The sequence below is a fragment of the Pseudophryne corroboree genome, chromosome 11 (assembly GCF_028390025.1).
Source record: "Pseudophryne corroboree isolate aPseCor3 chromosome 11, aPseCor3.hap2, whole genome shotgun sequence".
Classification (NCBI taxonomy): domain Eukaryota; kingdom Metazoa; phylum Chordata; class Amphibia; order Anura; family Myobatrachidae; genus Pseudophryne; species Pseudophryne corroboree.
Window position 1 is genome coordinate 340,276,035 of NC_086454.1, and position 72,089 is coordinate 340,348,123.

General features: G+C 49.3%; 1 protein-coding gene across 1 annotated transcript; it reads right to left on the minus strand.

The window, feature by feature from the left end:
- Nucleotides 1-25,820: 25,820 nt before the first annotated feature.
- On the minus strand, nt 25,821-34,575 carry EXOSC6 (exosome component 6). Its single transcript, XM_063945876.1, has 2 exons — nt 33,849-34,575; nt 25,821-26,359 (listed from the first exon to the last, which is right to left on the minus strand). Exons 1-2 carry the CDS (start codon nt 34,437-34,439, stop codon nt 26,198-26,200), a joined length of 753 nt encoding a protein of 250 aa, XP_063801946.1. The 5' UTR covers nt 34,440-34,575; the 3' UTR covers nt 25,821-26,197.
- Between the last annotated feature and the right edge of the window lie 37,514 nt (nt 34,576-72,089).

A 72,089-nucleotide genomic window follows, 5' to 3' on the forward strand; every position in this document is an offset into this window, starting at 1 on the left:
TGGTATGAGTCTTACCATGGATTCCCAAAATCCTTTCCTTGTACTGTCAGCTCTTCCGGGCACAGTTTCTCTAACTGAGGTCTGGAGGAGGGACATAGAGGGAGGAGCCAGAGCACACCAGAATCTAAATTCTTTCTTAAAGTGCCCATGTCTCCTGCGGAGCCCGTCTATTCCCCCATGGTCCTTACGGAGTCCCCAGCATCCACTACGGACTACGAGAAATAGATTTACCGGTAAGTAAAATCTTATTTTTTTTCTGTCACAATAGTATTTTCTTATCAATTAATTTTCATGGTGAAAAGTATAACATTTCTAAAGTAGCTTAAAAGATCACCACATGGTAAGAGCTGGGTTTTGGGTAGGGAACGTGCAAGAGTTCCTGCAGAAAAAAGACGCCGGAAGCCCTGGGGAGGCGGCGGCCATGCAAAAGAGCTTCCCCCCCCCCCCCGGCAGTGCCTCCCATTGTCAATGGGAGGCACTGCTATCGATGCCTCCCAAACCTAATTTAAGTGTTAAAATGATTAAAATAATATAAAGCAGATATGTGTCAGAATATTTGTCATAAGTATCTTCATTGTATTAACTGCATGTCCCTGCCTTTATAGCATGAAAAGGTCACGTGTAACTACATTACACTGGACATGTCTAATCTTGGAAGCCATGCAGTGTTTTCCCTGGTTAACACTTGTATGGGGGGAGACCATTGGCAATCACCAGGTGATGTAAGTTTGTTTTTTTCCAGTCACAATAGTATTTTCTTATCAATTTTCTGATGGTGAAAAGTAGAACATTTCTAAACTAGCCTAATGAGATCACCTATAACCACACCACATAGTGTAGGTGTAATCTTGGAAGTCAAGCAGTGTTGGGCATGTTTAGTACATGGATGGGGGATCACCAGGTGATGTTGGTATTTTCTTTCTGTCACAATAGTATTTTATTTTCAATTCATATTCTGATGGTGAGTAAAAGATGTCTAAGCTAGTACAAAGAGATCATCTGTAACCACACCAGACGTGTCTGATCTTCGAAACTATGCAGTGTTTGATCTGTTTAATACGTGGATGGGAGGACCACCTGTGAATACCAGTTAGTGTAGGTGTATTTTTTTTGTATCAGAATTTTTTGTTTTAGCAATTAATTTTCTGATAGTGAGAAGTAGAAGATGTCTAAGAGGTTGTGAGGGAATCACCTATAACCAAACCACATGGTATATGTATAATCTTGGAAGCTAAGCAGTGTTGGGTCTGTTCAGTACTTGGAAGGGAAACCATCTCCAATAATCAGGTGATGTTGGTGTTTTCTAACCACACCACTCTGGACTTGTCTGATCTTGGAAGCTAAACAGTTAGTACTTGGATGGGAGACCACATGGAAACACCAGTTAGTGTAGTTATGTTTATTTCTGTCACAATAACATTTTCTTATCAATTAACTTTCTGATGGTGAGAAGTACACAATGCCTAACATAGAACAATATATCATCTGCCCCCAGTGAGAGACCCCTGGTGGAAGATGGTTGTGCTCAGCACTGTACTGCTCTCTGCCCCCCCAGTGAGTGACATTTGACAGGTGATGGATGTACTCAGCTCTGCTCTGCCCCCAGTGAGTGATCCCTGGGAATACGAGTTTCTAGGGTGGATAGGCCACAACCCGCAGGGACAAAGGAGGTGTCCCTCGGCTCCACAGACATTATCCCCTAGTAGCACTAAGAACCAGAGACCTAGTGGGGTTGGAGAAAAGCCCCCAATGTCCAAAAAGAAGCAGTAGATGGGGAAATTAACTGATGCCAGTCAGGAGCGGATATGGAACACATCTGCTATTGATGCCTGCTAGGCTATGCCCCTATAGGAGTGTGCCCTCACTGCTTGTGCCAAGTGACCACAGATTTTAAGTCCCATGGAATCTGGGCCAATAGGAGTAACCCTCTCACTGTCAGTAACTACCTGTCACTGACTCCACCCACTGTGCAGTGGGCAGATATTTTGCTAACACCACCAGGTCCTACCATCGGCCCTGTAATCGCTTGCTGCTGTCTATCTTTGGACATGCTTCCGCAACACCACCTGACTGGCATTGGTTGTCCCCACTGGTCCCTGACCTGGACCAGGCCCTGCACGTAGCTGGCAGAGGGCAAAGCTTGAAGATGCTGGGCTAAACCCAAAACAGGTGTATAATTTGACTGCATGTGTTGCATTCCCGTTGGTCGCAAGATAAAAGGCAGTCATCTTGAAAGCAAGATGTTTATTGCTCAAAGTCTATTTTAAAAAAAGAAAGAAAAAGAAACCTCCCTTTTGCAAGGGGGATACAAGATACAGATGTTACAGCAGTTTAATACTTCTTGATGTCACAAAAGGTATGAGGCATGCAGGCCATCTCTTTATTTATTTTTTCCAGTTTTTTTTTAAATAAAGCTTTATTGAAACAAAGAGTTTACACAATATGTATCACATTTGCATATCGCAGTATGCAGTAGTATGTCAAAAATATGCATACACGGAGTACATAAAATTGTAAAACAGACTAATAATATAGGCTGAACAGAAAAAATATGTATAATAATAGAGTAGGTAACATCAGACGTATACATAGTCCGAGAGTATTTCCTGTAGATATACATCTGCGAGTTAGACTAGAAGATTAAATAAATTGTAGAGGTTTAGAGCGGAAGAGAGGCAGCCCAATACCCAATCCATTCCTCATACAGTTCCCCATCAAACTATGAAGATATATTAATTGGTGGGTCCCCAGCAACAATCTACAATTCATACCATTTGCGTATTCTTAAGGGATGCATGGATTTTGCACCTCATGTCTAATTGCAGGGAAGCAATGTAACTTTCTCACGTTTCCATAAATTTCTTCACCCGTTTATCACCTTTTAAAATTGTCTCATTCCATTCCATGTTAAAAACATGGAAGCGTTTTTCTAGAAATAAAGTCAATGTAGGGGGAATAATGTTGATCCACATATGTAGGATTGTTTTGCGCGCTACCGCACTTATAATGAGTAACAATCTTTTGCCATTCGCTGTCCTGGAAGCATACCAAATAATGCCCATGTATCGGTAAGCGGAACATAAGGGGTCATTCCGAGTTGATCGCTTGCTAGCTACTTTTAGCAGCCGTGCAAACGCATATTCGCCGCCCACGGGGGAGTGTACTTTCGCTTTGCAAGTGTGCGAACGGGACGAAAAAGTTTTTTGCAGTTTCTGAGTAGCTCTGGACTTATTCAACCCTTGTGATCACTTCAGTCTTTTTAGTCCCGGAATTGACGTCAAGACACCCGCCCTACAAACGCCTGGACACGCCTGCTTTTTCCAAACACACCCAGAAAACGGTCAATTGCCACCCATAAACGCCCTCCTCCTGTCAATCTCCTTGCGATCGGCTGTGCGAATGGATTCTTCGTTAAATCCATCGCCCAGCTATGATCCGCTTTGTACCCGTACGATGCGCGTGCACATTGCGGTGCATGCGCAGTAGTAACCTGATCGCTGCGCTGCGAAAAACGGCAGCTAGCGATCAACTCGGAATGACCCCCATAATTCACCAAATGCTCCAATGCATATTTGCGTATATTTGTAACCAAAATCTTCTCAATAAGGGGCAGTCCCAGAAATAGTGGTATGTATCCGCAATTGGGGAACGACAGTGAGGGCAAGACGGAGATACAGACATCCCAGCCAAAAATTGTCTGTTCGGAGAGAAATATGCTTTGTGAAATATATTAAATCTCCTGGTATTGAATTGCTGGTAATACAGACCTGGACCAATTAAGCGCTTTCATTGGATCCTCACAAGATAAAGAAGGAATATCCCGCATCCAGTCCCTCATCCCAGTGTGTGTCTCCCCGTGCGTTATCTGAGGCCGTAACATAGAGTAATGAGTTGAAATAGCCCGTGCAGTCGTGGGCTCTGAGTTTAGAAGGGTATCTAGACTATTCACCCAGTCCTCAGTCGAGAAACCCCTAATAACACTGCCCGCATAATGTTTTGCTTGCATATAAGTGAAAGGGAACTTACGAAATGTGGGATTCCTAGTGTCTTTATCAACAAAAGATCCTATATTCTGTAATCCTTCCATGTGTAACAATTGGAATACAGTTCCCGCCAGTCCTCCCTGAAATTCCGGATTATATAAAAACGGCAAAAATAGAAAGTTATGTGCATTTAAATTCCTATTATGCCTAAGTAGATGCCACAGTTTCCTCACAGACCATAACAGGGGGTTATTCATGATATCTTCCGTGACCTCTACGTCATGTAGATGTAGAAATCTGGTTAAAGAACAAATGTCTAGAAATCCACTTTCAATGTCTGTATTGGCATAAATAACTCATGTAACCAATCCCGCAGAAATCTCAGGATCGTAGCGTGGTTATAAGATAGAATATGAGGAAAATGTATTCCCCCATTAAGTTTTGATTGCTGTAATTTCAAAAAACGTATCCGCGGGAATTTTGATTTCCAGATAAATTTTTGAAAATTTGTATTCAGCGCCTGTAGATCTTTCTGATGGAGTAGAAGTGGTGGTGCTTGTAGTAAATATAAAAGTCGTGGGAATGTCACCATCTTTATCAGGCTCGCCCTACCCATATATGATAACAAGAGGTGGCTCCACCCGTCCAGCTCCCTAGTAATCTCCATCATCGTCCTGGTGATATTCAGATTATAAAGCTCCGATATACGTTTAGGCAACCGTATACCCAAATATGCAATGACCCCCTTCGCCCATTTTAAAGCTAATGTCCTTCCCCACCTTGGAATATTGGCCCTCATTCCGAGTTGATCGCTCGCTAGCTACTTTTAGCAACCGTGCAAACGCATAGTCGCCGCCCGCGGGGGAGTGTATTTTCGCTTTGCAGGAGTGCGAACGCCTGTGCAGCCGCGCGGCAGCAAACACATTTTGTGCAAAACAGGACCAGCCCTGTAGTTACTTATCCTGTGCGATGATTGCTGCGACGAGTGACACGGTAATGACGTCAGATACCCGCCCAGCAAACGCCCGGCCACGCCTGCGTCTTTCCGAACACTCCCAGAAAACGGTCCGTTGCCACCCAGAAACTCCCACTTCCTGTCAATCTCCTTGCGTTCGGCTGTGCGATTGGAATAGTCGCTAGAACCAGTGCAAAACCACAATGGACTTCGTACCCGAACGATGCGCGTGCGCATTGCGGTGCATACGCAGATTAGCCATTTTTTCACTGGTCGCTACACAACGAACTCAGAATGACCCCCATTAAGTCTTGCATTAAGTCGTAAGTTTGTCAAGTATTTTTTACAATGCCTCCCTAGGGCTGGCAATATAGGCCCTCATTCCGAGTTGATCGCTCGCTAGCTGCTTTTAGCAGCCACGCAAACGCTAGGCCGCCGCCCTCTGTGAGTGTATCTTAGCTTAGCAGAAGTGCGAACTAAAGGTTCGCAGTTCTGCTGTTTAAATATTTTCATGCAGTTTCTGAGTAGCTCCAGACCTACTCCTACCTTGCGATCACTGCAGACAGTTTGGTTCCTGCTTTGACGTCACAAACATGCCCTGTGTTCGGCCAGCCACTCCCCCGTTTCCCCAGCCACTCCTGCGTTTTCATCTGACACGCCTGCGTTTTTTTAGCACACTCCCGGAAAATGGCCAGTTACCTCCCAGAAACACCCCATTCATGTCAATTACTCCCCGATCAGCAGTGCGACTGAAATGCGCCGCTAGGACTTGTGTAAAACTGCATAGTTTTGTGTGAAAGTATGCTGCGCGTGCGCACTGCGGCCCATACGCATGCGCAGAAAAGACGATTTTTTTTGCCTGATCGCCACGCTGCGACCAAAAGCAGCTAGCGATCAACTCGGAATGAGGGCCATAAAGTAGGACATCATCCGCGAATGCAGATATTTTAAGTTCATTTGTGCCTACTGCAATCCCACGAAATTCCGGCCAATCCTGCAAAAATAGGATTTTGGTACTTACCAGGTAAATCCTTTTCTTTGAATCCATAGGGGGCACTGGAGTACTCTTGGGATATGGACGGCTTCCACCGGAAGAAGGCACTGAATAAATTAATTTTTGAGACTACTCCTCCCCTCCATATCCTCGAGCACTTCAGTGTTTTTTACTGAGCCGAACAGGATCGATAGAGAGATTGACAAAAGGAGAATTACCTATAATCTCACGGACAACAATAAAGTTGACACAAAACGTAACAGACAACTAAACAGTTGACACCCTAACTGATTAACCTTTGTTAAATTTAAACCAGTCGTGAAAGTGTGTTACCATAAGAACCACTGAACTTCCTAAAACAGATAAACTGCTCTGGGTGGGCGTCCAGTGCCCCCTATGGATTCAAAGAAAAGGATTTACCTGGTAAGTACCAAAATCCTATTTTCTTTTTCATCCACTAGGGGTCACTGGAGTACTCTTGGGATGTACCAAAGTTTCCTCCGTGGCGGGAGAGCTGTTTGGCACCTGTAACACTAAACGGCCAAAGCTAGATGCTGATGCCGCGAACGTATCAAACTTGTAAAAGCGCACAAACGTGTGCACTGAAGACCAAGTAGCCGCACGGCAAAGCTGTGTCGTAGAAGCCCCACGACTCGCTGCCCATGACGTTCCCACAGAACGTGTGGAATGAGCTGTTACTGATGTAGGTGGCTGTAACCTAGCATGAAGGTAAGCCTGACGTATGGTCAGTTTGATCCATCTGGATAAGGTCTGCTTAGAGGCTGGCCAACCCCTCTTAGCCGCATCATAGAGAACAAACAACGTATCCGTCTTACGAACCGTAGACGTTCGGGATACATAGACGCGTAATGCGCGAACCACATCCAACGTTTCAGCATTCTCTGTTAATACCGGAACTACTATTGGTTGATTGATGTGAAAAGACGACACTACCTTTGGTAGAAAAGCGGGATTCGTCCGAAGTTCCGCTCTGTCATCATGAAAAACTAAATACGGTGACTTGCACGACAAGGCACCCAGATCTGAAACACGCCTAGCCGAAGCTAAGGCTAAAAGAAAAATCGTTTTCCAAGTGAGAAATTTAATATCCACTTGTTGTAAGGGTTCAAAGTAATCGGACTGTAAGAAATCTAAAACCAGATTCAAGTCCCATGGTGCTGTAGGTGGAATGAAAGGAGGCTGTATCCTCATTACACCCTGTAGAAACGTATGTATTGACGGCAACGAGGCCAATTTCCTTTGAAAGTAAATTGACAACGCAGATACCTGCACCTTTAGTGTGGAAAGACGTAGTCCTCCATCTAACCCCATCTGTAAAAATAACAAAAGACGGGATAAATTAAAAGATGATGTCGGAAACTTCCGAGCTTCACACCAACCTATATAAGTACGCCAGATTCTGTAATAATGAGCTGCCGTAACCGGCTTCCTAGCTCGTACCATGGTTGGTATAACAGACTCCGGAATGCCCTCTCTTCTCAAGATGGCCTTTCTTGATCCGTTTTAGCAACAGCGGGAGCAGCGGAAACGGTGGAAACAGATACACGAGGCTGTACGGCCACGCGGCTGTGAGAGCATCCACCGCCACTGCCCTTGGATCTCTTGTTCTGGACACATATCGTGACACCTGATGATTGTGGCGGGATGCCATCAGATCCACCTGAGGGTAACCCCACCTCTGGATCAACATCTGAAACACTTCTGGATTTAATGCCCACTCTCCTGGATGAAAATCCCGACGACTGAGAAAATCTGCCTCCCAGTTGTCCACTCCCGGAATGAACACTGCCGACAATATCACCTGGTGATATTCGGCCCATCTGAGGATCCGAGCTACTTCCCGCATTGCCATGCGGCTTCTCGTTCCTCCTTGTTTGTTTATGTATGCGACTGCCGTCGCATTGTCTGACTGCACCTGAACAGTCTGAAAACGAAACATGTACACTGCTTGTCTTAGAGCATTGTAAATCGCCCTGAGTTCCAGAACATTTATGGATAGCGATCTTTCGTGATCTGCCCAGAGGCCCTGGAGCCGATAACTCTGAACTACAGCTCCCCAACCTCTGAGACTTGCGTCTGTTGACAGAATTATCCAATTCACGACGCCGAATCGTCTCCCTGCAGATAGATTGTGTATTTTTAACCACCAGAGAAGAGAGACCCTGACTTGTGGCGACAATCTCACCCTGTGGTGCATCTGCAGATGTGATCCCGACCATTGCGCTAACACCTCCAGTTGAAACGGACGTGAGTGAAATCTTCCGAACTGAAGTGCTTCGAAAGCCGCCACCATTGTGCCTAAAAGGCGAATGCACAAATGTACTGAGACTGTGCGTGGCTTGAGCACTAATTGCACCAGATGACGAATGACCTGTACTTTCTGTTGTGGCAGGTAAACCTTTTGATTTACTGTATCGAGAATCATCCCTAGGAATTGAAGTCGTTGACACGGAATTAGATGTGATTTCTTTAAACTGACTATCCAACCGTGCTGAACTAGTACATTGTACGTTAGCAAAGCATGCTGGAGAAGCAATTGTTGAGACGGAGCCTTTATGAGTAGATCGTCCAAATACGGAACAATTATTACTCCTAGGGACCTGAGATGAGCTATCATCACGGACATTACCTTGGTGAATACCCGAGGCGCTGATGAGAGGCCAAACGGCAGAGCCTGAAACTGGTAATGGTCTCGCCTTATTGCAAACCTTAAGAAACTCTGGTGAGGTGGCCAAATCGGAATGTGTAAGTACGCATCTTTGAGATCCAGTGCAATCATGAATTCCTGTGGCTCTAACCCTGCAATTACTGACCTGAGAGATTCCATCTTGAATCTGTGGTAAGTGACGTAATGATTGAGACCTTTTAGGTTCAATATTGGCCTGACTGAGCCATCTGGTTTTGGTACCAGAAACAGACTGGAATAATAACCCTGCCCCTGTTCCTGCACGGGGACCGGAATTACAACTGCAGCATTCAGCAGAGACTGAATGGCAACCTGCAGAACTGCTTTCTTGTCGTCCGACACAGGCAGTCCTGTCGTGAAAAATCTTCCTGTCGGAAGATAATCGAACTCTATTTTGTAACCCTCTAATACTAAATTGCGGATCCACCCATCTGTGGACGTCTGCAGCCACGCCCCCTGAAAGCTCTGAAGGCGTGCTCCCACAATTGGAGATCCGAGATGGGCTGGGAGCCCGTCATGCCACTGGTTTGTTAGTGGTCTTAGTGTCTTGACGACGTGCATTGGATTGTCGGGCACTACGTCCCCGACCTCTTCTACCAGGCGTGACTGCTCCTGTGCCCTGCCCACGAAAGGGCTGAGTTCTAAAGGATTTGAACGCCGGACCAGAATATTTCCGTTTAGGTATAGTTGTAGGCGATGGAAGAAACACAGACTTTCCTCCAGTAGCCTCAGAAATCCATTTGTCCAATTCAGGACCGAAAAGCTTCTCGCCATCATAAGGCAATGCCTCTATACCTTTTTTAACCTCCGTCTCCGCCTGCCAAGAACGCAGCCAAAGTGCTCGTCGAACTATGACTAGCGATGAGGACAGGCGAGAAGTAAGCTGACAGACGTCAGTAGAAGCTGTACATAGATATTCAGCAGCTTCCCAGATTTGATCCGCGAGAAGTATAAGATGGTCATCTTGCAGAGCCGACTTGAGCTCTTTTATCCATACCATTAATGCTTTAGTAACCCAAATGCCAACCAACCCAGGTCTCAGCAGCACTCCAGCTGCTGTATACATGGACCTTAGCATAGCCTCTATTTTACGATCTGCAGGGTCTTTAAGCGTAGTAGCAGTTGGTACTGGTATGGTTAACTTCCTTGTAAGTTTAGATACGGATGAATCCACCGATGGTGGGTTCTCCCATGTAGCTGTCATGGACTCTGGAAACGGGTAACTCGATTTAAATCTACGAGGTATAGAAAACCGTTTATCCGGATTCTTCCGTGTTTCCAGTAACATTTTATTAAGAGATTCCGAAATAGGGAAACACATCGGAGATCTCTGTCGTTTAGTAAAGACTACCTCATCATTCGTCAGGGGCTCCTCAGTTTCCGTAAACTCCAGCGACTGACGTACTGCTCTGATGAGATTATCAATACCTGGGCTGTCAAAATCGTCACTATCTGACTGTTGGTCTATTTCGCCCTCCTCATACTCATGTTCAGTGAGGTCTAGTATCCCAGAGACTGGAAAATTATTAGGAAAAGGAAACTTATCTTTTCCACTCAAGGTGGACCTCTGACCAGATTGAGACTCCCCTGGTAACTCAAATGGTCTCATTTTAAACTCAGATCTTGCCGCCTCTCTTTCTTCACGAGAGGCGGCCAGCTCTGATTGTAAACCAACTAATACATCTGCAAGTAAAGCCCATGGAGGGTCCAGAGATGCTGGCTTTACTTCTGTGGAAATCGTATTTGTGGCTGTATTAACAACACATGCTGTACATGTGGTGGATCCATCAGGCAACACACTCTTACAGACATGACCTGAAAAATGTTTCTTAGATTTTGCTGGTGTCTTACTCATTATAAAGACAGACAATACAAACTACACACAGACAGTCTGCACGACTCAGTAATAACACCAAAGTTCCTTGTATATATCAGGCAAGTGCAGTGCCTGCCAGCAATAAGAAAACTGACCCCCAAATTCCCCTAGTACCACTCTTAAGCCGAGATGTAATATAGGAATCCTGGAACAGACAGGAGAACATTAAACATGTTAAGTACCAAGTTTTTCTACAAAGCTTAACACTGCCAATACTGCTAATGTCTCCCCCCACCCCCACGACCTCCGTGTACAGCACCGGGTCGGGGCCTGCGGAACTTTGCATAGGGCCGTGTGAGCGGCCTGTACCTGTATGCCAAGGCAGCGGGGAACTCCTCGGCTGCTGCGGGCGGTCAGCGGGAGCAGAGAGCGTACTGCATAGAGCCGTGGAGCGGCCTATGCACACGCGCTCCCGGCCCGCCACACACAGCCTAGAGTGGAGTGGCCTCCTGTGTAGCCAGGCAGCGGGGAACATATCGGCTGCTGCGGCGCAGGGAGCAGCGGTCTGCTAGGTAACTTAAGATGCTGGGAGCGGCGGAGAGTGAGAGCGCGCTGCATAGAGCCGTGAAGCGGCCTATGCACACGCGCTCCGGGCAGCGGTCGTTAGTGAGTGAAACATGCCCAATACAATCCCCAACAGTGGGGCGGCAGCATAAGCTGACCGCCCCTACCCAACATACCTGGACCGTAACAAAAGTCTATGACGGGGCTTCTCATCCAAGCTCCGTCCAGCTTTTTGCAGGCAGCCTGCAGGTGGAGTGAGGGAGCTCTTTACAGAGAGGTCCGACACTCACGGCTGTTCTCAGCCGCTTCCACTGTCCCTGACCCACGCCTGTTAGAAGGGGGGAAAGGACGTGGAAATCCTTGAAAGGAAAAAAAAAAAAACTTAGAAAAAATTCCAATACTTTGTGGACGAGCTCCACTATGCCTTCTAACTGTGTCGAGCACAGAAAAAACACTGGAGTGCTCGAGGATATGGAGGGGAGGAGTAGTCTCAAAAATTAATTTATTCAGTGCCTTCTTCCGGTGGAAGCCGTCCATATCCCAAGAGTACTCCAGTGACCCCTAGTGGATGAAAAAGAAATTCTAAATAGGGGATCTATACACAAGTTAAATAGTAAGGGTGACGGTGGGCACCTCTGCCTGGTTCCCCTATACATGGTCAAAGGTTCGCTTCTCACCTTGTTTATCAAAAGTTTCATGGTCGGTTGAGTGTGAAAGTATTGGATCCGTTTTATAAATGAGGCACCGAAATCACGTCTTTCCAAAACGGAGAACATGTGGGGCCATGCCGCTGTATCAAATGCCTTATTCGTATCCAGGCTGCGGAACATTCCCTCAGTACGATCATCTTTGGATCCAGCTCTCACCGACGCAACAGCTATCCTTATTGCTCTAACGGAGGGGGTCATTCCGACCCGTTCGCACGCTGCTTTTTTTCGCTGCCGCATTGCGCAGTGGGTGCAATGCGGAGGCGCGTCGCTGCCCGGCGACGTGGAACTGAATTAAAGATTAAAACGATCGCTGCCGCGATGGCACCGTGATTGACAGGAGGAAGGCGTTCCGGGGAGTGGAGATCCGAACGCAGGCATTTGGTGGGCGGATGTCTGACGTCAATTCTGGGAGCTGAGACGCTGAAGTGATCGCAACAGGTAAGTAAGTCCAGACCTACTCATCTGCACAAAACCTTTTTTTTTTGCATAGCTCGACTGCACAAGCGATTGCAGCCTTGCTATGCAAAAATCCACTCCCCCATAGGCGGCGTCTACCTGATCGCACGGGCAGAAAAAAGTTGCAGCGTGCGATCAGGTCAGAATGAGGGCCAATGTGTCTTCCTCTCACAAATCCCGTTTGGTGAGCTGTTAACAAATCTGGCACTATTAATTGTAATCGATTGGCCATAATTTTGTTTAATATTTTTAAATCCGAATTCAGTAACGAAATCGGACGATAAGATTCGTCCAGAAAAGGGTCTCTGTCTGGTTTAGGTATAAGGGAAGTGTAAGCCTCTGTAAAAGAAGGAAAATCTGGGGTATCTCGTAGTATTCTATTATACCAGAGCTGGCCAAACCAGTCCTCGAGATCTACCAACAGTACACCTTTTCCAGACCTCCTAGCTGGAGCACAGGTGTAGTCATTACTAATTAAGATGTGCTGCATTCATTCCTAACTGACAATTCTACAGATCTCCAGGAGGCCTGGAAACATGATCTGTTGGTAGATCTCGAGGACCGGTTTGGCCAGCCCTGTATTATACAATTCAAGTAAGGTCGGAGTAATTTCTGTTTGCAATAATTTATAATAAATACCAGAAAAGACATCTGGGCCCGGAGGTTTGTGAGAGAGCAGACCTGTAATAACTACTTTGACGTCCGTCTTCAGTGATATATTTAGACAATAATTCCCTCTGGTCTTGAGTTAAAACCGGGCATCTGATAGTGGGGGTCATTCCGAGTTGATCGTAGCTGTGCTAAATTTAGCACAGCTACGATCAGGCACTCAGACATGCGGGGGACGCCCAGCACAGCATGTCAGTGCTGCCCCCCCCGCAGAAATGCAAAAGCATCGCACAGAGGCGATGCTTTTGCATTTCAGGAGTTACTCCCGCCTAGCGCAGCTCCTGCAGCAGGCCGGGAGAACCTCTTCGCTGCCCCGGGTTGCAGCGGCTGCGTGTGATGTCACGCAGCCGCCGCGGCCCTCCCTCCCCAACGGTCCGGCCACACCTGCGTCGGCCGGACCGCGCCGCCGTCCAGTCCCCTCCCGCCCAGCGACCGCCTCTGCTTGTCAATCAGGCAGAGGCGATCGTTACAATACAACGGGCTTCGGCCGCCCAGCATGCGCCGGCGCAGATCCGACCCAATCGCGCTGCGATAAACTGCAGAGAGCGATCGGGTCGGAATGACCCCCAGTATGCGATCCTGCAGCGCTACATTCACAGGCTCCTGTTGGTGAAGAGCGCTATAATAATTATGCAAATGGGACAAAATGTCCTTAGTAGCGCTAAGTGTTTTATTTGTAACCAGGTCTTTGATAGCCGCAATGAAGGACCTATTCACTCTCACTTTAGACATGGCTGCCAATCTCCCTGGACGGTTGCCCCATTTATAAAACATTTGTTCTGTATAATCCAATCTTGTCCTGGCCTGTGCTGTTACAACGGATTCTAGAAGCTGTTTGTGTCTTAAATAATCCTCCAAGTTAGTTGTAGAATTATGAGACTGATAAATTTGGAATGATCGCGCCACCGCTTTCTGCAGAGACTGGTTCTTGTCTGTCATTTTCTTTTTAAGTCGAGAAACATACTGCATAATATGGCCACGCATGACCGCCTTCAACGCACCCCAAAACAATGTCATATTTTACCAACAGTCAACATTATCATCCTGATAATTAGGCCATGAATGAACTAGAAATTTCTTAAAGTCTTCCGACTTAGGGGGTCATTCCGACCTGATCGCACGTTGCCGTTTTTCGCAGCGCTGTGATCAGGTCACTACTGTGCATGCGTATGCACCGCAATGCGCAGGCGCGTCGTACGGGTACAAAGCGGATCGTTGCTGGGCGATGGATTTAACGAAGAATCCATTCGCACAGCCGATCGCAAGGAGATTGACAGGAAGAGGGCGTTTATGGGTGTTAACTGACCTCTTTCAGGGAGTGGTTGGAAAAACGCAGGCGTGTCCAGGCGTTTGCAGGGCGGGTGTCTGACGTGAATTCCGGGACCGGACAGGCTGAAGTGATCGCACCGGCTGAGTAAGTTCAGACCAACTCAGAAACTGCACAAACTATTTTTGTACCGCTCGGCTGCACATGCGATCGCACACTTCCACAGCTAAAATACACTCCCCCGTGGGCGGCGACTATGCGTTTACACGGCTGCAAAAAGTAGCTAGCGAGCGATCAACTCGGACTGACCCCCTTAGACAAATAGTCCGGGAAGCGCCAAAGGCGATCAGACGCAGCCAGTGAAGAATGCTACATCTCCATAGTCACCGGGGAATGGTCAGATATCAATATGTCTCCAGTACGTGTGTCCTTAACTTGCGCCATCAAAGAGTTTGAAATTAAGAAAAAAAATTGATTCTTGAAAAGGACCAATGAGCTCTGGATAAATGCGTAGTAAATGAGTATTCATCAGATTATGCAGGTTATACCAAGACGAGGTGTAGGCGAGATTTAGGGGGGGGGGATTTATCAACTTCCGAGTTAAGTACTAAATTGAAATCTCCAGCCACAATTAGTTCATAAGTGGTACGCTGGGCCAACATCAGTGTCACCCTGGACAAGAAGCGGGCCTGGGAGTCATCAGGTGCATAAATATTCACTAGTGTATACCTGCGGCCTTCAATTTCCACATCAATTAATAAGAATCGACCCTCAGTGTCCAACAATGTGTCCAAAATGTTATAGCGGAGATTCCTGGTGAACAATATTGCTACCCCCCTGGATTTGGAAGTAAATGAAGCTGTCACACAGTCACCCAACCAACGAGCTTTCAGGACGCAACCATCCCCTTGTACCCAGTGAGTCTCTTACAGAATAACTATATCTGGTCTATATCGTATGGATATGGGCAACAACTTTTTTCCTTTTTAGAGGCATATTGAGACCATTAACATTCCATGAGAGCACACCGAAATGTGACGGCAAAAGTGGCCTATCTGATATATGTATGGAAGTAGACATTGGACAGTAGGAACAGACGTAACCAAAGGGATATAATCCCTCAAAAATGTGAAAACCAGGACAGCTGCCTCTCTTTCGCTCCCCTGCAAACCCCTCGAGAATCTCAAAAGACATACAACATAATATATAGTCAAAGTCATAGACAATACATCAAACCTGTGTTTCATACAAAACTGTGGTTGGCAGCCACCAAAAACCTTTGAGGACCCCATCCCAACTTGGAAGGGATGCTCCGATAACCTATTAGAAATCCGCCTACAAACCCTCAATTCGGGGCCATCTCTTTATCTTAATCCATGGCTGGCCGACCTGTGTCTCTCCAGCTGTTGTGAAACTACAAATCCCAGCATGCTCTGCCACAGTTTTGCTATTGGGGGATGCAAAAATTGTGGCAAGGCATGCTGGGATGTGTAGTTTTACAACAGCTGGAGATGCACCTGTTGTCCAGGCCTGTCTTAATCCATCACACAATAGTGCAGCGGGTAGTTCCACCCTGTTGTCTTTGTCCAATCAATTTATGTGGATGTGCCTTGTATGCCCAAGGACATGATCACATTTACCATTGCCCCCCTGTGGACAGTCGGGGGTGGTCACTCCTCTGTGCCTTTGCCACCTGCAGTGTTTTTAATGAGCGCTATGTGTTAAAAAGCAAGAAATATTTATGACGGGTAAATAAAACAACATGAAAATAAAAACGTAATGAATACCACGCTGATTGGGTTTTGGTAGAGATCATTTGCTGCGTCTGGATTGATCATACAGTCTTAGGTAGCATTGGTGGAAGTAGGTGTAATCTCTCCCTACCTTACCCTAGCAGACTGTAACTCCGTCTCCACCTGGCTGATACACGTGGCTGAGCGGCGTGCTCGGTCGCTGCTCTTCATGTCGTCACACGAATAATAGAGGAGGGAAGTCCCAGCTGGCCTCTGTTGTCGGGCTTGCATGCCCGTTCCGTGTTTCACACTTACAAGATGCTTTATCAGGGTCGGAGCAGACCTCCCTCAGGCTTTTTTACAGCAATAAAACTTTATTGGATACAGGAAGTAGAATCTCATAGCAACCTCCTAGCAGACTCCGTTTAGAAAAATGTGCCCAAGGAGTCGGGGGCATTCTCTGGAGCTCCAGAGAGTTTTCGTCAGAATTTCTGTTGGTTTATTATTTTCAGGCAGCACTGGTTGGCAGTCTGCCTGCATCGTGGGACGTTGGGGGGGGGGGGGGACTTAATATAGAGTTAATGGTTCGTATCCCCACTGACAGGACACTGAGTTCCTGATGCGCTGTTTCTTATGCCCCAGGGTGTGAGCCCATGCCGGCAGCATGTCGCCACCCATAACAGACGCCAAAGTAGATGCGGTGCACCAGGGTCCCAGTTAGCGGGTCCCCGGTGACAATGGCAGCATTAGGGCTTGTCGGTCACCGGGCCTCGAGCTGCAGTGACCGCTGGGGACCCACACTGGCGCTGAGGTAAAAGGGGGATACTAATCTCCTTTTTCTACACAATCCTGTCATTACAGCCAGTATAATCTATGTAGGGACCGCGCGCCATTGAAGGGGCGGGGCTTCCCGGAGCGGGACCAGAAGCTGAAAGGCACCATTTCCTGCTGCTGCCTACAAGCTGCACACTGAGACTGCTCCTCCAAAGGACCTATTGAATCACCAATTCTACTGATACCAGTGGGTCTTATAGAAAGGGGGGAGCATATATATATATAGCGGTTACACTGCTGTGCTGATAACAAACATATAAATATACCCAGCGGAGCGCTCCTCTGAACTGAGGTATTGTGTGCTGGTCCCAATCCTCTCTGTGTCACTCCATTCAGGGCTGTCTGGGTTACTGTGCTGTTTCTCTAACGTGTTGTCACTGCACTGTGTTATAACTCTGTGTTTCTGCTGTAAGCATGTCTGGGAAAAACTCTGTGTGTCCCTCTTGCAACACCAAGTTTACACCCTCTTCACAAGGGTCCCTACTATGTACCCAGTGTTCTCTGCCTTCACAAGGTGGTGGCTTGCAGGAACCTCAGTGGTTAGAATAATTTAAAACAATGATTACTAATATAAATTCAGCGTTGGCTGCTGCAAAGCAAGAAAGGCAGACCCTGAAACAGTCTGTAGAAGATTTCTTGGTTAAGACTGCTGACCACAGACAGGCGGCACAGCCCCCTCTGGTGGTCTCTCATAAACGCACACTCCCACAGGTGCTCTAGTCTGACTCCGATACTGAAATTCCAGCGTTAGATAAGGGAGAGCTGGAAGATGACAAAGGCCCTCATTCCGAGTTGTTCGCTCGCAAGCTGCTTTTAGCAGCATTGCACACGCTAAGCCGCCGCCTACTGGGAGTGAATCTTAGCTTAGCAAAATTGCGAACGAAAGATTCTCAAAATTGCGAATAGAAATTTCTTTGCAGTTTCTGAGTAGCTCGAGACTTACTCTGCCACTGCGATGAGTTCAGTCAGTTTCGTTCCTGGTTTGACGTCACAAACACACCCAGCGTTCGCCCAGACACTCCTCCGTTTCTCCAGCCACTCCCGCGTTTTTCCCAGAAACTGTAGCGTTTTTTCACACACTCCCATAAAACGGCCAGTTTCCGCCCAGAAAGACCCACTTCCTGTCAATCACATTACGATCACCAGAACGAAGAAAAAACCTTGTAATGCCGTGAGTAAAATACCAAACTTCATAGCAAATTTACTTGGCGCAGTCGCAGTGCGAACATTGCGCATGCGCAATTAGCGGAATATCGCTGCGATGCGAAGAAAATTACTGAGCGAACAACTCGGAATGACCACCAATGTTGTCCCCAGGGGTTGAGGCCCTGATTTATGCTATTAGGGAAGTCTTCATGCAGGATAAGGAGACAGAAGAGGAATTGTTTTTTAATGTTAAACCAAGATCCTCTGTCACCTTCCCTATCTCAAAAGAATTAAACTCCCTTTCCAAAGTGGCGTGGGTGAATCCTGACAAGAAATGTATTACTCCTAAGCGGTTACTAAATTCCTTTCCCTTTCCTGCAGAGGATAGGAAAGTTTGGGAAAACCCACTGTCTGTGGATACTTCAGTGTCCAGGTTGTCACGTAAAATCCTACTGCCTGTACCTGGGACTATCTCCCTTAACGACCCAGCAGACCGCAAAATTAGAACTACACTCAAGTCAATCTACATGCAACATCTTGCTTCCTACTTCAAGGACAAGATTGATGAGATCCGAGATGAAATGATATGCTCTTCCTCAGTCAGTGACCTGCTCAATTCTCTAACTGAACCCTCTGGCACTCTTTCCTCATTTGATCCCACAAATGAAGATGAAGTGTCAACACTCTTTTCATACTGCTACTATACTACCTCTCCTCTTGAGCCTATACCCTCACAAGTAAGTAAATCTCTGTCTCCTGTGCTCATCCCAACCTTAACTAACATCTGTAATCTCTCTCTCTACTGGTATCATTCCTTCAATGTTCAAGCATGCATTGATTACTCTCATTCTGAAAAACAAAAACAAAAAATCTGACCCTAACTCTCTCTCAAACTACCGTCCCATCTCTCAGCTCCCATGCCTCTCCAAGCTACTTGAGAGACTTGCCTACACTCGCCTCACAGTTTCTTAAATCACACAATTTATTTGACCCACTTCAGTCAGGCTTTCGTTCCCAACACTCCACAGAGAAGGCACTGACTAAAGTAGTGAATGATCTAGTCACTGTGAAGTCCAAAGGACATTACTCATTTCTTACTCTTCTAGATCGCTCTGCTGCTTTTGACACTGTTGACCATTCTCTTCTCATGCAACCACTACAATCCCTAGGTCTTCAAGACACAGTCCTCTCTTGGTTCCTATCCTACCTATCTAATCGCTCCTTCAGTGTTCGCTTCTCTGAAACCACCTCCTCTTCGCTACCTCTTTCAGTTGGAGTACCACAAGGCTCGGTCTTAGGTCCTCTGCTTTTCTTAATCTATACCTCATCTCTTGGTAATCAGCTCTTTTGGATTTCAGTATCATCTGTACGCAGATGAGACCCACATCTACCTATCCTCCCCAGATTGGTCACCATCTGTATTGGTCAGGGTTACTGAATGCCTTTCTGCTGTTTCATCTTGGATGTCATCTCGCCACCTCAAACTTAATATTTCCAAAACAGAGTTACTTATATTTCCACCGGCCAATCCCCACTGTACAGTCCGCACATATCCTCCACATATTTTCTCTTTCTTCACTTTCCCTTCTTTCTGACCATGGTTCATCATTGCTGTGAGGTGATATCATGCAACCCACCTAGAACCTTTGCAATCCAGGGGACAAATATGCAATAGATAGGCTTTGATACACAAGGAACGGCACTATTTCCCTATAGATTGTAAGCTTGCGAGCAGGGCCTTCATACCTCTATGACTGTTTGTTTATTACCCAGTTTTGTTTTACCATTGTATCCAATTGTAAAGCGCAACAGAATTTGCTGAGCTATAAAAGAAACTGTTACTAAATAAATAAATAAATCTATACTGCAGTGGGTGTAGCCCAATGCCCCACTATTGCTTGCGGCTGGATCTCTAGGGCCACTGTTAGATGGTCCGATAATATAATAAATGGGTTTTACTCTCTCCCTCAGGATGAGATCATTACACTACTGCAGCATATTCAAGATGCTGCAAACTTCATGAGTGAGGCGGTTAAGGAATTATGTCTCATTAATGGCCGTTCCAAGGCTATGGAGGTCTCGGCTTGAAGAGCCCTGTGGCTGCGACAATGGTCAGCAGATGCTGATTCCAGAAGGGGTGTTGAGAACCTTTTACAGGAGATGTCTTGTTTGGAGAAGAACTAAACAAGTGGATATCTCAGGCGATGGCTAGTAAGTCTACCTATCTGCCGTTTGCTGCGCCTCCTGCTAGACGTCCCTACCCTGGGCCCTCTCTGCAATCCTTTCGTATGGCAAAATTAAGAGGCAGAGCCAGAGGTGCGTCCAATGCTGCAAGAGGAACTTGCGGTAAGTCCCATAAACCAGCAGCTGCTGGAACTCTGGACCAAGCCTCCGAATCCTCATCCACAAAGCCCTCCGCATGACCGTTGGCCCCAGCAGCAAGGCAACTTCCAGGTAGGTGCTCGCCTTCAGCACTTCGCCCTATACGTGGTCAAAGTCCTGGTGGGATCCTTGGGTGAGGGAACTCATATCCCAAGGATACCGGCTGGAATTCCAGGAACTATCTCCTCTCAGATTCTTCAAGTCTGCCTTACCAGCTTTGCCTGTGGCAAGTTACCTTGCAAAAAGCCATTCAAAAACTGCTTTCCACAGGAGTTATTATTCCAGTACCTCCTCCGCTGCAAACAAGGGGATTTTACTCAAGTCTCTTTGTGGTTCCGAAGCCGGACGGCTCGGTACGGCCGATCTTGAACCTCAAATCCCAGAACACGTATCTTTGCATGTTCAAATTCAAGATGGAATCCCTGAGGGCATCTAACTGCCCCGGATTGGCCTCGATGGGCCTGGTACGCGGACCTCCTGACCATGTCTCTGGAGGAGCTCTGGCCTCTGCCGCTACTCAAGGACCTTCTTCAACAAGGACCGTTCGTCTATCCAGACTTGCTGCGGCTATATTTGACTGCTTGGAAGTTGAGAGGGAGATCTTAACCAGAAAAGGCCTCCTATCCAAGGTTGTCTCCACTATGATCCAAGCCCGTAAGGTGGTCACGTCCAAACATTACCACCGTATCTGGAAGAAATATGTCTCATGGTGCGAAGGTAGGAAATATCCTGCTGCGGAATTTCGACTTGGCCATTTTCTGCAAGCAGGTGTGGATAAGGGCCTACGGTTAGGTTCCATCAAAGTTCAGATTTCGTCTCCCTCTATATTCTTCCAGAAACTAGCAGTACTCCCAGAAGTAGACTTTCCTAAAGGGTGTTCTTCACATTCAGCCACCCTTTGTCCCTCTCACAGCTCCGTGGGATCTCAATGTGGTCTTGACCTTTCTCCAGTCGGACTGGTTTGAACCCTTACACAGGGTAGACTTGAAATATCTAACGTGGAAGACAGTCACATTGCTGGCTTTAGCCTCTACAAGACGTGTATCAGAATTGGAGGCCTTGTCCTGTAAGAGCCCATATTTGATATTTCACGAAGATAGGGTGGAGCTCAGGAGACGGCCGCAATTTTTGCCGAAGGTGGTATCTGCTTTTCACATTAATCAACCGATAGTGGTTCCGGTACTGTCTGATAAATCGGTTGCTCCAATGTCCTTAGGACGTTGTGAGGTCTTTGAGGATTTACGTCAAGAGGACTGCTCGTCACAGGAAGTCTGACTCCCTTTTTGTCCTTTATGATGCTACCAAAATTGGTCGTCCTGCTTCTAAGCAGTCCATTGCTCGTTGGCTCAGGTTGACCATTCAACAAGACTATTCCTCGGCAGCACTGCCTTTGCCGAATTCTATCCAGGTCCACTCCACAAGGTCGGTGGGTTCTTCCTGGGCGGCTGCCCGGGGCGTCTCTGCCTTACAGTTGTGCCGTGCAGCTACTTGGTCTGGTTTGAACACATTCGTAAAGTTCAGTAGATTCGACACCTTGGCCAGAGATGACCTGCAGTTTGGTCAGGTGGTTTTACAGGGGTCTCAGCACTCTCCCACCCGTTCAGGGAGCTTTGGAACTTCCCCACGGTACTAATGTCACCCCAGTATCCACTAGGACGTTAGAGAAAATAGGAATTTAATGCCTACCGGTAATTCCTTTTCTCGTAGTCCATAGTGGATACTGGGCGCCCGCCTCAGTTCTTCAAGTTCCTGCTTACCTGGTTGTAAGTGTTCTTGCTTGGGTCTGCTGTTGCTGTCCCTGTTTGGTTAGCGTTGCTATCCTTTCTTATAGTTGACGTTGCTTTCCTGTTATGGTTAGCTCGGCTATCTTTATTGTTGTGTGTTGGTTTGTTACCTCAACGCTTTATGGGGGTCATTCAGACTTGATCGGTGCTGTGCGTTTTCGCACAGCAGCCGATCAGGTCGGAACTGCGCATGCGCTGGCGCCGCCGCATGCCAGCCGGCGGCTGTTGTAGCCCAGCGATTGCCTCTGCGTGATTGACAGGCAAAGGCGTTCGCTGGGCGGCCTGGCGGCGTTTGGCCGCTGTTTTGTGGGCGTGGTCTGCCCAACGCAGAGGTGGCCGGATCGTGCTGGGCCACAGCAGCTGCGTGACATCACACACAGGCGCTGCGACCCGGCCAGCAACGACTAACTCCCTGCCAGCCACAGGACCTGCGCTGGCTGGGAGTTACTCTACAAGTACAAAAGCATCGCCGTTGTGCGATGCTTTTATACTAGTGCGGGGCGGCCTAACATGCGGGGCGGACTAGCCCTGTGCTGGGCGTACCCCCGCATGTCAGGGAAGATGATCGTAGCTGTGCTAAAATTAGCACAGCTACGATCAGGCCGGAATGACCCCGTGTGTTATGTCCTTCTCTCAAAGTATGTCCGTCTCTTCGGGCAGTTTTCCTAGACTGAGTCTGCTAGGAGGGGCATATAGGGGAGGAGCCAGCACACACTAATGATTTCTTAAAGTGCCAGGCTCCAATGGACCCGATCTATACCCCATGGTACTAATGTCACCCCAGTATCCACTACAGACTACGAGAAAAGGAATTACAGGTAGGTATTAAATTCCTATTTTAAACCACGTGGTTCCAGGGTGTTTAGCTGGTAGATCCATTCCGTCACTTTCTGTTTTAAGGTTATTATATTATTGCCTCTCCAAATGGGTCTTACTCTTTGTATACCTATGAATTTAAGGCAGGGATGGGGATCCTTCGGCCCTCCACCTGCTGTTGAACTACACATACCAGCATGCCTTGCTACAGTTTTGCTATTTAGCCATGCTAAAACTGTTGCAGGGCATGCTGGGACGTGTAGTTCAACAACAGCTGGAGCCCCTAAGGTTCCCCATCCCTGATTTAAAGCTTGATGGGTCTTTATGAAGTGGACAGAAACACTATGGGTTTCTAATCTACTTTTGGTGTTATATACGTGTTACGAGATTCTTCTTTTCATTTTCTTCTGTTTGTCCCACGTATTGAATTCCGCAAGGACTTTCCAGCAAATACATGGCGCCTTCAGGTTCACAGCTAATGTGGTCCTTCATTTTATATTCTTTTTGTTTGGCTGGAACAGAAGCTCTGGGTTGGTCTGGTGGTGGGTTTCAGATTTCAGCACCCAATGCACTTCAAGCAGTGATGGAATCCCTTTGGTTCCCATCAGTCTCTTATTTTTTCATGTAACTCTTCATTATCTGTTGATGGCAGAAGTATCTCCTCTAGCCCCCAAGTGTGCTGTCTTGGTGTAATCCTTGACACAGGAATATAGTGGGTCATTCCGAGTTGTTCGCTCAGTAAATTTCTTTGCATCGCAGCGATTTTCCGCTTAGTGCGCATGCGCAATGTCCGCACTGCAACTGCGCCAAGTAAATTTGCTATGCAGTTAGGTATTTTACTCACGGCATTACGAGGTTTTTTCCTCGTTCTGGTGATCGTAATGTGATTGACAGGAAGTGGGTGTTTCTGGGCGGAAACTGGCCGTTTTATGGGAGTGTGTGAAAAAACGCTACCGTTTCTGGGAAAAACGCGGGAGTGTCTGGCCGAACGCTGGGTGTGTTTGTGACGTCAAACCAGGAACGACAAGCACTGAACTGATCGCAGATGCCGAGTAAGTCTCGAGTTACTCAGAAACTGCACAGAGATGTCTTATCGCAATATTGCGAATCTTTCGTTCGCAATTTTAAGAAGCTAAGATTCACTCCCAGTAGGCGGCGGCTTAGCGTGTGCAAAGCTGCTAAAAGCAGCTTGCGAGCGAACTCGGAATGACCCCCATAATCAGCCATGTCTAATGGAACACAGACGCTATTTATGGAATACTGTACAATAAGTTTAGTAGAGAACTGAAGACGGAACTTTCATTGTATAACGTATAATAGGGAGTAGTATAGTCGCATAGGATGGCTGAACATACACTCTATATTAAATAATTTATTGCTTGGGGGTCCTCTCCCTATCTAAAGGTACACGGCTTTATTACCACCTGTGCTTGTCCCACTGATACATTACCAGACACCAGCACAATCCAGGATTAATGGTCCTACGTGAGAAACGCGGAGACACGGATGGAGCACAGAAGCCAATCTCTAGATCAGCGTTTACACTGCGTCTATTCGATTCATCTCACAGTGAAAGGGGTTAGCCTAAGTGACTATAATTCAGGACAATAAGTTGTAATGGACCATATTACTATGCGTATCAATAATCGCATGCACATCGGGCTCTGGTGCTCACCAGCAAAGGAGGATTTCAGTGTCGCCAGCACAGGTTTTACCGTTCACATCATCAGATCTACGGTGCAGTCTGCATATCGGGGATTATAGTAAGTTACACATGGCAATGTAAGCCTCAGAGGCACGACCTTATATCACTGCCTCAGTCTCATCAGACCAGCCATACGTTATTCGGGGGCCCCAGTAACCAGAGGTTTGTTTCCTTCACGTTTCTAATTCTTCAAAACCCAAGTACAATTTTTTTTTTTTTAAATATGTATTAATAGTTATAGTGTTCATGAAACATCAAGTTACCGGGTCTCCTGGACATGTAGTATGACAGTATGTTTGTAGCGTTGGAGCACTTCTGTAGTCACATTTAGGAACGTGTGAATGTCAAGACAAAAAGCTGAAATGAGTAGGCACAGTATGTCAGTGATAACTTGCTATGAAATGAAGGGCAATCTCTCCCAATACGAATATGCCAACCTGTAGAGACCACATCTGTTCCCTAGAAGACTGCAAGTGACGCAAGAGAGAGAAGCACCATTACTCTTGGCAGCAGTTGTGACACCGGTGCTCTGCTTACGCTGCCTGGACCTGCTGAATGAGCCCCAACACAACCAGTCATTGCTACATACTGAGATCCAGAGGCGGCTTTACTGGCACCATCAGGGATATTAGCACAAATGTGTGATACGAGACATACTCTATCATAGGGCAAAGTAAAAGGGGACGTCATATACAGATGTGTTCCCAGGCACTATGGTTTTAGCAGCGTCAGGTCCCAGGAACTCGGCAGCACATAGCATCGCTCTCTTTTAAAATGTTCTTATTTGCACAAATGAAACTGAAAGCGACAGAAGTACTCAGATTACACTGATCAGTGTGTGTGTCACGGAGTCTGAATCCGTACACTTCTACCCCTTTCACACCGCACAAATAACCCGCTATCGACCAACACAGGTCAGAGTACGGTGTGAAAGCGCCATAGCTGAAATCCCGAGTCACCTGACCCGGCAATTCAACCCGGGAATAAAGCAGTATTATTTCCGGGTTGAATACCGGGTCAATGGCAGCGTAAATGGGCTCCCGGGAGCCGTTCACTACAATAGGGAGAGGCGGCGCGGAGATGATCTCATCAGCCCAGCGCCGCCTCCGCTGACAGCTCCGCCCCCCGCCACTGTGGCAACCCACCCGGCCTATTGCCGGGACAGGGAAGCAAGCGGTAGCATCCCACCCAGGAAGGACCCGTTTCCAATTTCCGGGTGGGATCCGGCGTTGGCGGTGTGAAAGGGGTGTAAGTGTTCTGGGGCTGGACGGGGCAGCAGAGAAAAAAGACTTTTATAAATATTTTTGCTACTTTTATTTCTCTTGCTCTGAACGTTCTATTAGTGCACTATTACAAGTGATCTCCCTGCAGGGTCCCCCCTTTATACAGGAACATGTGAACGCAGCGTTGCCAAGTGTCCATAGTTTGTCATCTGGAAACAAGGACGAGACTCTGCGCTGGAATTAGTGACATCCCATAAACCCTTATATCCAGCTGTAAGATGCAGACGTCGGGGGCTCAGTAACAACACTCCCAGCGGCTGCTCTGTATAAAATATACTGTAATTAGACAACACTACAAGTCGCATTGCGGCGTCACGCCTGCCAATCAGTCCCACTGTCTCACACGGCAGCGACGGTCCCGCTGACCCCAGGCTGGGTTGCCGGTCGGTGCCGTTAGCTGGATTCAGGTGGCGGCACAGGGATTTTCCGCTTCGTTGCTTTCAGGAGACTCTGCTGCAGCACCGGGTACAGTCTCTGACAACCCTCCATGCACATATGAATGGCTTCTACCGAGCTCTCTCCTTCCCATTCCCCGCTGCACAGGAGTCCGGAGACCTGGATAAGACAGGATATGACTGTAACACGGATAACGAGACAGCAGCACTTTATAACACGTGTATGGCAGACACAGTATCGGTAGTCACGCCAACTACGGAGCGATCACGTCACCATTTTAAACACCAGCGATCTTAGAATGTCATTTTCAGATATGAAGCACACAGGTGAAATACGCTGTTCAGTGTGACCCTGACGTTACACGGCAGCTGCTATACAGTAAACTACTTCCCCTCCCTTTTCAATACAGAGAGCTAAAACTCCTCCCACGTTTAGTGATTTGATTGGACCTGAGAGCTGTGAAAATCCTGGCTCCACCCCTGCGTCTAAATGAACCAATCCGCAAGCCTACAAAGCCGTTCCTCAAACGCTGCCTGCTCAGATAGAGAAACCTCCTCCCGCCCCCAGCGCAGAGCACGATGGGGAACTCCTATATAAATACTCCACTCATGCCACCTAAACTATACGGATTAGTGATTTGCAGCCAACTATAGGACACTTTATGTGGGACCCTTATATCACCCCTAAGGTCCCCTGCTGACAAAAGCCCCATATTCTTATTCCCCACCCCGTTTCTATGAGGCTCCCCATCCCCCTCTGCAGGGTTCCCCTGCTTTACCTTCCTTTATCTCCCAGCAGTACTGCCCCTCCCATCACCACGATATATGCCGGTGCCGAATCACCCAGCCATATAGATCTCTGCCCCCGCAGTACCTGCCGGTGCTTGATCCCCCACCCCTATAGATCTCTATCCTGCCCCGCATCATCTGTCTGTGCTGGATCCCTCACCCCCACTAGATCTCCGTCGCTGTGGTAACTGTCAGTGCCAGATCCCCCGAAAATATAGAACTTTATGTGGTACACGTCTGTGCTCTTATAGCTCTACTCCCTGCCCTTGCGGTACCTAGAAAAACTGGTGTTTGAAAATCGGTGGTATTTAGCACAACAACATTTATAAGCGTACTTCGATTTTATTTAAAACAAACTGTTATCACACACACACACATATATCAATAAAAAATTCACCGGCCAGTGATTATTTATAAAATCACAAAGATGCACATTGTTATTTACACATTTCCCTAATCCAAAGATACAAAATAACAATTAAGTCCTGTGTGGCAACTGGAGATAATATTGCTGAACACCTAGGGGGTCATTCCGAGTTGATCGCTCGCTGCTGTTTTTCTCTGCGCTGCGATCAGGTCAGAACTGCGCATGCATATGCACCGCAATGCACAGGGTACGGGTACAAAGCGAATAGTTGCTGGGCGATGGGTTTTATGAAGAATCCATTTGCACAGCCGATCGCAAGGAGAGTGACAGGAAGGGGGCATTTATGGGTGTCAACTGACCGTTTTCAGGGAGCGGTTGGAAAAACGCAGACGTGTCCAAGCGTTTGCAGGGCGGGTGTCTGATGTCAATGCCAGGCCCGGACAGGATGAAGTGATCGCAAGAGCTGATTAAGTCCAGAGCTACTCAAAAACTGCTAAAAACTTTTTCGTCCCGCTCGGCTGCACAAGCGTCCGCACACTTGCAAAGCGAAAATACACTGCCCCGTGGGTGGCGACTATGCGTTTGCACGGCTGCTAAATGTAGCTAGTGAGCGATCAACTCTGAATGACCCCCTTGTGGTCTAATATTGCAACAATATGAAGTCACTTTAGCCCAGAAACTGTTTCAACATTCTGTCGCATTTGTATCACAGACAGCGCTTTAATTATGCAGTGAGTCAGGTGTATGGGAGAACTCAGCAAGCCCGTAATTGCAATAATTAGCAGTCAGCAGCACTAACGTGCTTGTTGGTATATTCTGGATAGCAGGCTGCACAAATATATATAAATGGGTTGATTGATATTACCCTTATTTATTTATTAACAGTTTCTTATATAGCACAGCAAATTCCGTTGCGCTTTACAATTGGAAATAACAATGATATATCAAAACTGGGTAATAACAGACAGACATTGAGGTAGGAGGGCCCTGCTCGCAAGCTTACAGTCTATAGGGAAATAGGCATGGATACACAAGGATAGGTGCTATCTATTGCATAGTTGTCCACCAGATTGCTAGGTTCTTGGTGGGCTCTATGATATGGTCATACATCAATGATGAATCGGGGAAGAGAGGAAGGGGAAGTGAAGAATGAGAAGACTTGTGAGGATATGTGTGGACTGTGCAGAGTGGATGCAATTCGATAGGAAAGTTTATGAAAGTCATGTGGGCGGTTCTGGAATTTGATACGCTTGCCTGAAGAGGCGAGTTTTCAGGGAACGCTTGAAGACTAGAGGAGAGTCTTAAGGCCCATACACACTTGACGATGCACACGTCGTTAACGACCGTCGTTAACGACTTCCCTTGAACAGCTGAGCAAACGACATGAGCATACACAGTACCAACGACCAAAGACCAAAGACGAAAGACCAAAGACGAAAGACCATAGACCATTCATCGTTGAAGCATCCAAGCTGAACAGTTTATTAAAATAATGAGCTGGGAACAGGGCTGGTGAACAGTGGCTTGGTCGTTGGTCTTTCGTCGTTCACACCATACACATTCAACGACGTCTCTGGTCGGTAACGACCATAGTGGAAATTGAGCATACATGCTCCACAGATAAGCGAGGGTCGTTAACGTCCCACGGGGCCGCGCATCGGTGGTCGTCGGATGCATACACACTTGACGATATAATGAGCGACGTCGTTGATGAGGGCTGAAATGAACGACGTCGTTCATTTTATCGTCAAGTGTGTATGGGCCTTTACTGTGCGTGGGAGGGCATTCCACAGAGTGGGTGCAGCCCGATGAAAGTCCTGCAATCGTGGATGGAAGCGAGTAATGCGTGTGGATGAGAGGCGCAGGTCTTGTGCAGAGCGGGGAGGTCGGGTTGGGAGATATTTTGAGATAAGGGAAGAGATGTACATTGGTGTAGTTTGGTTAATAGCCTTGTATGTCAGTAACAGCATTTATATTTAATACGGTAGAATACCGGTAACCAATGGAGGGACTGACAGAGCGGATCTGCAGACAAGGAACGTCTAGCGAGGAAGAATAGCCTTGCAGCTGACATGCGGGGTGGACTAGCCCTGTGCTGGGCGTCCCCCCGCATGTCTGAGTGCCTGATCGTAGCTGTGCTAAATTTAGCACAACTACGATCAACTCGGAATGACCCCCATTATCTCCAGTTGCCACACAGGACTTAATTGTTATTTTGTATCTTTGGATTAGAGAAATGTGCAAATAATAATGTGCATCTTTGTGATTTTATAAATAATCACTGTCTGGTGAATTTTTTATTGTGTGTATATATACAGTGATCGCAAAAACGCGCTATGGCGCGTATTTTACCCAATTATTGATTGTGGGGACTCACAATTAAAAACCCGCAGGGTCCCTCAGGACGCGCTCTGACTTAGCAGCGCTGTCCTGCGCTGTCAGTGAATTTTCGTCTCCACGGCAGCAGAGGGAGGAACTTGGAAGGGGAGGAGACCATCGAGGGTGTATTCACTCCCGCCTCCCCTCACTCTGCTCCGCGCGCACACCGCCCCCTCTCCTGCCGGCGCCTCCCAACTTAGCCTCGCCGGCCCTACCCCTTCTGTCTGCACTGTGTCTGTATGTGTTTGTGCAGCGGCGGGACGTTTCCATGGCAACAGGCACTGGCGACTATCAGCGCTCCTCCCGTGGCAGCCTGGCCTGAGCACCAGCGGGTCCCAGTGTGAGCGGCGTCCGCCCAGTACACCATGGCGCCGTACAGTCAGGGGGATGGAAAGAAGGAGATCTGCTGAAGGTAAGAGGAGAGCACAGCGCAGGGTCAGCACCGGCCAGCGGGAGGCGGCACAGCAGTGTAGTCTCAGGCTTCTCCCGTACACCACCGCGCACCCGCTCCTCTACGAGACCCAGCTTCACCTGGCCCGAACCTGCACTACAGGTGACAGATAGAGGATGCTGGAGGATGTGTGATTGTGCCCAGACAAAAGTCCGTAGGCTGATGTCCTGTAATGCAGGGACAGCCGAGCCTCTGCCTGCCACAGGACCTCTCTCTCAGTGCTTTCCTCCAAAGTTTGTGTGCAGGATCCCTGGAGGGGTCTGCACCGTTCATAGCATCCTACTGGCTGTGCGACTGCTGTGACTGACAGTGTGCTCTGTGGTCATGGCCTCCTCCTTGTTATGTGGCCTTAGCTAAAGTTGTTCTGAGAGAGCAGAATACGTGTTGTGTGACAAATGAAATCCCTATACATTGTGTTCCTGCAAACATTGCTGTTGTAGTGTCTTTACCGTAACTATCACCGATGTAAAATAGTGCTGGTCACCTAGAAATCTAAGTGTTTTTTTTAATGTTATTTTAGTCATACTGTATTGATTGATGGCATTAGCATATTATCAATGTACATTACTACCTCATATCTTCTGAAAGATGGATTATTTTGTATAAGTGCTCTACCTGGCGCAATGTGTGTAACGTGCTCTACCTGGCGCAATATGTGTAATGTGATCTACCTGGCGCAATGTGTGAAACTTGCTCTACCTGGCGCATTGTGAATAACGTGCTCTACCTGGCGCAGTGTGTATAATGTGCTCTACCTGGCGCAGTGTGTATAATGTGCTCTACCTGGCGCAGTGTGTATAATGTGCTCTACCTGGCGCAGTGTGTATAATGTGCTCTACCTGGCGCAGTGTGTATAATGTGCTCTACCTGGCGCAGTGTGTATAATGTGCTCTACCTGGCGCAGTGTGTATAACGTACTCTACCTGGTGCAGTGTGTATAACGTGCTCTACCTGGCGCAGTGTGTATAATGTGCTCTACCTGGGGCAGTGTGTATAATGTGCTCTACCTGGCGCAGTGTGTATAATGTGCTCTACCTGGCGCAGTGTGTATAATGTGCTCTACCTGGCGCAGTGTGTATAATGTGCTCTACCTGGCGCAGTGTGTATAATGTGCTCTACCTGGCGCAGTGTGTATAACGTACTCTACCTGGTGCAGTGTGTATAACGTGCTCTACCTGGCGCAGTGTGTATAACGTACTCTACCTGGCGCAGTGTGTATAATGTGCTCTACCTGGCGCAGTGTGTATAATGTGCTCTACCTGGCGCAGTGTGTATAACGTACTCTACCTGGCGCAGTGTGAATAACGTGCTCTACCTGGCGCAGTGTGTATAATGTGCTCTACCTGGCGCAGTGTGTATAATGTGCTCTACCTGGCGCAGTGTGTATAATGTGCTCTACCTGGCGCAGTGTGTATAATGTGCTCTACCTGGCGCAGTGTGTATAATGTGCTCTACCTGGCGCAGTGTGTATAACGTGCTCTACCTGGCGCAGTGTGTATAACGTGCTCTACCTGGCGCAGTGTGTGTAACGTGCTCTACCTGGCGCAATGTGTGTAACGTGCTCTATCTGGCGCAATGTGTGTAACGTGCTCTACCTGGCGCAATGTGTGTAACATGCTCTACCTGGCGCAATGTGTGTAACATGTATGGGAGGTCCTACCTGGTGCAGTGTGTACAAGCGGCACTACTGTGATGTGGCCATGCCCCTTCTCCACAAAAACATGAACCTAAATTTTTGCTGCGCGCCTTCGGCGCGCACTGTTCTTTCTTTCTTCACTTTGTAGGTGCAGGAGAACCAATTCAGTTTCTGCGAAAGGCCACCAAAATGTGTACTTACAGCCCTGTTGCAGAGTGTCCTGTATGCTACACAGCCCAGCAGCACTGTCACCCCCTCCTCCCACTTGCAGCACTTTTGTAGTGTCAAAATGAAGTCTGTGTTTTTATATTGGAATCATTAATAAGATTAATAAGAACCTGTATTCCGATGGAACCCAAAAAAGGACAGCCAGGACCCCAATTTTTAAAAGTGAGGGGTCCCTGGGACCCAATTTTTTGGGGGCTTAGCGCGATCACTGATATATATATATATATATATATATATATATAGTGAAAACAGTTTGTTTTAAATAAAATATTATTGTAAATATTGCTGTTGTGCTAAATCCCAGTGTTTTCAAACACCAGTTTTTCTTGAATTTTCTTTTTTGGGTTGAGTATACCCGTCGAAAAGCAGCAGGTATATAGCCACTAATAGGCGCTGGGTTCTTTGTTTTTTTTCCTTGTGGTACCAGTATCTGCTGGATTGCCACCTACTATAGAAAACTGAGTGGTCCCCGCGGTACCTGTCTGTGCTGTATCCCCTCCCATATAGATCTCGGCGGTACCTATCTGTGCTGTATCCCCTGGCACCGCGGTACCTATCTATGCTGTATCCTCCTCCCCTATAGATCTTGGCGGTACCTATCTGTGCTGTATTCCCTGGCACCGCGGTACCTATCTATGCTGTATCCTCCTATCCTATAGATCTCGGCGGTACCTATCTGTGCTGTATCCCCTCCCATAGAAATCTCCGGCCCCACGGTACCTGTCTGTGCTGTATCCCCTCCCCTATAGATCCCCGCGGTACCCGTCTGTGCTGTACCCCTCTCCACTATAGATTCCCACCCCCGCGGTACCTGGCTGTCCTGTATCCCCCTCCCCTATTGATCCCTATCCCAGCGGTACCTGTCTGTGCTGTTTTCCTCTCCCCTATTGATCCCCGCCCCCGCGGTACCTGGCTGTGCTGTTTCCCCCTCCCCTATAGATCCCCACCCCCGCGGTTCCTGGCTGTGCTGTATACCCCGGCCTCGCGGTACCTGGCTGTTCTGTATCCCCCTCCCCTATAGATCCCCGCCCCATCTGTACCTACCTGTGCTGTATCCCCCTCCCCTATAGTTTCCCGCCAATTCGGTACCTGCCTGTGCTGTATCCCCCTCCCCTATAGATCCCCGCCCCCGCGGTACCTGCCTGTGCTGTACCCCCCACCCCTATAGATTCCAGCCCTTTCGGTACCTGCCTGTGCTGTATCCCCCTCCCCTATAGATCCCCGCCCCTTCGGTACCTGTCTGTGCTGTATCCCCCTCCCCTATAGATCCCCGCGGTACCTGGCTGTGCTGTTTCCCCCTCCCCTATAGATCCCCACCCCCGCGGTTCCTGGCTGTGCTGTATACCCCGGCCCCGCGGTACCTGGCTGTTCTGTATCCCCCTCCCCTATAGATCCCCGCCCCATCTGTACCTGCCTGTGCTGTATCCCCCTCCCCTATAGTTTCCCGCCAATTCGGTACCTGCCTGTGCTGTATCCCCCTCCCCTATAGATCCCCGCCCCCGCGGTACCTGCCTGTGCTGTATCCCCCACCCCTATAGATTCCCGCCCCTTCGGTACCTGCCTGTGCTGTATCCCCCTCCCCTATAGATCCCCGCCCCTTCGGTACCTGTCTGTGCTGTATCCCCCTCCCCTATAGATCCCGCCCCTTCGGTACCTATCTGTGCTGTATCACCCTCCCCTATAGATCCCGCCCCTTCGGTACCTATCTGTGCTGTATCACGCTCCCCTATAGATCCCGCCCCTTCGGTACCTATCTGTGCTGTATCCCCCTCCCCTATAGATTCCCGCCCCCGCGGTACCTGGCTGAGCGCCGGCATCAGGCTGAGGCTCATGGTAGCCCCGGTCTCCTCCTCAGCGTCGCTCGGGTCCAGCAGCAGCTCTCCCTCGGGGCCCCGGCTCAGGCCGGTCCCCACCACCAGGTCGTACATCTCGGTGCCGGCGTCGGCCAGGGCTAGGGCTGCGCAGGAGATGGCGGCTGGGAGCGCGGACCCCCGATCCTCCAGCACCAGCGCCCACACCGCCAGCTCCGCCCGGGGGTATCGCTCCAGCCGCACGGCCGGCTCCAGGCTCTCCTGCAGTAGGAGTCCGGCCTGGCGAGGGGAAAGGCCGGGGGAGGCCCGGGAGAACGGGGCCCAGCGCAGATCACACACCAACCTGCTCTCCCCGCCGCGCTCCCGGGGCCCGGACACCGTGCATACCACCTTCGTGCCCCCGGCTTCAAGGTACGCCGAGCCGGCCGCTTGGCTGAGTAGACCTGCCCGGGCAAACACCGCCCGGGGCTCCCCGGGACCGCGCCCCGTCCTGCCCGCTGGGGGCTCCGCGGGGGCGGCGTACAGCAGCGGGCTCTGCGACTCCTCCGGGCCCCGCACACGGCGGCTGTCTCCCGGCATGCTCTCCACGCAAGGCCGCTGACTGGCTGAGGCCTCCGATAACCAGCGAGACTGCCTGATGCGGGAGATAGAGCGTCGTGGCTAAAGGTATCAGCAAGATGAACAGGAGTTGGGATAGAGCGGCCAACGTAAATCAGAGAGATGACCAGCAATTGGGATAGAGCGGCCACCAGAAATCAGCGAGATGAACAGCAGCGGGGATAGAGCGGCCACCAGAAATCAGCGAGATGAACAGCAGCGGGGATAGAGCGGCCACCGAAAATAAGAGAGATGGCCAGGAGTGAGTGTGTAAGGGTTGTGTCTATGTTACCTTCGTGCTAAGGACCTGGATGTGACAAAACGAGAGGGCAGGAGAGAACTTCCGCCCTTACAGCTTCGGTCTCCGTTCGTTTGTGGGGGAAAAACAAAAATTCTATGCAGCATTGGACGCTCGCCACGCTTCGGGCTCAGTGTCTCGCTTCGCTCGGCACACTTTTCTATTCCAGATAGATTGTGACATGGACCCAAGGGGTTATGGGAAAGGTCCTCTCCACGAAGAGAAACTAGACGCTACCAGTGTGTAAGGGGGCAGGTTGTGAGTGACACGGAATGCTGGGTCCTGTAGTGCATCAGGCAAGATATCCCCTGTCATACAGTGTAGCGCTGGGGCTCAGTGCATACTTGCCTACCTGATGCTCTCCATGAGGGAGAAAATAAGAATTTACTCACCGGTAATTCTATTTCTCGTAGTCCGTAGTGGATGCTGGGTACTCCGTAAGGACCATGGGGAATAGACGGGCTCCGCAGGAGACTGGGCACTCTTAAAAGAAAGATTAGGTACTATATCTGGTGTGCACTGGCTCCTCCCTCTATGCCCCTCCTCCAGACCTCAGTTAGGGAAGCTGTGCCCGGAAGAGCTGACATTACTAGGAAAGGATTTGGAATCCAGGGTAAGACTCATACCAGCCACACCAATCACACCATACAACTTGTGATAACTATACCCAGTTAACAGTATGAACCAAAAATTGAGCCTCATCCAACAGATGGCTCATAACAATAACCCTTTAGTTAGGCAATAACTATATACATGTATTGCAGAGAGTCCGCACTTGGGACGGGCTCCCAGCATCCACTACCGACTACGAGAAATAGAATTACCGGTGAGTAAATTCTTATTTTCTCTGACGTCCTAGTGGATGCTGGGTACTCCGTAAGGACCATGGGGATTATACCAAAGCTCCCAAACGGGCGGGAGAGTGCGGATGACTCTGCAGCACCGAATGAGAGAACTCAAGGTCCTCCTCAGCCAGGGTATCAAACTTGTAGAACTTTGCAAAAGTGTTTGATCCCGACCAAGTAGCAGCTCAGCAAAGTTGTAAAGCCGAGACCCCTCGGGCAGCCGCCCAAGAAGAGCCCACCTTTCTTGTGGAATGGGCTTTTACAGATTTAGGATGCGGCAGTCCAGCCGCAGAATGTGCAAGTTGAATCGTGCTACAGATCCAGCGAGCAATAGACTGCTTTGAAGCAGGAGCACCCAGCTTGTTGGGTGCATGCAGGATAAACAGCGAGTCAGTTTTTCTGACTCTAGCCGTCCTGGAAACATAGATTTCTCTGACATCCTAGTGGATGCTGGGAACTCCGTAAGGACCATGGGGAATAGACGGCTCCGCAGGAGACTGGGCACATCTAAAGAAAGATTTAGGACTATCTGGTGTGCACTGGCTCCTCCCCCTATGACCCTCCTCCAAGCCTCAGTTAGATTTCTGTGCCCGGCTGAGCTGGATGCACACTAGGGGCTCTCCTGAGCTCCTAGGAAGAAAGTATATGTTAGGTTTTTTATTTTCAGTGAGACCTGCTGGCAACAGGCTCACTGCACCGAGGGACTAAGGGGAGAAGAAGCGAACCTACCTAAGTGGTGGTAGCTTGGGCTTCTTAGGCTACTGGACACCATTAGCTCCAGAGGGATCGAACACAGGACCCGACCTCGTCGTCCGTTCCCGGAGCCGCGCCGCCGTCCCCCTTACAGAGCCAGAAGCAAGAAGGTGGTCCGGAAAATCGGCGGCTGAAGACTTCTGTCTTCTCCAAGGTAGCGCACAGCACTGCAGCTGTGCGCCATTGCTCCTCATGCACACCACACACTGCGGTCACTGATGGGTGCAGGGCGCTGGGGGGGAGGCCCTGAGCAGCAATATTAACACCTTGGCTGGCGAACTGACACCATATATAGCCCCAGGGGCTATATAGGTGTTTATTAACCCCTGCCAGAACTTTTACAATAGCGGGAGAAAGCCAGCCGAAAAAGGGGCGGAGCCAGCTCCCTCAGCACACTGGCGCCATTTTCCCTTACAGCCCCGTTGGAGGGATCGCTCCCTGGCTCTCCCCTGCAGTCCTGCACTACAGAAAAGGGTTAAAAAGAGAGGGGGGGCACAAATTAGGCGCAGTATAAATATATTATGCAGCTATAAGGGAAAAACACTCTGTATAGTGATATCCCTGTGGTATATAGCGCTCTGGTGTGTGCTGGCATACTCTCCCTCTGTCTCCCCAAAGGGCTTTGTGGGGTCCTGTCCTCTGTCAGAGCATTCCCTGTGTGTGTGCTGTGTGTCGGTACTGCTGTGTCGACATGTATGATGAGGATAATGATGTGGAGGCGGAGTAAATGCCTGTGAATGGGATGTCACCCCCTTGCGGGGTCGACACCGGTGTGGATGGACTTATGGAAGGAATTACGTGACAGTGTCAACTCCTTACATAAAAGGTTTGACGACATAGGACAGCCAGCTGCTCAGCTTGTGCCTGTCCAAGCGTCTCAAATGTCATCAAGGGCTCTAAAACTCCCGCTACCTCAGATGGCAGACACAGATGTTGACACGGATACCGACTCCAGTGTCGACGACGATGAGACTAGTGTACCTTCCAATAGGGCCACCCGTTACATGATTGAGGCAATGAAAAATGTATCACACATTTCTGATAATACCCCAGGTACCACAAAAAAGGGTATTATGTTTGGTGACAGAAAACTACCAGTAGTTTTCCTGCATCTGAGGAATTGATATGAGGTGTGTGAGGAAGCGTGGACTTCCCCCGATATGAAATTGATAATTTCTAAGCAGCGTACCCTTTTCCGCCAGAGGATAGGTCACGTTGGGAAATACCCCCTAGGGTAGATAAAGCGGTTACACGCTTATTAAAAAAGGTGGCACTACCGTCTCCGGATACGGCCGCCCTGAAGTACCTGCTGATAGAAAGCAGAAAACTACCCTTAAAGCTATATACACACACACGGGCATTATATTGAGACCTGCTATTGCCTTGGCATGGATGTGCAGTGCGGCAGCTGCGTGGTCAGATTCCCTGTCGGATAATATTTATACTATAGATAGGGACAATATTTTGCTGAAAATAGAGCATATAAAAGACGCTGTCTTATACATGCGTGATGCACAGAGGGATATTTGCCGACTGGCATCACTAATAAGCGATATGTAAAACCATTGCCGCCAGACGGGGGTTATGGACTCGGCAATGGTCGGGCGATGCCGATTCAAAACGGCACATGGCAGTTTGCCCTATAAGGGGGTGGAACTGTTTGGGGATGGTCTTTCAGACCTCGTTTCCACAGCTACGGCTGGGAAATCAAAACTTTTGCCACAAGCTACCCCACAGCAAAAGTAAGCACTGTAGTATCAGGTACAGTCCCTTCGGCCCCAGAAAAGTAGAGGACTAGAGGCTCATCTTTTCTGCCAAGAGGAAAAGGTAGAGGGAAAAAGCTGCAGCACACAGCTAGTTCCCAAGAGCAAAAGTCCTCCCCTGCGTCCGGTAAGTCCACAGCATGACGCTGGGGCTGCTCAGGCGGACCCGGGTACGGTGGGGGCCCCTCTCAGAGATTCAGCGCACAGTGGGCTCTCTCACAGGTGGATCCCTGGGTTCTTCAAACAGTGTCTCAGGGGTACAGGCTGAAATTCGAGACGTCTCCCCCCCGCCGTTTCCTAAAATCTGCCTTACCGGCAACTCCCTCTTCCAGGGAGGCAGTGTTGGTGGCTATCCAAAAACGGTATTCACAGCAAGTGATTATCAAGGTACCCCTCCTTCAACAGGAAAAGGGTTACTTTTCCACAATGTTTGTGGTACCGAAACCGGACGGTTCGGTGAGACCCATCTTAAATTTAAAATCCTTGAACACATATAACAAAAGATTCAAGTTCAAGATGGAATCGCTCAGGGCGATTATTGCGAACCTGGACGAGGGGGATTACAGGGTCTCTCTGGACATCAAGGATACTTACCTGCATGTCCCCATTTGCCCTCCTCACCAGGAGTACCTCAAGGTTGTGGTACAGGACTGTCACTATCAGTTCCAGACGCTGCCGTTTGGATTATCCACGGCACCGAGGGTCTTTACCAGGGTAATGACCGAAATGATGATACTCCTTCGCAAGAAGGGAGTTTAATTATCCCGTACTTGGACGATCTCCTGATAAAGGCGAGCTCCAAGGAACAGTTGGTAAGGGGGTAGCACTTTCTCGGGAAGTGCTGCAACAGCAGGGCTGGATTCTCAATTCCAAAGTCACAGCTGGTCCCGACGACACGTCTTCTGTTCCTAGGAATGATTCTGGAAACAGACCAGAAAAAAGTGTTTCTTCCAATGGAAAAAGCCGAGGAGTTGTCATCTCTAGTCAGAAACCTCCTAAGACCGGGACAGGTGTCGGTACATCAATGCACACGAGTCCTGGGAAAAATGGTAGCTTCGTACGAAGCAATTCCATTAGGAAAGTTCCACGCAAGGAATTTCCAGTGGGACCTGTTGGACAAATGGTCCGGGTCCCATCTCCAGATACAGCAGCGGATAACCCGGTCGGCAAGAACCAGGGTGTCGCTGCGGTGGTGGCTGCAGAGGGCTCATCTACTAGAGAGCCGCAGATTCGAAATACAGGACTGGGTCCTGGTGACCACGGATGCCAGCCTTCGGGGCTGGGGTGCAGTCACACAGGGAGTGAAATTCCAAGGACTGTGGTCAAAACAGGAGATTTCACTTCACATAAATTTTCTGGAGCTAAGAGCCATTTACAAGGCCCTAACCCAAACAAGGCCCCTGCTTCAAAACCAGCCGTACTGATCCAATCAGACAACATCACGGTGCTCGCCCATGTAAACAGGCAGGACGGCACAAGAAGCAGGAGGGCAATGGCAGAAGCCACAAGGATTCCCCGTTGGGCGGAAAATCATGGGGTAGCACTGGCAGCAGTGTTCATTCCGGGAGTGGACAACTGGGAAGCAGACTTCCGCAGCAGACTCCACCCGGGAGAATAGGGACTTCATCCAGAAGTCTTCCAAATGCTGGTAAACCGTTGGGAAAGACCACAGGTGGACATGATGGCGTCCCGCCTCAATAAAAAAGATATTGCGCCAGGTCAAGAGAACCTCAGGCGATCGCTGTGGACGCTCTAGTGACACCACGGGTGTACCAGTCGGTTTATGTGTTCCCTCCTCTCCCTCTCATACCCAAGGTACTGAGGATAATAAGAAAAAGAGAAGTAAGAACTATACTCATTGTTCCGGATTGGCCAAGAAGGGCTTGGTACCAGGAACTTCAAGAGATGATCTCAGAGGACCCATGGCCTCTGCCACTCAGACAGGATTTGCTGCAGCAGGGGCCCTGTCTGTTAAAAGACTTACCGCGGCTGCGTTGACGGCATGGCGGTTGAACGCCGGATCCTGAGTGAAAAAGGCATTCCGGAGGAAGTCATTCTTATCCTGATCAAAGCCAGGAAGGATGTCAGCCTGAAGTTCAGACGTTGTAAGGGAGTGCTGCATATTCAGCCCCTTTTTTGTGCCCCAGTGGCACCTTGGGATCTCAATGTGGTTTTGGAGTTCCTGGAATCACATTGGTTTGAGCCACTTAAAACCGTGGATTTGAAATATCTCACATGAAAAGTGGTCATGTGTTGGCTCTGGCTTCGGCCAGGCATGTGTCAGAATTGGCGGCTTTGTCATGAAAATAAGATTTTACTCACCGGTAAATCTATTTCTCGTAGTCCGTAGTGGATGCTGGGCGCCCATCCCTAGTGCGGATTGTCTGCAATACTTGTACAAAGTTATTGTTACAAAAATCGGGTTGTTATGGCGAGCCATCTGTTCAGAGGCTCCATTTGTTATCATACTGTTAACCGGGGTTCCTATCACGAGTTATATGGTGTGATTGGTGTGGCTGGTATGAGTCTTACCTGGGATTCAAAATCCTTCCTTATTGTGTCAGCTCTTCCGGGCACAGTGTCCTAACTGAGGCTTGGAGGAGGGTCATAGGGGGAGGAGCCAGTGCACACCAGATAGTCCTAAATCTTTCTTTAGATGTGCCCAGTCTCCTGCGGAGCCGTCTATTCCCCATGGTCCTTACGGAGTTCCCAGCATCCACTACGGACTACGAGAAATAGATTTACCGGTGAGTAAAATCTTATTTTTCAGGGCCCGGACTACGTCCAGCAACTTCCAAGTCCCGAGTAGCCGCAGGCACCACAATAGGTTGGTTCAAATGAAACGCTGATACCACCTTTGGGAGAAATTGGGGACGAGTCCTCAATTCTGCCCTGTCCATGTGGAAAATCAGATATGGGCTTTTACAGGACAAACCCACCGCCAATTCTGACACACGCCTAGCTGAGGCCAAGGCCAACAGCATGACTACCTTCCACGTGAGATACTTCAACTCCACGGTCTGAAGTGGCTCAAACCAATGTGATTTTAGGAAATCCAACACAACGTTGAGATCCCAAGGTGCCACCGGAGGCACAAAAGGGGGCTGAATATGCAGCACTCCCTTAACAAACGTCTGAACTTCAGGCAGTGAAGCCAGTTCTTTTTGAAAGAAAATAGACAGGGCCGAAATCTGGACCTTAATGGATCCCAATTTTAGGCCCATAGTCACTCCTGACTGTAGGAAGTGCAGAAATCGACCCAGCTGAAATTCCTCTGTTGGGGCCTTCCTGGCCTCACACCAAGCAACATATTTTCGCCATATGCGGTGATAATGTTTTGCTGTCACATCCTTCCTAGCTTTTATCAGCGTAGGAATGACTTCATCTGGAATGCCCTTTTCCATTAGGATCCGGCGTTCAACCGCCATGCCGTCAAACGCAGCCGCGGTAAGTCTTGGAACAGACAGGGCCCCTGCTGTAGCAGGTACTGTCGGAGCGGCAGAGGCCAAGGGTCCTCTGAGATCATTTCTTGTAGTTCCGGGTACCAAGTTCTTCTTGGCCAATCCGGAACGATGAGTATAGTTCTTACTCCTCTCTTTCTTATTATCCTCAGTACCTTTGGTATGAGAGGAAGAGGAGGGAACACATAAACCGACTGGTACACCTACGGTGTCACTAGAGCGTCCACAGCTATCGCCTGAGGGTCCCTTGACCTGGCGCAATATCTTTTTAGCTTTTTGTTGAGGCGGGACGCCATCATGTCCACCTGTGGCCTTTCCCAACGATTTACAATCAGCTTGAAGACTTCTGGATGAAGTCCCCACTCTCCCGGGTGGAGGTCGTGCCTGCTGAGGAAGTCTGCTTCCCAGTTGTCCACTCCCGGAATGAACACCGCTGACAGTGCTAGCACGTGATTCTCCGCCCATCGAAGAATCCTTGTGGCTTCTGCCATTGCCATCCTGCTTCTTGTGCCGCCCTGTCGGTTTACATGGGCGACCGCCGTGATGTTGTCTGACTGAATCAGCACCGGTTGGTTTTGAAGCAGGGGTTCTGCTTGACTCAGGGCATTGTAATGTGTCCAGAATCATGCCCAAGAACAGCAGACGCGTCGTAGGAATCAGCTGCGACTTTGGGATATTCAGAATCCAGCCGTGCTGTTGTAGCACTTCCCGAGATAGTGCTACTCTGACTAACAACTGCTCCTTGGACCTTGCCTTTATAAGGAGATCGTCCAAGTACGGGATAATTATAACTCCCTTCTTTCGAAGGAGTATCATCATTTCGGCCATTACCTTGGTAAATACCCTCGGTGCCGTGGACAGACCAAACGGCAACGTCTGGAATTGGTAATGACAGTCCTGTACCACAAACCTGAGGTACTCCTGGTGAGGTGGGTAAATGGGGACATGTAGGTAAGCATCCTTGATGTCCAGCGACACCATAAAATCCCCCTCTTCCAGGCTTGCAATAACCGCCCTGAGCGATTCCATTTTGAACTTGAACTTCCTTATATAAGTGTTCAAGGATTTCAAATTTAGAATGGGTCTCACCGAACCGTCTGGTTTCGGTACCACAAACATTGTGGAATAGTAACCCCGTCCCTGTTGAAGGAGGGGAACTTTGATTATCACCTGCTGAAGGTACAGCTTGTGAATTGCCGCCAGTACTACCTCTCTTTCCTTGGGAGCAGCTGACAAGGCTGATTTGAGGTAACGGCGAGGGGGAGTCGCCTCGAACTCCAGCTTGTATCCCTGAGATACCACTTGTAGAACCCAGAGATCCACCTGTGAGCGAACCCACTGGTCGCTGAAGTTCCGAAGACGCGCCCCCACCGCACCTGGCTCCACCTGTGGAGCCCCAGCGTCATGCGGTGGACTTAGTGGAAGCAGGGGAGGATTTTTGTTCCTGGGAACTGGCTGTCTGGTGCAGCTTTTTCCCTCTACCCCTGCCTCTGGGCAGAAAGGACGCGCCTCTGACCCGCTTGCCTTTCTGAGGCCGAAAGGACTGTACTTGATAATACGGTGCTTTCTTAGGCTGTGAGGGAACCTGAGGTAAAAAAGTCGAAATCCCAGCTGTTGCTGTGGATACGAGGTCCGAGAGACCTTCCCCAAACAATTCCTCACCCTTATAAGGCAAAACCTCCATGTGCCTTTTAGAATCAGCATCACCTGTCCACTGCCGAGTCCATAATACTCTCCTGGCAGAAATGGACATTGCATTAATTCTAGATGCCAGCCGGCAAATGTCCCTCTGTGCATCCCTCATATATAAGACGACGTCTTTAATATGCTCTATGTTTAGCAAAATAGTATCCCTGTCGAGGGAATCAATGTTATCTGACAGGGTATCAGACCAAGCTGCTGCAGCACTACACATCCATGCTGAAGCAATTGCAGGTCTCAGTATAGTACCTGAGTGTGTATACACAGACTTCAGGGTAGCCTTCTGCTTTCTATCTGCAGGCTCCTTTAAGGCGGCCGTATCCTGAGACGGCAGTGCCACCTTTTTTGATAAGCGTGTGAGCGCCTTGTCCACCCTAGGGGATGTTTCCCAACGTAACCTGTCCGTTGGCGGGAAAGGGTACGCCATTAGTAACCTCTTAGAAATCACTAATTTCTTATCTGGGGAACACCACGCTTCTTCACACAATTCATTTAACTCATCAGATGGGGGAAAAGTCACTGGCTGCTTTTTCTCCCCAAACATAATACCCTTTTTAGTGGTAACCGGGTTAATGTCAGAAATGTGCAACACATTTTTCATTGCCGTAATCATGCATCGGATGGCCCTTGTGGACTGTACATTTGTCTCATCCTCGTCTACACTGGAGTCAGACTCCGTGTCGACATCTGTGTCTGCCATCTGAGGTAGCGGGCGTTTTTGAGCCCCTGATGGCCTCTGAGACGCCTGGGCAGGCGCGGGCTGAGATGCCGGCTGTCCCAAAGCTGTTACGTCATCGAACCTTTTATGCAAGGAGTTGACACTGTCGGTTAATACCTTCCACATATCCATCCACTCTGGTGTCGGCCCCGCAGGGGGCGACATCACACTTATCGGCTCCTGCTCCGCCTCCACGTAAGCCTCCTCATCAAACATGTCGACACAGCCGTACCGACACACCGCACACACACAGGGAATGCTCTGACTGAGGACAGGAACCCACAAAGTCCTTTGGGGAGACAGAGAGAGAGTATGCCAGCACACACCAGAGCGCTATATAACAGAGGGATTTACACTAACACAAAGTGAATTTTCCCCAATAGCTGCTTATATCACCTTTTGCGCCTAAATTTATGTGCCCCCCCTCTCTTTTTTACCCTTCTTGTAGTGTATACTGCAGGGGAGAGCCTGGGGAGCGTCCTTCCAGCGGAGCTGTGAAGAGAAAATGGTGCCGGTGTGCTGAGGGAGATAGCCCCGCCCCCTCCGCGGCGGGCTTCTCCCGCTTTTTTAATAATGTTAATGGCGGGGGATTAGGCACATATACAGTTTATAACTGTATTATGTGCAATTTTGCCAAAAGGAATACTTATTGCAGCCCAGGGCGCCCCCTCCCAGCGCTCTGCACCCACCAGTGACCGGAGCGTGTGGTGTGCTGTGGGAGCAATGGCGCACAGCTGCAGTGCTGTGCGCTACCTTATTGAAGACCGGAGTCTTCAGCCGCCGTTTTTCTTCTGGTTCTTCCGTCTTCTGGCTCTGCAAGGGGGATGGCGGCGCGGCTCCGGGAACGGACGATCGAGGTCGGGCCCTGTGTTTGATCCCTCTGGAGCTAATGGTGTCCAGTAGCCTTAGAAGCACAAGCTAGCTGCAAGCAGGTAGGTTTGCTTCTCTCCCCTCAGTCCCTCGTAGCAGTGAGTCTGTTGCCAGCAGATCTCACTGAAAATAAAAAACCTAACAAATACTTTCTTTTCTAGTAAGCTCAGGAGAGCCCACTAGGTGCATCCAGCTCTGGCCGGGCACAGATTCTAACTGAGGTCTGGAGGAGGGGCATAGAGGGAGGAGACAGTGCACACCAGATATAGTACCTAATCTTTCTTTTAAGAGTGCCCAGTCTCCTGCGGAGCCCGTCTATTCCCCATGGTCCTTACGGAGTACCCAGCATCCACTAGGACGTCAGAGAAAATGCTCTGTTTCTGGACTTTCCTGGTAATGTATGATTGCCATCACCTGTGGTGAAACACCTTTCTTATCAATTACCTAGCTCACCACAGGTGATGGCAATCATACATTACCAGGAAAGTCCAGGAACAGAGCATTTCTCCCTCATGGAGAGGGTCAGGTAGGCAAGTATGGCTCAGTGGCAGATGTACCCGACAGCCGGAAGGGAGTGTCAGCTCCTGATACCAGTGAGGACACCGTACAGAACTGGTTACAGACACCGCTGAGTGACCGAGGGGCAGATTTATTAAGCCTGGTGAAGTGATAAAGTGGAAGGTGATAACGCACCAGCCAATCAGCTCCTAACTGTCATGTCACAGGCTGGGTTTGAAAAATGAAAGTGAGGAGCTGATTGGCTGGTGCGTTATCACCTTCCACTTTATCACTTCACCAGGCTTAATAAATCTGCCCCTCAGGGCGGGATGGACTGAAGGGAAATTGCGCATTTCCATATGTAATGAGCCCCACATCCCATGGCTCTGGCGCAGAGCCTGGCGTTACCCTGTAGAAGCCTATGGGCTCTCTTCCACATTCCCCGAGTGGGATTCAGTCAGATCCCTCCCAGCACCCCCTGCATCACTCTGTGCATGCGCAAAGGGACTCTCGGTCATAAAGCCGGAAGTCCAGGGACCGGCGCTGATCGCAGAGGGCGTCTTATAACGGGAGAGCGGTTATACGCATTACTAATGGCATATATTAGTGCACTAGGTGATTTATTTATCGCCCCTTACGGGCGCTCATCACATTACTGCAAGGGGCTACGCCCCCCTTAACCCCTGCATGTCCTTTGAGAGGGGGGGGCAATATTTGTATTATATGGAGTATTACCTTCAAGCGTAATGTTGTTAGTGGTTAAATATTTTACAGCCAAAGGGCATGCAATGGTCAAGGGGGCGTAGGCCCTTGTGACGGCGTGAAGATCGGACGCAGGGCATGATGAATGACCTAGTGTGTTAATATGTTATGTGTACATAATGTAGGTATAAAGACAATGGCCCTCATTCCGAGTTGTTCGCTCGGTATTTTTCATCGCATCGCAGTGAAAATCCGCTTAGTACGCATGCGCAATGTTCGCACTGCGACTGCGCCAAGTAACTTTACTATGATGAAAGTATTTTTACTCACGGCTTTTTCTTCGCTCCGGCGATCGTAATGTGATTGACAGGAAATGGGTGTTACTGGGCGGAAACACGGCGTTTCAGGGGCGTGTGGCTGAAAACGCTACCGTTTCCGGAAAAAACGCAGGAGTGGCCGGGGAAACGGTGGGAGTGCCTGGGCGAACGCTGGGTGTGTTTGTGACGTCAACCAGGAACGACAAGCACTGAAATGATCGCACAGGCAGAGTAAGTCTGGAGCTACTCTGAAACTGCTAAGTAGTTAGTAATCGCAATATTGCGAATACATCGGTCGCAATTTTAAGAAGCTAAGATTCACTCCCAGTAGGCGGCGGCTTAGCGTGTGTAACTCTGCTAAAATCGCCTTGCGACCGATCAACTCGGAATGAGGGCCCATGTTTGGTAAATACCACATACACAGTATGTGTGTTGGGAGATATATATATATCTCACTATACAGCCCCTTCCCCTATATAACATCACATACACAGTGTGCGCGCTGGGGACTTATCCCTCAGAACAGTGTATGGTATTAGCCTCTCACCAGCTTCATTGTCTCCGCACACTACAGACTCTCACTCTGTACCAGAAATAGCAACCACCATGTTACTTCCTGGCCACGGAAGGCATGCCGGGAGTTGTAGTCTCCCCACGGCGCTGCCGTGACGTCAGGGTGACGCACACCCTCCGCCGTCTATCGTGCCAGATACACATGTACCCCACAGTGCCATTTATACATATGCCCCCAGCGCCAGATATGCCCCACAATGCTAGTTATACATATGCCCCACCCACCCCACACCTGACACCTCCCTCCCGCTGCTGCTGTGTCAGGGGACGGAGAGGAGAGCGCAGGCCCATCTCTTAGTGCTGCTCAGTCACACTCTGGTGGTCTCCGGCCGCGGCGTGTACCTTCTCAACTGAACACGGTTCGTTAGCCAATCAGAGCTCGCGTACAGGCAGCCGCGGCTCCTCATTGGCTAACAAACCGGTGCTCAGTTGAGAAGATACACGCCACGTCCGGAGACCAAAGTCTGACTGAGCTGCACTGAGGGACGGGACCGCGCGGCGCTCTCCTCTTCTTCCCTGAGACAGCAGCGGGCTGGGAAGGGGAGGAGGAGCACATCGGCGGCTTTTACCGTAATAGCCGCTATAGTGTGTGTGAGTGGCGGCCCGCGGGTACGGACGGCTAGATTCTTAACGGTACGCCGTACCCGAGCGTACCGCTACACTTGCATTCCTGGTCTCTCCTATCAAGATCTGTGACTCAGAGCTCCTAGCCACACCCAGCGTTAGCAAATGAGTCACAGATCTGGACAAATATATATGAGATATGCAATTAGTAACAATCGATGTCTGGCGGGATGTATCACGGCTGCTTTGTACATACCACCACAGACCTGTACAGAGGCTCCTCCACAACACCAGCTGGTGCCTGTCACATAGAGACCGCTATGACCCCGTAGGTAAAACCACAATTTCTCTGACGTCCTAGTGGATGCTGGGACTCCGTCAGGACCATGGGGATTAGCGGCTCCGCAGGAGACAGGGCACAAAAATAAAAGCTTTAGGACTAGGTGGTGTGCACTGGCTCCTCCCCCCATGACCCTCCTCCAAGCCCCAGTTAGGTTTTTGTGCCCGTCCGAGCAGGGTGCAATCTAGGTGGCTCTCCTAAAGAGCTGCTTAGAAAAAGTTATTAGGTTTTTTATTTTCAGTGAGTCCTGCTGGCAACAGGCTCACTGCAACGAGGGACTTAGGGGAGAAGAAGTGAACTCACCTGCGTGCAGGATGGATTGGCTTCTTAGGCTACTGGACACCATTAGCTCCAGAGGGATCGAACACAGGCCCAGCCATGGAGTCCGGTCCCGGAGCCGCGCCGCCGACCCCCTTGCAGATGCCGAAAAGTGAAGAGGTCCAGAAACCGGCGGCAGAAGACTTTTCAGTCTTCATGAGGTAGCGCACAGCACTGCAGCTGTGCGCCATTGTTGTCAGCACACTTCACACCAGCGGTCACGGAGGGTGCAGGGCGCTGGGGGGGGGCGCCCTGGGCAGCAATGATAATACCTTGTTCTGGCTAAAAATACATCACATATAGCCCCTGGGGCTATATGGATGTATTTAACCCCTGCCAGGTCTCACAAACACCGGGAGAAGAGCCCGCCGAAATAGGGGGCGGGGCCTATCTCCTCAGCACACAGCGCCATTTTCCTGCACAGCTCCGCTGCGAGGAAGGCTCCCAGGACTCTCCCCTGCACTGCACTACAGAAACAGGGTAAAAAAACAGAGAGGGGGGGCACTTTTTGGGCGATATTGATATATTAAGCTGCTATAAAGGAAACAACACTTCTGTAGGGTTGTTCCTATATATTTATAGTGCTTGGGTGTGTGCTGGCAAACTCTCCCTCTGTCTCCCCAAAGGGCTAGTGGGGTCCTGTCTTCGATAAGAGCATTCCCTGTGTGTCTGCTGTGTGTCGGTACGTGTGTGTCGACATGTATGAGGACGATGTTGGTGTGGAGGCGGAGCAATTGCCGGTAATGGTGATGTCACCCCCTAGGGAGTCGACACCGGAATGGATGGCTTTGTTTTGGAATTACGTGATAATGTCAGCACGTTACAAAAATCAGTTGACGACATGAGACGGCCGGCAAACCAGTTAGTACCTGTCCAGGCGTCTCAGACACCGTCAGGGGCTGTAAAACGCCCTTTACCTCAGTCGGTCGACACAGACCCAGACACGGACACCGAATCTAGTGTCGACGGTGAAGAAACAAACGTATTTTCCAGTAGGGCCACACGTTATATGATCACGGCAATGAAGGAGGCTTTGCATATATCTGATACTGCAAGTACCACAAAAAGGGGTATTATGTGGGGTCTGAAAAAACTACCTGTAGTTTTTCCTGAATCAGAGGAATTGAATGAAGTGTGTGATGAAGCGTGGGTTAACCCCGATAGAAAACTGCTAATTTCAAAGAAGTTATTGGCATTATATCCTTTCCCGCCAGAGGTTAGGGCGCGCTGGGAAACACCCCCTAGGGTGGATAAGGCACTCACACGCTTATCAAAACAAGTGGCGTTACCGTCTCCGAAACGGCCGCCCTCAAGGATCCAGCTGATAGGAGGCTGGAAACTACCCTGAAAAGTATATACACTCATACTGGTGTTATACTGCGACCAGCCATCGCCTCAGCATGGATGTGCAGTGCTGGGGTGGTTTGGTCGGATTCCCTGACTGAAAATATTGATACCCTGGATAGGGACAGTATTTTATTGACTATAGAGCAATTAAAGGATGCTTTTCTTTATATGCGAGATGCTCAGAGGGATATTTGCACTCTGGCATCGAGAGTAAGTGCGATGTCCATATCTGCCAGAAGAAGTTTATGGACGCGACAGTGGTCAGGTGATGCGGATTCCAAACGGCATATGGAAGTATTGCCGTGATAAAGGGGAGGAATTATTTGGGGTCGGTCTATCGGATTTGGTGGCCACGGCAACAGCCGGGAAATCCACCTTTTTACCTCAGGTCCCCTCCCAACAGAAAAAGACACCGTCTTTTCAGCCGCAGTCCTTTCGTTCCTATAAGAACAAGCGGGCAAAAGGACAGTCATATCTGCCCCGAGGCAAAGGAAAGGGTAAGAGAGTGCACCAAGCAGCTCCCTCCCAGGAGCAGAAGCCCTCCCCGGCTTCTGCAAAGCCCTCAGCATGACGTTGGGGCTTTACAAGCGGACTCAGGGGCGGTGGGGGGTCGACTCAAGAATTTCAGCGCACAGTGGGCTCACTCACAGGTGGACCCCTGGATCCTGCAGGTAGTATCTCAGGGTTACAGGTTGGAATTCGAGAAGTCTCCCCCTCGCCGGTTCCTAAAGTCTGCTCTGCCAACGTCTCCCTCAGACAGGGCGACGGTATTGGAAGCCATTCACAAGCTGTATTCTCAGCAGGTGATAGTCAAGGTACCCCTCCTACAACAGGGAAAGGGGTATTATTCCACACTATTTGTGGTACCGAAGCCGGACGGCTCGGTAAGACCTATTCTAAATCTGAAATCTTTGAACCTGTACATACAAAAATTCAAGTTCAAGATGGAGTCACTCAGAGCAGTGATAGCGAATCTGGAAGAAGGGGACTTTATGGTGTCCCTGGACATCAAGGATGCTTACCTGCATGTCCCAATTTGCCCTTCACATCAAGGGTACCTCAGGTTCGTGGTGCAAAACTGTCATTATCAGTTTCAGACGCTGCCGTTTGGATTGTCCACGGCACCTCGGGTCTTTACCAAGGTAATGGCCGAAATGATGTTTCTTCTGCGAAGAAAAGGCGTATTAATTATCCCTTACTTGGACGATCTCCTGATAAGGGCAAGGTCCAGAGAACAGCTGGAGGACGTAGTAGCACTAACCCAAGTAGTGCTGCAACAGCACGGGTGGATTCTGAATTTTCCAAAATCTCAATTGACCCCGACGACACGTCTGCTGTTCCTGGGAATGATTCTGGACACGGTTCAGAAAAAGGTGTTTCTTCCGGAGGAGAAAGCCAGGGAGTTATCCGAACTTGTCAGGAACCTCCTAAAACCAGGAAAAGTGTCTGTGCATCAATGCACAAGAGTCCTGGGAAAAATGGTGGCTTCTTACGAAGCGATTCCATTCGGCAGATTCCACGCACGAACTTTTCAGTGGGATCTGCTGGACAAATGGTCCGGATCGCATCTGCAGATGCATCAGCGGATAACTTTGTCTCCACGGACAAGGGTGTCTCTTCTGTGGTGGTTGCAGAGTGCTCATCTGTTAGAGGGCCGCAGATTCGGCATACAGGACTGGGTCCTGGTGACCACGGATGCCAGTCTGAGAGGCTGGGGAGCGGTCACACAGGGAAGAAACTTCCAGGGTGTGTGGTCAAGCCTGGAGCGGTCTCTTCACATAAATATACTGGAGCTAAGAGCGATTTACAATGCTCTAAGCCTGGCAAAACCCCTGCTTCAGGGTCAGCCGGTGTTGATCCAGTCGGACAACATCACGGCAGTCGCCCACGTAAACAGACAGGGCGGCACAAGAAGCAGGAGGGCAATGGCAGAAGCTGCAAGGATTCTTCGCTGGGCGGAAGATCATGTGATAGCACTGTCAGCAGTGTTCATTCCGGGAGTGGACAACTGGGAAGCGGACTTCCTCAGCAGACACGATCTACACCCGGGAGAGTGGGGACTTCATCCAGAAGTCTTCCACATGATTGTGAACCGTTGGGAAAAACCAAAGGTGGATATGATGGCGTCCCGCCTCAACAAAAAACTGGACAGGTATTGCGCCAGGTCAAGAGACCCTCAGGCAATAGCTGTGGACGCTCTGGTAACACCGTGGGTGTTCCAGTCAGTGTATGTGTTTCCTCCTCTGCCTCTCATACCAAAAGTACTGAGAATTATACGGCAAAGGGGAGTAAGAACGATACTCGTGGCTCCGGATTGGCCAAGAAGAACTTGGTACCCGGAACTTCAGGAGATGCTCACGGGAGATCCGTGGCCTCTACCTCTAAGACGGGACCTGCTTCAGCAGGGACCGTGTCTATTCCAAGACTTACCGCGGCTGCGTTTGACGGCATGGCGGTTGAACGCCGAATTCTAAGGGAAAAAGGCATTCCGGAAGAGGTCATCCCTACCCTGGTAAAAGCCAGGAAGGAGGTGACTGCACAACATTATCACCGCATTTGGAGAAAATATGTTGCGTGGTGTGAGGCCAGGAAGGCCCCGACGGAGGAATTTCAACTGGGTCGATTCCTACATTTCCTGCAAACAGGATTGTCTATGGGCCTCAAATTAGGGTCCATTAAGGTTAAAATTTCGTCCCTGTCGATTTTCTTCCAGAAAGAATTGGCTTCAGTTCCTGAAGTCCAGACTTTTGTAAAAGGAGTACTACATATACAGCCCCCGGTTGTGCCCCCAGTGGCTCCGTGGGATCTTAATGTAGTTTGGATTTCTCAAATCCCATTGGTTTGAGCCACTCAAATCGGTGGATTTGAAATATCTTACATGGAAAGTAACCATGCTACTGGCCCTGGCTTCAGCCAGGAGAGTGTCAGAATTGGCGGCTTTATCGTATAAAAGCCCATATCTGATTTTCCATTCGGACAGGGCAGAACTGCGGACGCGTCCTCAGTTTCTGCCTAAGGTGGTTTCAGCGTTTCACCTGAACCAGCCTATTGTGGTGCCTGCGGCTACTAGCGATTTGGAGGATTCCAAGTTGCTGGACGTTGTCAGGGCATTGAAAATATATATTTCAAGGACGGCTGGAGTCAGAAAATCTGACTCGCTGTTTATACTGTATGCACCCAACAAGCTGGGTGCTCCTGCTTCTAAGCAGACGATTGCTCGTTGGATTTGTAGCACAATTCAACTTGCACATTCTGTGGCAGGCCTGCCACAGCCTAAATCTGTCAAGGCCCATTCCACAAGGAAGGTGGGCTCATCTTGGGCGGCTGCCCGAGGGGTCTCGGCATTACAACTCTGCCGAGCAGCTACGTGGTCGGGGGAGAACACGTTTGTAAAATTCTACAAATTTGATACCCTGGCTAAAGAGGACCTGGAGTTCTCTCATTCGGTGCTGCAGAGTCATCCGCACTCTCCCGCCCGTTTGGGAGCTTTGGTATAATCCCCATGGTCCTGACGGAGTCCCAGCATCCACTTAGGACGTCAGAGAAAATAAGATTTGACTTACCGATAAATCTATTTCTCGTAGTCCGTAGTGGATGCTGGGCGCCCATCCCAAGTGCGGATTGTCTGCAATACTTGTACATAGTTATTGTTACAAAAAAATCGGGTTGTTATTGTTGTGAGCCGTCTGTTCAGAGGCTCCTACGTTTGTCATACTGTTAACTGGGTTCAGATCACAGGTTGTACGGTGTGATTGGTGTGGCTGGTATGAGTCTTACCCGGGATTCAAAATCCTTCCTTATTGTGTACGCTCGTCCGGGCACAGTATCCTAACTGAGGCTTGGAGGAGGGTCATGGGGGGAGGAGCCAGTGCACACCACCTAGTCCTAAAGCTTTTATTTTTGTGCCCTGTCTCCTGCGGAGCCGCTAATCCCCATGGTCCTGACGGAGTCCCAGCATCCACTACGGACTACGAGAAATAGATTTATCGGTAAGTAAAATCTTATTTATTGCACATGAAGATAGTTTGGGAGATGAATCCGGTCTGTGAGCTGTGCAGCCTGAGCGATGAACAGCCAAGCAATACGTTTCCACTAATAGCTATTCTTCCCGACACATCATGGACCGGATGTACTGTCCCTGTTCCCCGGCACACGCGTGTTTACTCTATCATGCCATTTCTAGAGAGTGAGCGCACGCTTCAGGAACGCAGCCCCCACGTGTTGGAATAAAATGCATAGAGGACTAGTGTGCCGTTTGTGTCTCTCACATAAGTGGTAGAGTCTCTCACTGTATGATAAGTTACTAACAGAGGAGCCTCCCATTGGCATGCTAGGGACAAATACCATACATTATCTTGTAGGAAGCTGGAAGATGAGAGAAACAGTCCAGGAAAAATCATCTTGTGCATCCGCTATCTCCCAGGACACTTCTGGAAGACTATGGCCGCTGAGACCCTGAAGATTGTCCTATGTCACAGTGGACTTGAACAAATTGGAAATAAAATAAGATTTTACTCACCGGTAAATCTATTTCTCGTAGTCCGTAGTGGATGCTGGGACTCCGTAAGGACCATGGGGAATAGCGGCTCCGCAGGAGACTGGGCACAACTAAAGAAAGCTTTAGGACTACCTGGTGTGCACTGGCTCCTCCCTCTATGCCCCTCCTCCAGACCTCAGTTAGGATACTGTGCCCGGAAGAGCTGACACAATAAGGAAGGATTTTGAATCCCGGGTAAGACTCATACCAGCCACACCAATCACACCGTATAACTCGTGATACTATACCCAGTTAACAGTATGAAATATAACTGAGCCTCTCAACAGATGGCTCAACAATAACCCTTTAGTTAGGCAATAACTATATACAAGTATTGCAGACAATCCGCACTTGGGATGGGCGCCCAGCATCCACTACGGACTACGAGAAATAGATTTACCGGTGAGTAAAATCTTATTTTCTCTGACGTCCTAAGGCGATGCTGGGACTCCGTAAGGACCAAGGGGATTATACCAAAGCTCCCAAACGGGCGGGAGAGTGCGGATGACTCTGCAGCACCGAATGAGCAAACTCTAGGTCCTCCTCAGCCAGGGTATCAAACTTGTAGACTCTTGCAAAAGTGTTTGAACCCGACCAAGTAACAGCTCGGCAAATTTGTAAAGCCGAGACCCCTCGGGCAGCCGCCCAAGAAGAGCCCACTTTCCTCGTGGAATGGGCTTTTACAGATTTAGGGTGCGGCAGTCCAGCCGCAGAATGAGCAAGTTGAATCGTGCTACAGATCCAGCGAGCAATAGTCTGCTTAGAAGCAGGAGCACCCAGCTTGTTGGGTGCATACAGGATAAATAACTAGTCAGTTTTCCTGACTCCAGCCGTCCTGGAAACATATTTCTCTGACGTCCTAGTGGGGGGTGGGGGTGGGGGGGGGTGGGGGGGGGGGGCGCCCTGAGCAGCAATAAAAACACCTTGGCTGGCAAACATACATCACATATAACCCCCAGGGCTATATGGATGTATTTTAACCCCTGCCAGAATCCATAAAAATGCGGGAGAAAAGTCAGCGAAAAAGGGGCGGAGCCTATCTCCTCAGCACACTGGAGCCATTTTCTCTCACAGCTCCGTTGGAGGGAAGCTCCCTTGCTCTCCCCTGCAGTTACTACACTACAGAAAGGGGTTAAAAAAGAGAGGGGGGCACTAATTAGGCGCAGTATTAATAAAACAGCAGCTATAAGGGGAAAAACACTTCTATAAGGTTATCCCTGTATATATATATATAGCGCTCTGGTGTGTGCTGGCATACTCTCCCTCTGTCTCCCCAAAGGGCTAGTGGGGTCCTGTCCTCTATCAGAGCATTCCCTGTGTGTGTGCTGTGTGTCGGTACGATTGTGTCGACATGTATGAGGAGGAAAATGGTGTGGAGGCGGAGCAATTGCCTGTAATGGAGATGTCACCCCCTAGGGAGTCGACACCTGAGTGGCTGAGCTTATGGAAGGAATTACGTGACAGTGTCAGCTCTTTACAAAAGATTGATGACATGAGACAGCCGGCTACTCAGCCTGTGCCTGTCCAGGTGTCTCAAAAGCCATCAGGGGCTCTAAAACGCCCGTTACCTCAGATGGCAGATACAGACGCCGACACGGATACTGACTCCAGTGTCGACGATTAAGAGACGAATGTGACTTCCAGTAGGGCCACTCGTTACATGATTGAGGCTATGGGAAATGTTTTACATATTTCTGATAATACCAGTACCACTAAAAATAAGAATTTACTTACCGATAATTCTATTTCTCATAGTCCGTAGTGGATGCTGGGGACTCCGAAAGGACCATGGGGAATAGCGGCTCCGCAGGAGACTGGGCACAAAAGTAAAAGCTTTAAGACTACCTGGTGTGCACTGGCTCCTCCCCCTATGACCCTCCTCCAAGCCTCAGTTAGGATACTGTGCCCGGACGAGCGTACACAATAAGGAAGGATTTTGAATCCCGGGTAAGACTCATACCAGCCACACCAATCACACCGTACAACTTGTGATCTGAACCCAGTTAACAGCATGATAACAGAGGAGCCTCTGAAAAGATGGCTCACAACAATAATAACCCGATTTTTTTGTAACAATAACTATGTACAAGTATTGCAGACAATCCGCACTTGGGATGGGCGCCCAGCATCCACTACGGACTATGAGAAATAGAATTATCGGTAAGTAAATTCTTATTTTCTCTGACGTCCTAGTGGATGCTGGGGACTCCGAAAGGACCATGGGGATTATACCAAAGCTCCCAAACGGGCGGGAGAGTGCGGATGACTCTGCAGCACCGAATGAGAGAACTCCAGGTCCTCCTCAGCCAGGGTATCAAATTTGTAGAATTTAGCAAACGTGTTTGCCCCTGACCAAGTAGCTGCTCGGCAAAGTTGTAAAGCCGAGACCCCTCGGGCAGCCGCCCAAGATGAGCCCACTTTCCGTGTGGAATGGGCTTTTACAGATTTTGGCTGTGGCAGGCCTGCCACAGAATGTGCAAGCTGAATTGTACTACAAATCCAACGAGCAATAGTCTGCTTAGAAGCAGGAGCACCCAGCTTGTTGGGTGCATACAGGATAAACAGCGAGTCAGATTTTCTGACTCCAGCCGTCCTGGAAACATATATTTTCAGGGCCCTGACTACGTCCAGCAACTTGGAATCCTCCAAGTCCCTAGTAGCCGCAGGCACCACAATAGGCTGGTTTAAGTGAAATGCTGAAACCACCTTAGGGAGAAATTGAGGACGAGTCCTCAATTCTGCCCTGTCCGTATGAAAAATTAGGTAAGGGCTTTTATAGGATAAAGCCGCCAATTCTGAGACACGCCTGGCTGAGGCCAGGGCTAACAGCATTACCACTTTCCATGTGAGATATTTTAAGTCCACAGTGGTGAGTGGTTCAAACCAATGTGATTTTAGGAACCCCAAAACTACATTGAGATCCCAAGGTGCCACTGGAGGCACAAAAGGAGGCTGTATATGCAGTACCCCCTTGACAAACGTCTGAACTTCAGGAACTGAAGCTAGTTCTTTTTGGAAGAATATTGACAGGGCCGAAATTTGAACCTTAATGGACCCTAATTTTAGGCCCATAGACAATCCTGTTTGCAGGAAATGCAGGAAACGACCCAGTTGAAATTCCTCTGTAGGGGCCTTCCTGGCCTCACACCACGCAACATATTTACGCCAAATACGGTGATAATGTTGCACAGTTACATCCTTCCTGGCTTTGATCAGGGTAGGGATGACTTCATCCGGAATGCCTTTTTCCTTCAGGATCCGGCGTTCAACCGCCATGCCGTCAAACGCAGCCGCGGTAAGTCTTGGAACAGACATGGTCCCTGCTGAAGCAGGTCCTTTCTTAGAGGTAGAGGCCACGGGTCTTCCGTGAGCATCTCTTGAAGTTCCGGGTACCAAGTCCTTCTTGGCCAATCCGGAGCCACGAGTATAGTCCTTACTCCTCTCCTTCTTATGATTCTCAGTACCTTGGGTATGAGAGGCAGAGGAGGGAACACATACACTGACTGGTACACCCACGGTGTTACCAGAGCGTCCACAGCTATTGCCTGAGGGTCCCTTGACCTGGCGCAATATCTGTCCAGTTTTTTGTTGAGGCGGGACGCCATCATGTCCACCTTTGGTTTTTCCCAACGGTTCACAATCATGTGGAAGACTTCTGGGTGAAGTCCCCACTCCCCCGGGTGGAGATCGTGTCTGCTGAGGAAGTCTGCTTCCCAGTTGTCCACTCCCGGAATGAACACTGCTGACAGTGCTATCACATGATTTTCCGCCCAGCGAAGAATCCTTGCAACTTCCGTCATTGCCCTCCTGCTTCTTGTGCCGCCCTGTCTGTTTACGTGGGCGACTGCCGTGATGTTGTCCGACTGGATCAGCACCGGCTGACCCTGAAGCAGAGGCCTTGCCTGACTTAGGGCATTGTAAATGGCCCTTAGTTCCAGGATATTTATGTGAAGTGACGTTTCCATGCTTGACCACAAGCCCTGGAAATTTTTTCCCTGTGTGACTGCTCCCCAGCCTCTCAGGCTGGCATCCGTGGTCACCAGGACCCAGTCCTGAATGCCAAATCTGCGGCCCTCTAGAAGATGAGCACTCTGCAACCACCACAGGAGAGACACCCTTGTCCTTGGAGACAGGGTTATCCGCTGATGCATTTGAAGATGCGATCCGGACCATTTGTCCAGCAGATCCCACTGAAAAGTTCTTGCGTGGAATCTGCCGAATGGAATCGCTTCGTAAGAAGCCACCATTTTTCCCAGGACCCTTGTGCATTGATGCACTGACACTTGGCCTGGTTTTAGGAGGTTCCTGACTAGGTCGGATAACTCCCTGGCTTTCTCCTCCGGGAGAAACACCTTTTTCTGTACTGTGTCCAGAATCATCCCTAGGAACAGCAGACGTGTCGTCGGAATCAGCTGCGATTTTGGAATATTTAGAATCCATCCGTGCTGTCGTAGTACTACTTGAGATAGTGCTACTCCGACCTCTAACTGTTCTCTGGACCTTGCCCTTATCAGGAGATCGTCCAAGTAAGGGATAATTAAGACGCCTTTTCTTCGAAGAAGAATCATCATTTCGGCCATTACCTTGGTAAAGACCCGGGGTGCCGTGGACAATCCAAACGGCAGCGTCTGAAACTGATAGTGACAGTTCTGTACCACAAACCTGAGGTACCCTTGGTGAGAAGGGCAAATTGGGACATGGAGGTAAGCATCCTTGATGTCCAGAGACACCATATAGTCCCCTTCTTCCAGGTTCGCTATCACTGCTCTGAGTGATTCCATCTTGAATTTGAACCTTTGTATGTAAGTGTTCAAGGATTTCAGATTTAAAATAGGTCTCACCGAGCCGTCCGGCTTCGGTACCACAAACAGCGTGGAATAATACCCCTTTCCCTGTTGTAGGAGGGGTACCTTGATTATCACCTGCTGGGAATACAGCTTGTGAATGGCTTCCAATACCGCCTCCCTGTCGGGGGGAGACGTTGGTAAAGCAGACTTCAGGAACCGGCGAGGGGGAGACGTCTCGAATTCCAATTTGTACCTCTGAGATACTACCTGCAGGATCCAGGGGTCCACTTGCGAGTGAGCCCACTGCGCGCTGAAATTCTTGAGACGGGCCCCCACCGTGCCTGAGTCCGCTTGTAAGGCCCCAGCGTCATGCTGAGGACTTGGCAGAAGCGGGGGAGGGCTTCTGTTCCTGGGAAGAGGCTGTCTGCTGCAGTCTTTTTCCCCTTCCTCTGCCCCGGGGCAGATACGAGTGGCCTTTTGCCCGCTTGCCCTTATGGGGACGAAAGGACTGAGCCTGAAAAGACGGTGTCTTTTTCTGCTGAGAGGTGACCTGGGGTAAAAAGGTGGATTTCCCTGCCGTTGCCGTGGCCACCAGGTCCGATAGACCGACCCCAAATAACTCCTCCCCTTTATACGGCAAAACTTCCATATGCCGTTTGGAATCCGCATCACCTGACCACTGTCGCGTCCATAACCCTCTTCTGGCAGAAATGGACAGCGCACTTACTCTTGATGCCAGAGTGCAGATATCCCTCTGTGCATCTCTCATATATAGAAATGCATCCTTTAAATGCTCTATAGTCAATAATATATTGTCCCTGTCCAGGGTATCAATATTTTCAGTCAGGGAATCCGACCAAGCCACCCCAGCACTGCACATCCAGGCTGAGGCGATTGCTGGTTGCAGTATAATACCAGTATGTGTGTATATACTTTTTAGGATATTTTCCAGCTTCCTATCAGCTGGTTCCTTGAGGGCGGCCGTATCAGGAGACGGTAACGCCACTTGTTTTGATAAGCGTGTGAGCGCCTTATCCACCCTAGGGGGTGTTGTCCAACGCGCCCTAACCTCTGGCGGGAAAGGGTATAATGCCAATAATTTTTTAGAAATTAGCAGTTTTTTATCGGGGGAAACCCACGCTTCATCACACACCTCATTTAATTCATCTGATTCAGGAAAAAATAAGAATTTACTTACCGATAATTCTATTTCTCGGAGTCCGTAGTGGATGCTGGGGTTCCTGAAAGGACCATGGGGATTAGCGGCTCCGCAGGAGACAGGGCACAAAAAGTAAAGCTTTAGGATCAGGTGGTGTGCACTGGCTCCTCCCCCTATGACCCTCCTCCAAGCCTCAGTTAGGATACTGTGCCCGGACGAGCGTACACAATAAGGAAGGATTTTGAATCCCGGGTAAGACTCATACCAGCCACACCAATCACACTGTACAACCTGTGATCTGAACCCAGTTAACAGTATGATAACAGCGGAGCCTCTGAAAAGATGGCTCACAACAATAATAACCCGATTTTTGTAACTATGTACAAGTATTGCAGATAATCCGCACTTGGGATGGGCGCCCAGCATCCACTACAGACTCCGAGAAATAGAATTATCGGTAAGTAAATTCTTATTTTCTCTATCGTCCTAGTGGATGCTGGGGTTCCTGAAAGGACCATGGGGATAATACCAAAGCTCCCAAACGGGCGGGAGAGTGCGGATGACTCTGCAGCACCGAATGAGAGAACTCCAGGTCCTCCTTAGCCAGGGTATCAAATTTGTAGGATTTTACCAACGTGTTTGCCCCTGACTAAATAGCCGCTCGGCAAAGTTGTAAAGCCGAGACCCCTCGGGCAGCCGCCCAAGATAAGCCCACCTTCCTTGTGGAATGGGCATTTACATATTTTGGCTGTGGCAGGCCTGCCACAGAATGTGCAAGCTGAATTGTATTACACATCCAACTAGCAATAGTCTGCTTAGAAGCAAGAGCACCCAGTTTGTTGGGTGCATACAGGATAACAGCAAGTCAGTTTTCCTGACTCCAGCCGTCCTGGAACCTATATTTACAGGGCCCTGACAACATCTAGCAACCTGGAGTCCTCCAAGTCCCTAGTAGGCGCAAGGCACCAAAATAAGCTGGTTCAGGTGAAACACTGACACCACCTTAGGGAGAGAACTGGGGACGAGTCCGCAGCTCTGCCCTGTCCAAATGGACAACCAGATATGGGCTTTTTTTAAGAAAAAAACCACCAATTTGACACTCGCCTGGTCCAGGCCAGGGCCAAGAGCATGGTCACTTTTCATGTGAGATGCTTCAAATCCACAGATTTGACTGGTTTTAAACCAATGTGATTTGAGGAATCCCAGAACTACGTTGAGATCCCACAGTGCCACTGGAGGCACAAAAGGGGGTTGTATATGCAATACTCCCTTGACAAACTTCTGGACTTCAGGAACTGAAGCCACTTCTTTCTGGAAGAAAATCGACAGGGCCGAAATTTGAACCTTAATGGACCCCAATTTGAGGCCCATAGACACTCCTGTTTGCAGGAAATGCAGGAATCGACCGAGTTGAAATTTCTTCGTGGGGCCTTTCTGGCCTCACACCACGCAACATATTTTTGCCACATGTGGTGATAATGTTGTGCGGTCACCTCCTTTCTGGCTTTGACCAGGGTAGGAATGACCTCTTCCGGAATGCCTTTTTCCCTTAGGATCCGGCGTTCCACCGCCATGCCGTCAAACGCAGCCGCGGTAAGTCTTGGAACAGACATGGTACTTGCTGAAACAAGTCCCTTCTTAGCGGCAGAGGCCATAAGTCCTCTGTGAGCATCTCTTGAAGTTCCGGGTACCAAGTCCTTCTTGGCCAATCCGGAGCCATGAGTATAGTTCTTACTCCTCTACATCTTATAAGTCTCAGTACCTTAGGTATGAGAAGCAGAGGATGGAACACATACACCGACTGGTACATCCATGGTGTTACCAGAACGTCCACAGCTATTGCCTGAGGGTCTCTTAACCTGGCGCAATACCTGTCCCGTTTTTTGTTCAGACGGGACGCCATCATGTCCACCTTTGGTATTTCCCAACGGTTTACAATCATGTGGAAAACTTCCCGATGAAGTTTCCATTCTGCCGGGTGGAGGTCGTGCCTGCTGAGGAAGTCTGCTTCCCAGTTTCCATTCCCGGAATGAAACACTGCTGACAGTGCTATCACATGATTTTCCGCCCAGCGAAAAGTCCTTGCAGTTTTTTGCCATTGCCCTCCTGCTTCTTGTGTCGCCCTGTCTATTTACGTGGGCGACTGCCGTGATGTTTTTCCCACTGGATCAATACCGGCTGACCTTGAAGCAGAGGTCTTGCTAAGCTTAGAGTATTATAAATTTACCCTTAGCTCCAGTATATTTATGTGGAGAAAAGTCTCCAGACTTGATCACACTCCCTGGAAATTTTTTCCTTGTGTGACTGCTCCCCAGCCTCTCGGGCTGGCCTCCGTGGTCACCAGCATCCAATCCTGAATGCCGAATCTGCGGCTCTCTAGAAGATGAGCACTCTGTAACCACCACAGGAGAGACACCCTTGTCCTTGGATATAGGGTTATCCGCTGATGCATCTGAAGATGCGATCCGGACCATTTGTCCAGCAGATCCCACTGAAAAATTCTTGCGTGAAATCTGCCGAATGGAATTGCTTCGTAGGAAGTCACCATCTTTACCAGGACCCTTGTGCAATGATGCACTGATTTTAGGAGGTTCCTGACTAGCTCGGATAACTCCCTGGCTTTCTCTTCCGGGAGAAACACCTTTTTCTGGACTGTGTCCAGAATCATCCCTAGGCACAGCAGACTTGTCGTCGGGATCAGCTGCGATTTTGGAATATTTAGAATCCACCCGTGCTGTTGTAGCAGTATCCGAGATAGTGCTACTCCGACCTCCAACTGTTCCCTGGACTTTGCCCTTATCAGGAGATCGTCCAAGTAAGGGATAATTAAGACGCCTTTTCTTCGAAGAAGAATCATCATTTCGGCCATTACCTTGGTAAAGACCCGGGGTGCCGTGGACAATCCAAACGGCAGCGTCTGAAACTGATAGTGACAGTTCTGTACCACGAACCTGAGGTACCCTTAGTGAGAAGGGCAAATTTTGGACATGGAGGTAAGCATCCCTGATGTCTCGGGACACTATATAGTCCCCTTCTTCCTGGTTCGTTATCACTGCTCTGAGTGACTCCATCTTGATTTGAACCTTTGTAAGTGTTCAAATTTTTTTTTTTTTAGATTTAGAATAGGTCTCACCTAGCCTTCTGGCTTCAGTACCACAATATAATGTGGAATAATACCCCTTTTCTTGTTGTAGGAGGGGTAATTTGATTATCACCTGCTGGGAATACAGCTTGTGAATTGTTTCCCATACTGCCTCCTTGTCGGAGGGAGACCTTGGTAAACCAGACTTCAGGAGCCTGCGAAGGGGAAACGTCTCGACATTCCAATCTGTACCCCTGGGATACTACATGTAGGATCCAGGGGTCCTGTACGGTCCCAGCGTCATGCTGAGAGCTTGGCAGAAGCGGTGGAACGCTTCTGTTCCTGGGAATGGGCTGCCTGCTGCAGTCTTCTTCCCTTTCCTCTATCCCTGGGCAGATATGACTCTTATAGGGACGAAAGGACTGAGGCTGAAAAGACGGTGTCTTTTTCTGCAGAGATGTGACTTAGGGTAAAAACGGTGGATTTTCCAGCAGTTGCCGTGGCCACCAGGTCCGATGGACCGACCCCAAATAACTCCTCTTCCTTTATACGGCAATACACCTTTGTGCCGTTTGGAATCTGCATCACCTGACCACTGTCGTGTCCATAAACATCTTCTGGCAGATATGGACATCGCACTTACTCTTGATGCCAGAGTGCAAATATCCCTCTGTGCATCTCGCATATATAGAAAATGCATCCTTTAAATGCTCTATAGTCAATAAAATACTGTCCCTGTCAAGGGTATCAATATTTTAAGTCAGGGAATCCGACCAAGCCACCCCAGCTCTGCACATCCAGGCTGAGGCGATCGCTGGTCGCAGTATAACACCAGTATGTGTGTATATACTTTTTATGATATTTTCCAGCCTCCTGTCAGCTGGCTCCTTGAGGACGGCCCTATCTATAGACGGTACCGCCACTTGTTTTGATAAGCGTGTGAGCGCCTTATCCACCCTAAGGGGTGTTTCCCAACGCGCCCTAACTTCTGGCGGGAAAGGGTATACCGCCCATAATTTTCTATCGGGGGGAACCCATGCATCATCACACACTTCATTTAATTTATCTGATTCAGGAAAAACTACGGTAGTTTTTTCACATCCCACATAATACCCTCTTTTGTGGTACTTGTAGTATCAGAAATATGTAACACCTCCTTCATTGCCCTTAACGTGTGGCCCTAATAAGGAATACGTTTGTTTATTCACCGTCGACACTGGATTCAGTGTCCGTGTCTGTGTCTGTGTCGACCGACTAAAGTAAACGGGCGTTTTAAAACCCCTGACGGTGTTTCTGAGACGTCTGGACCAGTACTAATTGTTTGTCGGCCGTCTCATGTCGTCAACCGACCTTGCAGCGTGTTGACATTATCACGTAATTCCCTAAATAAGCCATCCATTCCGGTGTCGACTCCCTAGAGAGTGACATCACCATTACAGGCAATTGCTCCGCCTCCTCACCAACATCGTCCTCATACATGTCGACACACACGTACCGACACACAGCACACACACAGGGAATGCTCTGATAGAGGACAGGACCCACTAGCCCTTTGGAGAGACAGAGGGAGAGTTTGCCAGCACACACCAAAAACGCTATAATTATATAGGGACAACCTTATATAAGTGTTTTCCCTTATAGCATCTTTTATATATTTCTAACGCCAAATTAGTGCCCCCCCTCTCTGTTTTAACCCTGTTTCTGTAGTGCAGTGCAGGGGAGAGCCTGGGAGCCTTCCCTCCAGCCTTTCTGTGAGGGAAAATGGCGCTGTGTGCTGAGGAGATAGGCCCCGCCCCTTTTTCGGCGGGCTCGTCTCCCGCTCTTTAATGGATTCTGGCAGGGGTTAAATATCTCCATATAGCCCCCGGAGGCTATATGTGAGGTATTTTTAGCCAAAAAAGGTTTTCATTTGCCTCCCAGGGCGCCCCCCTCCCAGCGCCCTGCACCCTCAGTGACTGCCGTGTGAAGTGTGCTGAGAGGAAATGGCGCACAGCTGCAGTGCTGTGCGCTACCTTAAGAAGACTGAGGAGTCTTCTGCCGCCGATTCTGGACCTTTCAGCATCTGCAAGGGGGCCGGCGGCGAGGCTCCGGTGACCATCCAGGCTGTACCTGTGATCGTCCCTCTGGAGCTAATGTCCAGTAGCCAAAGAAGCCAATCCATCCTGCACGCAGGTGAGTTCACTTCTTCTCCCCTAAGTCCCTCGTTGCAGTGATCCCGTTGCCAGCAGGACTCACTGTAAAATAAAAAACCTAAGCTAAACTTTTCTAAGCAGCTCTTTAGGAGAGCCACCTAGATTGCACCCTTCTCGGCCGGGCACAAAAATCTAACTGAGGCTTGGAGGAGGGTCATAGGGGGAGGAGCCAGTGCACACCACCTGATCCTAAAGCTTTACTTTTTGTGCCCTGTCTCCTGCGGAGCCGCTAATCCCCATGGTCCTTTCAGGAACCCCAGCATCCACTAGGACGATAGAGAAACTACGGGTAGTTTTTTCACACCCCACATAATACCCTTTTTTGTGGTACTTGTAGTATCAGAAATGTTCAAAACCTCCTTCATTGCCGTGATCATGTAACGTGTGGCCCTACTGGAAAATACGTTTGTTTCCTCACCGTCGACACTGGAGTCAGTGTCCGTGTCTGGGTCGACCACCTGAGGTAACGGGCGCTTTAGAGTTCCTGACGGTGTTTGAGACGCCTGTACAGGTATTAACTGATTTGCCGGCTGTCTCATGTCGTCAACAGTCTTTTGTAAAGTGCTGACACTATCACGTAATTCCTTCCATAAGACCATCCAGTCAGGTGTCGACTCCCTAGGGGGTGACATCACTAATACAGGCAATTGCTCCGCCTCCATACCATTTTCCTCCTCATACATGTCGACACAACGTACCGACACACAGCACACACACAGGGAATGCTCTGATAGAGGACAGGACCCCACTAGCCCTTTGGGGAGACAGAGGGAGAGTTTGCCAGCACACACCAGAGCGCTATATATATATATATATATATATATATACACAGGGATAACCTTATATAAGTGTTTTTCCCTTATATAGCTGCTGTATAGATTTATCTGCCAATTTAGTGCCCCCCCTCTCTTGTTTTACCCTGTTTCTGTAGTGCAGGACTGCAGGGGAGAGTCAGGGAGCTTCCCTCCAACGGAGCTGTGAGGAAAAATGGCGCCAGTGTGCTGAGGAGATAGGCTCCGCCCCCTTCTCGGCGGCCGTTCTCCCGCTTTTTTATGGAAAAACAGGCATGAGTTAAATGCATCCATATAGCCCAGGAGCTATATGTGATGCATTTTTTGCCCCCTAAGGTGTTTATATTGCGTCTCAGGGCGCCCCCACCCAGCGCCCTGCACCCTCAGTGACCGGAGTGTGAAGTGTGCTGAGAGCAATGGCGCACAGCTGCGGTGCTGTGCGCTACCTTATTGAAGACAGGACGTCTTCTGCCGCCGATTTTTCCGGACCTCTTCTGCTCTTTTGGCTCTGTAAGGGGGACGGCGGCGCGGCTCTGGGACCCATCCATGGCTGGGCCTGTGATCGTCCCTCTGGAGCTAATGTCCAGTAGCCTAAGAAGCCCAATACACTCTGCACGCAGGTGAGTTCGCTTCTTCTCCCCTTAGTCCCTCGATGCAGTGAGCCTGTTGCCAGCAGGTCTCACTGAAAATAAAAAACCTAAAACTAAACTTTTTTCTAAGCAGCTCAGGAGAGCCACCTAGACTGCACCCTTCTCGTTCGGGCACAAAAATCTAACTGAAGCTTGGAGGAGGGTCATAGGGGGAGGAGCCAGTGCACACCAGGTAGTCTTAAAGCTTTTACTTTTGTGCCCAGTCTCCTGCGGAGCCGCTATTCCCCATGGTCCTTTCGGAGTCCCCAGCATCCACTAGGACGTCAGAGAAAAGGGTATTATGTTGGGTGAGAAAAAACTGCCGGTAGTTTTTCCTGCATCTGAGGAATTAAATGAAGTGTGTGATGATGCGTGGGTTTCCCCCGATAAAAACTGTTAATTCCTAAAAAGTTATTAGCATCATACCCCTTCCCGCCAGAGGATAGGGCACGTTGGGAAACACCCCCTAGGGTGGATAAAGCGCTCACACGCTTGTCTAAACAGGTGGCACTACCGTCCCTGGATACGGCCGCCCTTAAGGAACCTGCTGACAGAAAGCAGGAAAATATCCTAAAAATGTATATACACTCACACGGGTGTGATACTGCGACCAGCAATCGCCTCAGCCTGGATGTGCAGTGCTGGGGTGGCTTGGTCGAATTCCCTGACTGACAATATTGATACCCTAGATAGGGACAGTATATTACTGACTATAGAGCATTTAAAAGATGCATTTCTATATATGCGTGATGCACAGAGGGATATTTGCCGACTGGCATCAAGAGTAAGTGCGCTGTCCATTTCTGCCAGAAGAGGGTTATGGACAAGACAGTGGTCAGGTGATGCTGATTCCAAAAGGCATATGGAAGTATTGCCTTATAAAAGGGAGGAGTTATTTGGGGTAGGTCTAACAGACCTGGTGGCCACGGCAACGGCTGGGAAATCCACATTTTTACCCCAGGTAGCCTCTCAACATAAGAAGACGCCGTATTATCAGGCGCAGTCCTTTAGGCCCCATAAGGGCAAGCGGGCAAAAGACTCCTCATTTCTGCCCCGTGGCAGAGGGAGAGGAAAAAGGCTGCAGCAGAAGCCATTCACAAGCTGTATTCCCAGCAGGTGATAATCAAGGTACCCCTCCTACAACAGGGAAAGGGGTATTATTCCACGCTGTTTGTGGTACCGAAGCCGGACGGCTCGGTGAGACTTATTTTAAATCTGAAATCCTTGAACACTTACATACAAAGGTTCAAATTCAAGATGGAGTCACTCAGAGCGGTGATTGCGAACCTGGAAGAAGGGGATTATATGGTGTCTCTGGACATCAAGGATGCTTATCTTCATGTCCCAATTTACCCTTCTCACCAAGGGTACCTCAGGTTTGTGGTACAGAACTGTCACTATCAGTTTCAGACGCTGCCGTTTGGTTTGTCCACGGCACCCCGGGTCTTTACCAAAGTAATGGCCGAAATGATGATACTCCTTCGAAGGAAGGGAGTTTTAGTTATCCCTTACTTGGACGATCTCCTGATAAGGGCAAGATCCAGGGAACAGTCGGTAGTCGGGGTAGCACTATCTCAAGTAGTGTTGCGGCAGCACGGTTGGATTCTCAATATTCCAAAATCGCAGCTGATCCCGACGACACATCTTCTATTCCTAGGGATGATCCTGGACACAGTCCAGAAAAAGGTGTTTCTCCCGGATAAGAAAGCCAGGGAGTTATCCGAACTAGTCAGAAACCTCCTAAAACCAGGCCAAGTGTCAGTGCATCAGTGCACAAGGGTCCTGGGAAAAATGGTGGCTTCCTACGAAGCAATTCCATTCGGCAGATTCCACGCAAGAACTTTCCAGTGGGACCTGCTGGACAAATGGTCCGGATCACATCTTCAGATGCATCAGCGGATAACCCTGTCACCAAAGACAAGGGTGTCTCTCCTGTGGTGGTTGCAGAGTGCTCATCTTCTAGAGGGCTGCAGATTCGGCATACAGGACTGGGTCCTGGTGACCACGGATGCCAGCCTGCGAGGCTGGGGAGCAGTCACACAGGGAAGAAATTTCCAGGGCTTGTGGTCAAGCCTGGAGACATCACTTCACATAAATATTTTGGCGCTAAGGGCCATTTACAATGCCCTAAGCCAAGCAAGACCTCTGCTTCAAGGTCAGCCGATGCTGATCCAGTCGGACAACATCACGGCAGTCGCCCACGTAAACAGACAGGGCGGCACAAGAAGCAGGAGGGCAATGGCAGAAGCTGCAAGGATTTTTCGCTGGGCGGAAAATCATGTGATAGCATTGTCAGCAGTGTTCATTCCGGGAGTGGACAACTGGGAAGCAGACTTCCTCAGCAGGCACGACCTCCACCCGGGAGAGTGGGGACTTCACCCAGAAGTCTTCCACATGATTGTAAACCGTTGGGAAAAACCAAAAGGTGGACATGATGGCGTCCCGCCTAAACAAAAAATTGGACAGGTATTGCGCCAGGTCAAGGGACCCTCAGGCAATAGCTGTGGACGCTCTGGTAACACCGTGGGTGTACCAGTCAGTGTATGTGTTCCCTCCTCTTCCTCTCATACCAAAAGTACTGAGAATTATAAGACGGAGGGGAGTAAGAACTATACTCGTGGCTCCGGATTGGCCAAGAAGGACTTGGTACCCGGAACTTCAAGAGATGCTCACGGAGGACCCGTGGCCTCTACCTCTAAGAAGGGACCTGCTCCAGCAAGGACCCTGTCTATTCCAAGACTTACCGCGGCTGCGTTTGACGGCATGGCGGTTGAACGCCGGATCATGAAGGAAAAAGGCATTCCGGATGAAGTCATCCCTACCCTGATCAAGCCAGGAAGGATGTTACCGCAAAGCATTATCACCGCATTTGGCGAAAATATGTTGCGTGGTGCGAGGCCAGTAAGGCCCCGATGGAGGAATTTCAACTAGGTCGATTCCTGCATTTCCTGTAAACAGGAGTGTCTATGGGCCTAAAATTGGGGTCCATTAAGGTTCAAATTTCAGCCCTGTCAATTTTCTTCCAGAAAGAACTAGCTTCAGTTCCTGAAGTTCAGACGTTTGTAAAAGGGGTACTGCATATACAGCCTCCTTTTGTACCTCCAGTGGCACTTTGGGATCTCAATGTAGTTTTGGGGTTCCTAAAGTCACATTGGTTTGAACCACTTGAATCTGTGGAGTTAAAATATCTCACATGGAAAGTGGTCATGTTGTTGGCCCTGGCCTCGGCCAGGCGCGTGTCAGAATTGGCGGGCTTTATCCTGTAAAAGCCCTTTTCTGATCTTCCATTCAGACAGGGCGGAATTGAGGACTCGTCCTCATTTTCTCCCTAGGGTGGTTTCAGTGTTTCATCTGAACTAACCTATTGTGGTACCCGCGGCTACTAGTGACTTGGAGGACTCCAAGTTGTTGGACGTAGTCAGGGCCTTGAAAATATATGTTTCCAGGACGGCTGGAGTCAGAAAATCTGACTCGCTGTTTATCCTGTATGCACCCAACAAGCTGGGTGCTCCTGCTTCTAAGCAGACTATTGCTCGTTGGATTTGTAATACAATTCAGCTTGCACATTCTGTGGCAGGCCTGCCACAGCCAAAATCTGTAAAAGCCCATTCCACAAGGAAGGTGGGCTCATCTTGGGCGGCTGCCCGAGGGGTCTCGGCTTTACAACTTTGCCGAGCAGCTACTTGGTCAGGGGAAAACACGTTTCCTAAATTCTACAAATTTGATACCCTGGCTGAGGAGGACCTGGAGTTCTCTCATTCGGTGCTGCAGAGTCATCCGCACTCTCCCGCCCGTTTGGGAGCTTTGGTATAATCCCCATGGTCCTTACGGAGTTCCCAGCATCCACTAGGACGTCAGAGAAAATAAGAATTTACTTACCGATAATTCTATTTCTCGTAGTCCGTAGTGGATGCTGGGCGCCCATCCCAAGTGCGGATTGTCTGCACTACTTGTACATAGTTATTGTTAACTAAATCGGGTTATTGTTGTGAGCCATCTATCCAGAGGCTCCTCTGTTATCATGCTGTTAACTGGGTTCAGATCACAAGTTGTACGGTGTGATTGGTGTGGCTGGTATGAGTCTTACCCGGGATTCATAAATCCTTCCTTATTGTGTACGCTCGTCCGGGCACAGTATCCTAACTGAGGCTTGGAGGAGGGTCATAGGGGGAGGAGCCAGTGCACACCAGGTAGTCCTAAAGCTTTACTTTTGTGCCCACTCTCCTGCGGAGCCGCTATTCCCCATGGTCCTTACGGAGTTCCCAGCATCCACTACGGACTCCGAGAAATAGAATTATCGGTAAGTAAATTCTTATTTTTTCGGGGCCCTGACTACGTCCAGTAACTTGGAATCCTCCAAGTCCCAAGTAGCCGCAGGCACCACAATAGGTTGGTTCACATGAAAAACTGATACCACCTTAGGAAGGAATTGGGAACGAGTCCTCAATTCCGCCCTATCCATATAAAAAAATTTGATAAGGGCTTTTGCATGATAAAGCCGCTAATTCCGATACACGCCTGGCCGACGCCAAGGCCAACAGCATGACCACTTTCCACGTGAGGTATTTTAGCTCCACGGATTTAAGTGGCTCAACCCAATGCGACTTCAGGAAATCCAACACCACGTTGAGATCCCACGGTGCCACTGGAGGCACAAACGGGGGCTGACTATGCAACACTCCCTTAACAAAAGTCTGAACTTCAGGCAGTGAAGTCAGTTCTATTTTTGAAGAAAATCGATAGAGCCGAAATCTGGACCTTAATGGAACCCAATTTTAGGCCCATAGTCACCCCTGACTGTAGGAAGTGCAGAAATCGACCTAGCTGAAATTCCTCCGTTGGGGCCTTCCTGGCCTCACAGCATGCAACATATTTCCGCCATATGCGGTGATAATGGTTTGCGTTCACTTCTTTCCTAGCTTTAATTAGCGTAGGAATAACTTCCTCCGGAATGCCCTTTTCCTTCAGGATCCGGCGTTCAACCGCCATGCCGTCAAACGCAGCCGCGGTACGTCTTGGAACAGACAGGCCCCTTGCTGCAGCAGGTCCTGTCTGAGCGGCAGAGGCCATGGGTCCTCTGAGATCATTTCTTGGAGTTCTGGGTACCAAGCTCTTCTTGGCCAATCCGGAACAATGAGTATAGTTCTTACTCCTCTCCTTATTATTCTCATTACCCTGGGTATGAGAGGCAGAGAACGGAACACATACACCGACTGGTATACCCACGGTGTTACCAGAGCGTCCACAGCTATCGCCTGAGGGTCCCTTGACCAGGCGCAATATCTTTTTAGCTTTTTGTTGAGGCGGGACGCCATCATGTCCACCTGTGGCCTTTCCAAACGGTGTACAATCATTTGGAAGACTTCTGGATGAAGTCCCCACTCTCC

Coding starts and splice junctions, on each gene's coding strand:
- EXOSC6 (XM_063945876.1), bottom strand. CDS start 34,439: ATGCCGGGAGACAGCCGCCGTGTGCGGGGCCCGGAGGAGTCGCAGAGC. Junction 26,360..33,848: donor TGATGCCGGCGCTCAGCCAG/GTACCGCGGGGG, acceptor TGTCTTATCCAG/GTCTCCGGACTCCTGTGCAG.